Raw genomic sequence first — 72089 nt, 5'->3', positions numbered from 1 at the left:
ACAGATTTTTCTGCGATTTTCTACCATGGGAGCCTCCTTGGCTCCGTTTCTTGACCCTAAACTCTCCAAAATAATCCATAATCATCACCATATGATTACCCTATCATTAAAACGTTAATCCATCACTAACCTACCTGATTAACCACTCTTTTCCCCGTTCAATTCTATGGTTTCTACACTTTTTCATTCAAAAATCAATAATCAAAACCTAATCCCAATTCCCAAATTTAACCACTACCCCTTGCTAAATCAAAATCAGAATTATACAAACTATAATCATTGAGAGTTAGCCTCACCCTTACCTTGAATTGATGAACAAAGCTCTACAAAAATCAGATTCTCCCCTCTTGGCTCTTCTCTTGGTTTTTCTCCCAAAACTTGTTTGTACGTGAAACGAAACTGCTTCTGACTTCTCAATTTTCCTAACTCCTAAACTTAACTCCCCTTTTATTTTACTTAACTCCCACTTAATTTACTTAATTATTAATTAACCCCCAAAACTCCAATAATCACTTATTCTCACTTATTCTATTAAATAATACAAATAGTCATTTAATAAAATACACCACGCCATAAAATCAACATAAATCATTTAAAGAGGACTCTAAACTCTATAAAATAATTAAATAATTAAAGAGGGCGTTACACCATCATAGGTCAATCACTTGATGTAGTTGGCCTCAAAGCTAGTACTCTCCACGATACAACAACCACTAACACTGCACGTGAACTAGTAAGGGCACATGAACAACTATTGGATGCTCAAAGCAACAATAACACAACTCTTACATATATGTGTATATATCTTAATAGGGAGATGTTTCTGAGTGGAGGAAAGGGTGAAATTGCTTCTTCATTTATACCCAGCAATACACAACAAAAAATTCCTTTGGATTCGGAAAAGTCAACACTGGCGATGACATCAACCTCCTCTTCAACTCTTGGAAACTCTCTTCACACTTAGAATCCCAAACAAACACTTGCCCTTTCTGAGTCAACGGTAAAGCCAACTTAGAAAATTCTTCAATGAACCTCTGATAATAACCCGCCAAACCAAGAAAACTTCTAATCTCAAACACAGACTTCAGAGTCTCCCACTGCAACACTGCATCAACCTTAGACAGATCCACTACTATTCCACCTCTCGAGATCACATGACCAAGGAAACTCACTTCCCGCAACTAAAACTCACACTTTGACAACTTATCAAACAACTTATTCTCTTTCAAAGTATGCAACACAATCCTTAGATGCTCTGCATGCTCCTCCTCTGACTTCGAATACATCAAGATATCGTCTATAAACACCACCATAAACTGATCCAAATAAGGATGGAAGATTCTATTCATGTATTCCATGAAGACACCAAGCGCATTAGTCACACCAAATGACATCACAAAGTATTCATAGTGCCCATACCTCGTTCGAAATGCAGTTTTGAAAATATCCTCTGTCTTCACTCGTATCTGGTGATATTCAGATCTTAAATCAATCTTACTAACGGGGATACATGAACCGGTTAGGGACGAGATGAGATTCAATTTCTCATACACGTTAGCTATGAGTGAGGTAACGAATAAATAAATGGGAATCGGGGGCGAGGATGGGAAAGTAAAACCCAGCCCTATTGCCATGTCTACTCAAAATGTTGGATAAGGGACGAAATTTAAATCTCCTAAAAAAATAGTTGTAACATGATCATTAGTGTCAGTTTAATCAATAATAATTTATTTGACTCATTTTTTTGTTGTTGTAGAAATTACTAGTAACTGTGACGTACAAAATTGTGAGAGTACTCTTACATTCGTAACACAAGTTGTATGTTTTGCCATTACTTGATCATCAATATAGCAATGCAAATTCATCAGACCATCACATTGACGTGTACTCACAGCAAGTATTAATATTACAATGATTAAATACTAGGCAATGATTCTGCAGGGGAAATTTAAAATTTGTTGTTTTTGGAGTGATGTGGTTAAAGATATATTATAGAGTGACTAAAGTAGTTTGGATTCTAGGGCCGTACATATCTTGAGCATTCTTGAATTTTTAGGAAATTGCAGAGTTCTTCGTGCAATGTTGATTCAAAAGCATCCCAGAAGTGATAAGCATGTGACACTATTGCTTTACCTCTCTCCTTTTGTTCACTCTTTTATGGTGGCAGACATAGCTACTCAAAAATAAGTGTTGAAGCTTTCTACATAAATATTCTATATACCAACTAGCCCAATAAATTATTTGATTCCCTCAAAATGTAGCAAAGTTTTAAAGAGAGAAAAATGTTAAGATGTTCCAAATGAGGAGTCACAAATCACAATAGCTTTTTTAAATGACTAGTAAAAACTTTAACAATTATCAACTAATTTACAATTATTTAAATATGTAAACATAAGAAAAATAGATACATTTAACTAAAAATTTAAAGTAGCTACGGGAATTAAACTTGAGTTTATTTAATATTCAGTGTTAATGTAAAAAAATATTATACATATATTCAATCATTTCTCACCAAATAGATAATTATCAAAAACTAATATATCTGGAGCTCACTTTATCTGGAATTTTTCAGTCAACAGCTTAATTGATGATATGACGAATTTTACAGGTATTGAGCGAGGATATTGCATCTGGTATTCTGAATACACCGCTGGTCACCCAGGTAACACATGACAGGTTGATATGGAAGGCAGAAGCGAATGAAATTTATTCGGTTAAAAGCGCATATAGGCTATGTTTGGAGGAGCTCGTGGATCATACTCCTTCACGATCGATGTTCGGGTTTTTGGACTGGCATTTGTAAATTAAAGGTACCACCAAAGCTTGAGAATCTCGTTTGGCGAATCTGTCGTGGTGTTTTGCCTACTCGAATTCGGCTGCAAGATAAAGGGGTTCAGTGCCGAACTAATTGTGTAAGCTGTGAGCATCAGGCAGAAGATATAGGTCATGTTTTCTTCCATTGCCCATTTGCTGTTCAGGCGTGGAACTCGGCAAGGTTATGGCAGCAGGTGCAGCTGTCCACTCCACGGCAATAGCAGCAGAAGCCATTTTCTCTCTTTTCTGCAGAACTTCCAGCCTGATTTTCGGTACCTATTGGCAGCTATAATTTGGAGTATTTGGAAGCATCGCAACTTGAAGCTTTGGCAGAATGAACATGAAGTATGAGCCCAGGTTGTGGACCGTGCTCGGCACATCATGGACAAATGGGATTGCGACAACAGCAAGAAATTGGTCATGCTGCAGCTGTCACGCACCCACCAGCTGCTGTTCAGGAGAAAATGCTTGTACCAGATCCTATAGAGTTGATACGATGGCAGATACCTCTTCCTGGTCGAGTTAAATGCAACATTGATGCCTCATTTTCGCCTGTGCAGAACCGTACCTGTATCAGAATTTGCCTACGTGATAAGGAAGGCGCCTATATGCTAGCGAAAACCATGAGCTTCTCACCTATGGTTTCTGTCAATATAGGAGAAGCTCTTACTCTCTTTCATGCACCACAATGGTTACAGGACATGCGGTTTGACAACGTGGACTTTGTGGTCGACTCAAAAATTACGGCTGATGCAGTTATCTCGAGAAGAAGTGATGTTACAGAGTTCGGCCAAATTATTGCAATATGTCAGGATATGATTTCCTCCTACTTATACATTTGAATTTCAATTTCAGAATATAAACATGTTGAATGCATCAATTAAATTTTGTGTTCCTATTCAAAATCTGGTATTTAACACATCCTAAATCTAAAATTTGGACGTGTAAATTTAGAAAAATACACTTCTGGAATCTAAAATCCAAACACAATAAATACAAGATTTCATGTTGTTCCATGATTGATAAGGCTGCAAGTGCACAATTCTATCGTCGTAATAAAAACATCGATCACGGGACTTGTTAGTATCAAGGTTATTTTTTGTAAGTGTTTAGCTAGATGTTTAGAATGTTTAGGAATTTGATGATTGATTGTTTTTGGGAAATATGCAGTTTAATAAAAGATGTCTTAGAATTATTGGAGTTGATTAGAACAATGAACAATCGAAATCCCAACTCTTTCTAATGTTATGGGGTATCAAAGTCATTTTTTTTTTATATGGCTAATTTATTCTCGACGAGTATATGCAAGACGCACAACCACTCGCGGCAAGGAAAGGGAAACAATACAACAAGGTGCCGCCTATATGCGTGACACCTCCACCCAAGAAGAAACCAACCACAAAACCCAACAAAGGCCAGCCTCACTGCCTAAAATCCAAACAGGCGCACATGCCCAGCAACACCAAACCTGCAGCATGACAGCAGGCTCCCAACAGCAGCAGCAAAACAGGTCACGCACCCCAGCTGCTGCACCTCCAAACATCACCGAACCAACACACACACACCAAAGGAAAAACAGCTACCTCCTACCAATCCTTCCAAGGCATGATAACGGATCCCAACTCCGCAATTACTGGGGTATCAAAGTCTAATGGTGAAGTAACTATAAAGTATAGAAAGCTTTTATTCAAAGGATGAAGAAGACCTCTTCAAAGCTTTTGTTCATCAAGATACCTCCGGTGAAAATATCTAGCGTCTTCTTCGTGGGGTGAATCAATCCTTTGCATAAGGCAGGGATGATTATCCCCTTCTAAAACCCTTGAGGAAGACATAGCCCAAGTATTTTCTTGAAGCACTTCCATATATACTTCATATAACAGCTCCCCATCTTTTTGTGAAAAGCTTATTGTTCCATTTCCCCGTTGAGAAACTTTGGGTGCATGGGAATATTAAGGGAGGAAAGCTTGCTTCAATTTGTTCCATATGTTTCTATGAATTTGGGAGGAATAGAATGTAACCAAGACATGGCTTCACCCCTTAGCGAGAAAGAAAACTCTAAGGCTCTGTTTGGTAAAAATAAACTATAAGCTAGCTGATAGCTGAAAAGCTAGCTGATAGCTGATGACTGATAGCTAATAGTTTATAGCTGAAAAACTTGCTTATTAAAAATAATGTGTTTGGTAAAATTAGTTGTTGAAGTGGTTGATAAGTATAAAATGACATAAAAGGACATTTTTTTTTTTTTAATATACATATAGACACACACATTTTTTTGTAATGTATTTATTTTTTAATATTTTTAATTATAGTTAAATATGTTTTTGGTCCCTATAAATATCCAAACTTTTTGTCTTAGTCTCCATAAAAAAAAATTTCGACCTTTAATCCTAAAAAAAAAATCACCAACAATTTTGATCTTTGCTTTATGTATCCAAAAATTAAGAGAAAGGTGGAAACAAAAAGTGAGCTAGAATATATAAAATTTTACAACGTACAAAAGACTAGTTATTTTTTCCTTTAAAAAAAAAAAGGCTAGTTTTCCTTATGTAAATCATTTATATAATTTCAAATGTATGTAAACAAAATTAAATCTGATTATATTTATTTATTTCTCTTATATTTGTTCAGGAAATAAAAGTGGAGGAGGAAGTCTTGAGAGAAGCCTTAAGGAGGAAACTTATCATTGTTTCTATTTTGTTCATCGCTATTTTTAGTTGACTATAACAACATATTTAGAACTTTATCCATTTTACTTAACCTAATAATCTGATTCTTTAAATATTAATCTATTTTTTGACATATTAATGTGAGTGAATACAAGGACATATAATATCATGAATGAAATACCTGATGCATCGATCTTTATCATGCTCCCAAAAACAAGATTTATAGATTCATAAAATTTGATCCTAAGAATTAATAGATTCAGTCGATTAATAAAAAGAGAAAGGACAAAAAGGAAGAGGCAAAGTCAAAGAAGGAAGAAAATGGGCATAAAAAAATAACACCAGCCACCAGATTAGTAAGAAACGTTAAAGAATAAGGGTTAGGGCTTGCCATAGGTAGAAGAAGGTAGTGAAATGAAGAGTAAAATATTAGACTTAAAAAAAGGATATTATTGTCAATCTAAACTTATTAAATAATATTTTTTTTAAGAAAACTTCTTTAACAGTGTTAAGTTAAATGGACTAAGTTGTATAATTAATCATAAGAGAGGAGGGGAGTGTAATATCATAATCTCTCCAGGGAGGGGGTGTAATTTCCTCATTCACAAACCATATTGTCAAATAAATTCATTTCTAAAACCCACTAGTTCAAATTCTGAAATACTTTGATATTCTAGGTTGAAGTTAATCCAACCAACTTATCCAATGGATAAACCTTACATACCCAAAAAGGCAATGCGAAATTCAGTTAAATGAAAATATATACAGAAGTTCATAAATCCATTTTAACCAATTCCTTCATGCCAAACTCATAAGCAGCCAAGAAACATCAATCTGACAGAAGATGCAGTTGCTTCAATCATCATCAACTTGAGTATGGAATATGAAACTAGGAAATGTGGTTGTGATTTCTCTGCAAACAAACAATTTGAGAGATGTTAGATTGTAAAGCTTGGTAACAAAATGCTAATCGATGTTTAATTAAACATCCATTTCACCAAAAATAGATTAGGATTGAGAAACATGCTTCCAATTTCTTGAGAAACAAAATATAGATATACTCAAGATGCTAACTATGAAAAAATCAAAGTCATTGATTAGGATTTAGGCTTGTATATTAACTACATAATCCAATATCCTCAATAGTTTTAACGCGACTATATTCTCAGGTATGAATTCAAACCCAAGACTTCTAGTTAAGCAGGAAGAGATTCAAATCATCTCATTAAAGTGCTCTTTGGTGAGTTGGTAGTTTTTTTGACAAATAGAAAGAGGCATATACATAAGGGCATGCCGCTAAAAGAAAGAAAAGGTTTGCGGAATAACCACAGCTGCAAATGCGACCACATTTTTAAAGCATGGTATGCACATTCTAATATATAATAGCAAGACTTCCATCCGTGGTTGACAAGAAATGCAAAATTGAAATGGTGTTAATAGCAACAAGAAGACACTCACGTGAGATAGGGAAGAGTCATATTTTTCAAAAGCGATGTTTGCTGCATAGCAAGGTTCTTCCATTCTTCTCTGTCAATCTTCCCATCATGATTTGTGTCCACTTCCTCAAACGTCTGAAACATCATTGATAATGTTAGCAATAGCTCTATAGACAAGATTATAATATTGCAATAATGATTCTGGCTTGTCCTAATCATCAAGTAGTCAACATTAATTTAAATAATTTGCATATAAGTTGCATATGTTGGTTAATGTTTTTTTTTCCGTTCAATAGATTATCAAGAAGAGTGAAAAGAAAAATAAAATGTGTAGATTAACCAACATAAAAATAAAGAAAACCTATTAATTAATTTCACAATTTACCTAGACTTGTGGAATGTGAACATAATAAGATTCGACATACATATAGACTATAGTGTTATCAGATAGATAAATCACCTTGTCCATGATGCTATTAAGCATTTCTTCTGTAAGTCTCATGCCAGATTCCGATAGAGTAGCTACCACCATTTGTTTCAACTATACACAAGATTTGAATTACAAGTGTTATATCAGATGCATATCGATATTAGAAGCATGTTTGTGTAGAGTAACTCCAAGGAAGCAAAGACACAATTACAAAAACTTGACCTATATGAATCTAAAACAAGATTTTAGATATGCATTGATTGATAGTTAATGTTGAAGGTGAATGGTTGCAAACTCCATTTATTCAACATCATATAAAAAGAAATTAAATTACAAATTACCTGTTCTCTGTCTATATATCCTTGCTGTTTAAGATCATACAGTCTGAATAAAACTGTAATAAGGGAAAGTTAGTTAGGAACTTACGACAAGCATATGAACTAGGCTTTGGATTCCATGCAGTTAATGTGTGACACTGTTATTGATCTCGGCTTTCAGATCTCAAATCAACAATGGTAAATATTATTTAAAAATAACATTGTAAAGTTGTAATGTGAACCGACCAATCTTAAACTAATGGGTGAGATCAATTAACACACGTAACAGCTCTTTTCTAACTGCATGGAATCCAGGTCCAAAAAGAATTTCCTTTCTAATATAAAAAGTTGTTGTCTAAGATTTGAAGTCTTAATATTTGTCACACTTACAATCAATCTTATCATCAATTGGTGCAATTGGATGGAAAATAGACAGAGCAGATGCAAACTCTTTGAAATCGAGTACTCCATGGGAATTTGTGTCAAACATGTCAAACACCTACATAATTTGAAAAGAATAACAAGCAAATATTTACCAGTGTTCATATCATATGTATGTAGCATGTAATATTATTTTCTATTTTACTTGGGAAGAAAGGTACGTAATAAGTTGCAAACAAAATCACGAGTGAAAGCTTTTAAGTACCCTCTCTGCAAACAGACTTCGTTTGTTGCTTGTCTTGAATAAGGCCAACTGAAATTCTTCCTGTAATATAATTATAAGACACTTTTGATTATACTAATCAGCTAGAATGAATACCATTACCAAAAATTTGAACAAACAATATTATAAAACAGGTTTAAATATCTTTCATTCTTTTATTTTTGAAACAAGAAATATCTTTTTTCCAGAAACTAAAAGTGAAAAATGGTATGTTTGCATGCCAAAAACGATAAATGGCCCTAAAACAAAATACTTGTAGAACCATTGATCATGATATGAGATGACTAACCTTAGTGATCAGTCCATCGTCAACAACTCCACTGCTAATCTTCTTAAATAGTTCGTACAATGCTTCAACCTCGCTTACACTAACTGCATTGATGCTAAAACAAGTTACTTCTGTTCAAGCCCTAACTAGAAGCTTAGTAAATTGAAAATGGTAAAATCATATAGTATGATACAGGTTCATTTCTACCTACCAGTTTCCTAAAATCCTATTGGTAAAATGATAGTATGAAAATCAAAACAGAAAAATAAGCAACTAGATTCAAAGCACAAACATATAGGATTGTGCTTTGAATTTGAATTTGAATATATGCTAAAATGATATCTGTTGCTTATTAAATTCTGTTTGTGCTTTGAATCTAGTTGCTAAAAGCATATCTGTTGATAATCGGAACAAATTCAATATATGCTAATTCAAAACAGCTATCAACGAAGTTCATATATAAATGATTGGATTGTCTATTTAACAATGTTGTTAAATAGTGATGCTGTAGTGTTGTAGAGTAGCAGAATTCGAACAAATCACTATTTTTCCTTGATATGCTGCTATTTAGTATTAAATGTTTTCAAATAGCGGCGCTATAGCACTATTGCATATAGCAGAATTTGAATGAAACACTATTTCCGCTATCTGCGATAGATAACACTGCAATTTGCATCCCTCCAAAGTTCTTAATATCATAAAATGGAAAGTAATATGGCAATGATCATAACATACAAACTGTTATTCTTGAAATTTCTTCTGGATTTTCTAAACCACTAGGAGGTGGCTTTGAGCCTGATACTTCGCTATTACACCAATTTACCACACCAACGCACAAATTTTTCAATCCGTCTAAGCAACGCAACATCTTGTTCTCCAGCAGATATCAACAAACTACGTAACTGAAACTCCCAAACACCAAGAGAAAATACAATCATAGATTATAAAGAAAAGAAAACATATATACAAAACATAGATTATAACATCTATATTACTTAATACAATCAATATGACATAAACACTAGGATCTATACTTGATCAATACTTGCATAGAATAAAGAAGAAAAACTCCAATAACTATTGAACTTTATAAAGAACTTAAATTTCTTGACCAAAATAAACCAAACATGCAGAACATAAAAATTTGCATAACCAAAGTGAATAACTATATAACAACCAGACATTGAGTTGACGACTTTAAAATGTTCGAGTCCGGACAAAACCACGATCAAACTATTCAAGGAAACGCCGTAAGCATTGTTCGTTCACAGTTCAACTAGTTGAACCATCCGATTCAATTCGGTTTTAATACATTCCTCCTTATTCATGGACATGTAGCAAACCTTTCAGTTTATGTAAATGTGGCAATCATGTTACATGTACTAGACATGTTTTGAATTGAATTCAACTTATATAAGAATTTACAGAAAATCCAAATTGTGATCACATGCACGTTATTAAATATATATAGTTTTGGTGAATGTTTGTTTGTTTACCTTTAAATAGAAAGACACAAGAAAAAAGATTAAATTGCATTCCGCTTTTGCTACATTGTGATCATGATGATAAAAATTTTAATTTCTTGTTATGACTTCCAGAATGAAGAAATTTTAATGTGGGTGGATGCTTGAATATTAGCATAGCATTTTGCTACTGATCTCATTGTTTCAAGTAGAGTACCAAATCATGTGGGGTTGTATATAAATTGGGTAGACTCATGTATGAGTAACAACTAATAATGAATAATTTTAGCGGAATGTGCTAGACTCCCACAACTTAGCGAACAATGTTCTTGACAAAAAAAATGTTCTTTGTTATATCTAATGGATTGAATCTATAAAATAAAATAAAATGATAATAATAATAATTTTAATAATGATGAGTTTTAAAAATTTTCTAACCTGCCGTAATTCAGATTTTCGACCTCCCATACTTAAGTCAGACACAAATCTAGTTTTTTTCATACCGGTTGGACTAGCCAACTATAGTATAGAAATTGAATTTAGGTTATTTTCATTGGGATTTATTCCTAAAATACTTGATAGCAAAATTTAATTTCTATTTCTAACTTTATAGCACCACCTCTATTTTGATACGTAACAAAAAGTTGTACATATGAAACCTTTTTCTCGTAATTTATTCCCAGTTCCCACTAATCACCAAGTTCACAAAAATACTAATTTCAACATCTTAAGCACGCATTCATAAAAAAAATGTTAGAGCAATAAATAAAAAAGGTGACAGATAAGTATTGAAGGCAAATTAAGCTGACAAACAATCAATAATGTTGTGTGATCATCACTTAGACTGATCAAGACAAGAAGCACAGAGAAAGATATATAAACGATATAAAAATCCGTAACATTTTAGTTCAAGTGTTCCCTTTTCTCAGTTTCTGAGGATAAACATTAGTGTATAAAATAAGATATTTGTAAAGAAAGAAAATGATTTTGGAAAGCCTGAAACACCAGCCAGAAGTAATAGATCGTCAATGATATGTCTAGTAACATTAATTCAAATCAATAACCATTAAGGAAGCCACCCTGCTACCTCTATCACCACATGAATTGAATATGCCATTAAGCATACATATTTCATAATTATTCAAGCAAGTGATGTAACAAAAGTAAGCACATAAATTAAAATTAATTGTGAAAATCTTCATGTTCTACTATCCGGAAAATTATAAATCAACACATCTACATAGTGTTTCATTCACCATTTATTGAAAATTTAACAAGTTAAGATACGTAACACACCTAATATATATAAAAAAAAAATTAAAAAAAAAAAAAGTAAAAAATACATAACACAGCTATATCTCATTTCTACGCTGAAATTATTTGATCATGAATTAGTACATACAATATTATACTCAAAATATATAATAAAGTATAAGACAATTGATGTATATATATAATTAGGAGCGATCAACTTACAATGGTGTAATACTTGAATACTATTACACTGTTGAACAACGTTATGAAAATTCTTGGAGAGCAAATGTCCTAGCTGTCATCAATGTAGATCTGACGTCAATGCAATTTCAATCAAATTACATAAGTGTAATATACCAGATTAATTTTATATTGTTCAATAACGTTTAACTGAATACTTATATTTCAAACTAAGTTGATGAGATTCTAGTGAGAGCAAAATGCCCTCGATGTCATCAACATGGATCTGTCAACCTTGATTACGTGCTATTATTTTGATTAAAAATGAAATTCAAGGTAACCAGATTAATTCTTGAAAAAAAAAAAAAAAAGATTACTTACAAAATCATATAAATAATCATAGTTCCAAAAGCACATCATCAAATTCAGGCAGCCAAACACAATAACACCATAAAGATGTTAAATTTACGTCTCATTACAAAAACTAAGGCATCAACTTTGTAACACTATCTATGACCATGACTTGGACCCTCAATGTATTCAAGTAGTTGCACTTTGTTGAATCTTAAAAAGAAAAGAAAAATGGCAAGACCATGCAATATTAATCTGATTTTTATCTTCTGATTGTAAATTAAGCACACCAAAAGAGCAAGGGATGGTTATCTCTGATTTGTTGCATCTTTGATTGAACAGATTTACAACTAAATCTCCAAATCAATTAAAAAGATAAAAAAAAAAAAAAAAAAAAAACAATTTGCAAATAATTTACATGAAAACAGTGTATAAATGAAATTATTAAAGTGGAGAGGAGTGAGGTTTACCATTCAGAAGAAGCAGAGAAATGAGAAGGTGGAGTGGCCATGTTTTTCTATAGGTAATTTAGCATGTAATGAAAAAAAGAAGAGGAATTTTGGTTGATATATGCACACATAAAATTATATGTACATATAATTGGATAAATGAGTTTTTGGTTAATATCTTTTTTACGGAATTGACTAATTGAAAATATTTTTTGGCTCAAAAGTTAAATTATTAATTGCAAAATTAAATATCCCTAAAAAGTAAAAAAAAATAAATGTATTTAAAAAAATGGTAACCAAGTTGCTTGGGCTCCAATGGCAAGGAGCTCCTTCCAAGGACGTACTCGGAAAATACCGGGTTCGATTCTCAGGGGGAACAACGTTTGGCCAGTGCGCATGCCTCTACGCATGAGCCGGATTAGTCGACCACCTTTGGTGGGTCGGAAACTAGTGTGAAAGCAAAAAAAAAAAAATGGGTGAGGTAAAATAATGGAAAGAAGGGAAACAAAATATGGGATAATATATATATTGAAAAGAGTCTTTCAAAATAATATAACGGAAAGAGAGAGAGAAAAAAAAACTTTTGGAGAGATCTTGGAAAGAACCAAACTTAAAAGACAAAAACAACATTGTCATATAGGACAAAAGTGTTTCACTGTCATTGTATTGACGAGTAATAGTTGATTTCAGTTTTTGAATGCTATCATTCTCAAATTTTGTGCAATTAGAGATTCTATACATTCATTTAATCAACAAATCATATGATTTAATTTTGAGTTTTCTTTCAAATTTTTATTTTTATTTTTTGTTAGATAATCTAGTGGCTAGAATTCACCTAAGATGAATAAGTGGAGTGCCCAAGGTTCGAATCCCGGTCCCTACATATAATAATACATTGTCCACCAATTGAACTATACTCACGGGACCTTTCAAATTTTATTTATCGAGTTTAAAATCAAATTCACACATATTAATTCAATATCCATTCATTGGCTTCAAAGTAATTACATGTAATCAATGAAATATTTGATGGGAGAAAATTCAAAGTTGATATAGTGGAGCATAAGAATCTTCTTTATTTTCAGCTTTTCATATTTTATGTTGTTATGGAATTATGATTTGCTTTTGTATTTTAATTTCAATCAACGAAAAATATTAAAAATAGTTTTGGTCAAATCTTCAAAATAAAAACAAAAGTGAATTGAATTTTCTATAAAAGTATAAACTGTAAAATGATTGTAAAAGAACTTTAATGTATTATTTTTTTTTTTGTATTAATAGCATTTCTAATTACTTTGAAAAAAAATTATTAAAGAAAAATAGTCAATTTTTTTAAAAAAAATTCTTTTTAAAGATTTTCAAACATTTCACATTTTAGTATTTGGCTAATTAAAGATCACTAATAAATTATTTATTTAAAGAATATTATTTTTTTAGGGTCGACTTAACGAGTCAACCCTATTAATTCACAAATTCTTGTCAGTCATATGTCTTGATAGCAATGTAACACTTATCAATACGATGAGCGTGCCACATTAGCCAACAAACCCTTTAGGAATATTATCCTAGACAATATTTGTTCAGGAGCCGACCAAGACCCAATCCTTTAGACCCTCCGTTTTTTTTTTGGGAGGGATTGTTATTTTTTAAAGAATGAAAAAAAGAAATGGAATATTAATTATTGAATTATATATATATGGTCTAAATACGTAGCATATAATTTGATTAATTAAATCAACCATCCTTTTCTTCCTTTTTTTATTAAAAATAATATGTGAGTCAGTATAGGCCCATAGCCCTTGCTAACTTCAAATTTGTCTGATAGACCGGTAATTATCATGCCTCTCATTGTTTCAAATGAGCTGAGGGGGTTCATTAAAGGTCTTGACTTATGAGGCAGTTAATCTACTGCACAAGAAAGCTTATGGAGGCAACATTGACATTGCAAAGGCCTTTGACACTTTAGAGTGGTCTTTCCTGCTCAAAGTTCTCAAAGATTTTGGTTTTAACTTAACTTTTTGCAATTGGATAGAGGTAATTCTCAACTCTGCAAATGGTAAACAACATGACTTCTGTAAATGCACCAGAGGGGTGAGACAGGGAGACCCTCTCTCCTTTTTTTTTTTTTGTCTTGATGAGGATGATTGGAATAGGGGTATCAATATCTTGTTCTTCAAGGCAAGGTGGAATGCTCATCAAAGGTACAAGAAACTTACATGTGCCATCTCACACACTTTATGCTGACAATGTGATGATATTTTGCAAAGGGAAAAAGTCTTGCCTTCTGACTCTTAAACTTTTCATTGATTATGCAGCCTGTTTTAGATTATTAACCCTTTTAAGCCAACTTTGTACACTGGTTCCATTAATGCTAGCAGACTATCTCAGCTTGTTCATTTGCTACGCTTAAACATTGGTTATCTTCCATGCATTCATATACTTAGGTGTCCCTATCTTTAGAGGGAGACCATAAGCTATTTAAATTGCCTTCTTGGAAAGCCTCTCTCCTTTCTATAGCCGACAAAACTCAACTTGTAATCTCTGTAATACAAAGTATGATGATGCAGATCCTTTCAGTTTACTCCAGGCCAGTTTCAATCCTTGTACAAGAAATTTCATATGGAGTGGGGACACTGAGAAGAGAAAGGTGGTAATTGTAGCATGGCACAAAGTTTGTAAACCCAAAGAGGAAGGGAGTCTTGGTTTAAGATCTCTTACAGTCCTAAAATACAGATTGGTTATCATTTCTTTTCTTCAATATGGTGCATCATAAAGTCTCAAAACTCTACATGGAACATAGGTAATGGAGAAGATATTAACTTTTGGAATGATTCTTGGGGCCATGACTCCCTTGCTAATATTTTCCGAATTCCCCCTAGTATTGCAAAGAATTTATCTGCCAAAGTTAGTGATTTTATATCTAACTCTCAATGGTCCATCCCTCAAAGTGTACAAAAAGCTTTCCCTAATATCCAACAAAATGTTCAACAAGCCACCCTTCCTTCTACATACCAGACAAACAGCCAGTTATGGAAAAACTCAAACAATCATGATTTATCTTTTAAAGAAGCTTACATCTTCAAGGCTCCTATAGGTCAGAAAATTAAATGAACAAAGAATGTTTGGTCATCTGATATCCCTCCTAATAAATCCTTGCTAGGTTGGAGGATTATGCAATATAGGGTCCCCACTGATGAGAAATTAAAGGAAGAGGTGTTAGTTTGCCCTCAGTCTGCAGCTGCTGCCAAAATAGTGAAGAAACCACTTTTTATCTTCTTTTTTTTCAATGTGATTTTGCTTTAAAAATGTTGTCTTGGTTAGCCACCATTCTAAATTATTCCCTTCATTTCAATTCTTTAAATGACATTTGGGGTCTCTCTGACAATCCTTGGACACCTAAGTGTAAAGTTGCAATTCAAGTTTGCTTTGCTTAGTGAACATTCTTAGCACTATTTTGTTTGCTAGGAATCAAGCTAGATTCCAAAACAAAAAGATAGCCTGAAAATCTCTTAAAACAACTTCTCGTAATATGAGGGAGTTTGTTATCTTTGAAGGCCCTCAAAATTAATATCCATCCTCCCAAAGCTCATATTATTAAAGAAGCCATTTGGTTTTCCCCCTCCCACTCAGTGGCTAAACGCAGATGAAGATGTGACTAACAAGTTCATTATGATGATACAAAATCAATGTTAGATTGATGTTAAAAGTGCGCATTCAATGGAGAATTTTAGCACACTTCATAACTTATCAATAATTTTATCACACTTATGATAAGAAATTACCTCATTGAAATTGATGAGACACGCATTAATATTGACGGTCGATATCTCAGCTATGCTCACACCTCAAAACATTGTATGTCAAATGCAACTATTGATATATAAAAAAGAACAATAAAACAAAAAAAGTTGAGTGGGCCACATCGATCATGATCATGAATGCTTCTCACATTATCAAATTCAATTACGCAATCATTTCATTCAATTCAAGAAAGTTGACATTATTATATAGATATAATTTGTTTTTTTGAAACCTTTAAAAGACATGATTAAGATTAATTTCTCTAGTAAAACCACTTTCAACTAAAATATATTTTGTTTTGTTATGAAAATTATCTCAATTTCTTGGATAATAAATATCCCCAATATTTTTTATATTAGTGAGGCACATTATTAGGAACAATGGTCCCAAAAAATATCACTAATTTATTCGATAATAATTTTTTTGACATATTAATAATAACAACCAATTTTTTTAGGGAGGATGTATATAGAAAATTGTGATGTACAGGGGTAATTATAGCAAATCGCACCAAAAAGGTCAAAAACATTAACAGACTTCACCCCTGTCCTTCATCATGTCAATGGTTGGGGCCTTTTGGTGAAATTTGCTATATATAACCCCATAAACAAAATATTTCTATATACACCCCCCTCCATATAATTTTTTGGCCCCCCTACATGCATGGGCCCTAGGCCGTCGCACTCCTGGCCTATGCCTAGGGCCAGCCCGACACAGAGAGGGAAACACTTGTGCAGACTTGTTAGCTATCTTTGGATTAGCTATGTCTTCATATGTTTGGTTCCATTCTCTCCCAGTCTCCCTGACTTTTTGAAATCTGAATTTGTAAAGAATCAGTTAAGATTACCTAACTATAGGTTTTGTAACTTCTGAAAAGGTGTTGACCTAATTTCCCTTTTATTTTTTGTGTATCTTCTTCTTTTATTGATATTTTGGTAGTGCATTTGCACTACTTGTTTAAAATAAATAAATAGATAAAGGATTTGAATCCTCTCCGGCCCTTTTCTCTCATGATGCACACTAATCTCAACCATTCACTCATGTTTTGTCGTCTTTCATCTTTACTTTTTTTTTTTTTTTTTTGCATTGTGGATCAATTAATCGTTGAGTTAGAAAAAGGAGACACAGTTGAACAAAAGTAAACCATGAGAGGATCAAATTACTGGACAACACTCTGTTGCTCCATAGAAAAAACTATATTTAATCAATGCAGTTACCGTTAAAAGAAACTCTACAAAAAAGGGTTTAAATATGTCATTAGTACATGTAGTTATACCATTTTTTGGATTGGGTCCCTGCACTTTTTTTCTGCGTTTATGTTGTGCAAACTCGAAAAGTTAGAGGGACTAAAAGTAGAAAAAAAAAATTAGAGGGACTAAAACGAAAAGTTGACATATTTATAAGGACCAAAAACATATTTAGCCCTTAAATTTAAAAATAAAAATGGAAATAAAGGTGAGTGGTAGTGGGAACTTATGGCAAGTCGAGTTGTAATTCCCATGGAAATCCCGTGAACTTTAGCTCAGTTGGTAGGGATATTGCAATAAAATAATTCAACGGTCTAATAATATAATGTGGGGAAGTTTAATGGTTTTCATGTTTTTTACATGTGATGAGGGCGTAAGAATGCATTTTTTATTATGCCAAGATTATCATCAGACATCTCACGTAACTTCTAAATGTCATACAATGTAGGAATGGAGTCTTTCCTCTGAAAAAGAAGTGGATTTACTCTCTTAATTATATTTATGAGTTTGTTCTAAAAAATAAGGACAAATCAAAAATTGATTTATCCTTGTAACCTCTCTCTGTATGTGTGTACAACTACAAGGAATATAAATAACAATGACAAAGACATCAAATTAAGCGACATTTCCAACCTTCAAGAGTGCATGAATCTACAAAGTTTCGCTTCTGAATGGACTCATTCATTTGGAGGAGCTTATCAGCACAAAATGAAGGTACAAAATTATAAGCACTAATGTTGATTGAAACTCCATAGCAGAACTTAGCACAAAGTTTCAAAAGCTTCTGCTCCACCCAGAGTATTTTGAAGATAACAATGAAAACGGCTTCTAACTAAATGTAAAAGAAAGTAGGATGAGTTAGGATAACTTTCAAGATATACATCTAGTTTGACTATGACGAAGAGACTTTGTAATCTTGTGAGTTGTCACAAGTCAAAAACCCTAAAACATCTCACCCCAAAGTTCAATATTCATTACCACTTAAAACCTAAACATCCATTGTAAACCAAAAGCTCAATAATATTAAATGACACCTAACAGTCCAATATTCATCGGCATCCCCCAAAGTTGAACCATGTCCATTCGCAATAAATATTTTATTAAAATTGATATTTCGGTTGACTGAGCAGGTAGGTATGTTACTCTTAGTTGAGCGATCAATTAACATAGCATCCACTACCTCATGAAATGGTAACTCTTATATATAGCCTTCCTGATATCCTCAATGTTGAATCTCATATTTCATAGACTAGATGAAGACATGAAGCTTCTTTGTCGATTCTTCTAAGAGCATCAAAAATAGGATCACTAACCGAAAGTATATTACCGACAGAGTATCCTTCACAAATTGTTCCTTTCAAATGGTTGGCGATATCGCAAATTGGGTGATCTCATATATACATCTCCTTATAAAATCTAAAATAATACAAAAAAATACTCCTTCATTTGTATTAATTAATAATAATCTTTAATTACAAAAAATAAAACTGAAAAAGGTTACAAAAATGATAGCTTCAAAACAGAAAGAAAAAAAATAGCTGAAGAAAGTGTCTCTTTATTTCAAATTCAAAATTAAAATGAAAAGAAAAGTTAAATAAAAGAATATTACGGTACATTACCAACCCAATGAGTTGTACTATTTTGTGGATAGGTCCAACTTATCTTTTTCCATTTGCTTTATATACCACCCCTATGTAACATTCAGCTACCTTTAATTTTTTTGTAAAAAAAGAACCTATAATTGAATTTTTGAGCTCTTCCTCAACTAACATTAACCTAACATGTGAGTTGTGAGTATAAAGGTGGATATAGAGCGAGAGATTATGAGCAGAGGTCATGAGAGAAACACATAAATTGATATCTACTTCCTCTTCAAACCACCACTAACATAATAGCAAATGAAAGTGGTAACTCACACCCTTCTATTCAACCATACAACCATCATTTTCAAAAAACAACATAGAGAATATAAAAACAAAACAATACAAAAAAAAACCAGAACACAGAAGAAAAGGAGAGAACACCATTTTTCATCTCCCTCTCTCTCTCAAAATAGATAACATTTTCCTTTCAAAATAGTTTGTTTTCCTTTTATTTTGTTTTTCTTTTTATTAACCGAACATCACGATCCTTTAAGTAACATTTTCCTTATTATATATATATTTTTCAAATATCTCATAGGATCTTTAAGTTAGATGTAACGAGTTAATCTTAAAAAAAAAAAATTCCTATAAATCAGTCCTTGATTTGAACACGTCATTTGATTACTTGATTTATATTGTTGCTCATTAAATATTTATTTGTAAAATTAGGTTTGAATTTGGAAACAATAAATAAAAAAAACATGTGTAAGTAACCATGTTTGGAGTAATAAACACTTTTTGGACTTAGCACCTCAAAGTTAAATGGTAACATAAGCACTTTTCAAGGAAGTTGAATGAAAAATGGTGACATTGTAATTATTATATGACTCAAAGAATCGATTTATTATAAATAAAAAAAGTTAAAAGACTAATTAGTTTTAAAATAAAATTAAAGGATTAACTCGTTATAAACATTTTACTTCAAAGATCAATGTGATATTTGACATTTTTTTTCTTCCTTTCCCTCCAATTAGTGTTATTGTTAATGAGAGTCTCATGACCGACTTTGACTTGTTAGAAATCACTTTTGTTTGTTAGCTTTAAAAGAAACTTTATATCCTACTTTGAATGGATCAACGAGTTCTCTGAGTTGGATTTGTTTCCATTGATATCATCAACAAGAGTTTCGCATCTCTAGTTCTTTGATGTTGATTTGTTATAATTTCATCTTAAAACTTTTTGTCACTCCATTTTATTTTGATCTGAATTTCACTACAGTTTTTTTGGTAGATTTGAATTTTGGTATTATTTATCTTTTTAACAAAAAACTGAAAAGAGTTAGGAAATTGAGATCAAAACGAAATCGAGTGAGAAAAATTTTAACAACAGATTGTAAGGAAATAGCATCACAACTCCGAACTAGAGATTACAAACTATCGTCAAAAACATTGATGTAAACAAGTTCAAACTTGATGACTCATTGATCCTTGTTTTCTTCGTAGAATAGAATGCATTTTTATGGACGGAACAAAGAAAAATGATTTCTATCAAACCATATTTTATTTTATTTTTTTTCATAAAAAAAACATAAAAAAGCCTCTTCAGTTCAGGTCTCCATAACATTGATTAGATGGTGATAAGTGTAAGTCATACAATATTTTTACAATATTTTTAAATAAGTTTTTAGTCTATTTATATTACCCTACTAAAAATCTTTGTTTTCCTTACAGATTTTAGTGAAATTTTCACAAGAAACTATTGCGAATTTTGACAAGGATTAAGGTTCTCATGTCCTTTGTGGATAATTGTTTCCGGAGTATTTTAGGAACCGCATGAAATTTTCCTGCGGAAGTTTCCTCGGGAAAAGTGAAAAATATCCGCAGGAAACCTTTGGTCAGTTGGAGGAGATTCCCTACTCGCAAATATGTTTCCCTCGAACATACTGCAGGTAATTCCGCAACAAAGTTATTTCTGCTGGTAAAACCTCATAAAATTATAGCTTCCCGCATGAAAATCCACAAGAAATTTACTAGTTTTTTTTTTGCGTGTATTATTTATTATTTACTTTTAATTATTGCCAAAAGGCATATTAAAAATCATTTTCAATTATTTGTTTGATAAAGAAGTTTATTAGAAACTATCTTGAGTCAAACTCGGGACATAACATATGCTTTAAAAAAATATATATCATGAGTAAAAGATCCAAAAATAGCATATATTAAAAAAACAATGGCAATAAAAAAGTGTTCTTTCTAACAAAAACATTAGTCATAAAATATATTTAGTCTCCATCAATACTAAGCTGCAAAATATGCATAACAGACATTTCAACAAACACCAAAATATGACAATATTCCAGTTCTAGTAAGGAACATGATTCATGATATGGAAGAAACTACGATGTAATTTTGCAAGGAAATTGTAAATAAAGAACAAAGAATTCAAATGTTCATCCACAATTTTTTGTTTCATCTTATATGAAACACTACACTGTAATTTTGCATGTCAATCATGAGTGTCTTGTAATGCTACGTTACACTCGACACCATTTGACTCGCCGATCTGCATATAGAAAGAACCTATGTAAACAAGTTTTTGATTATAAAAACGCAAAAAGGCAATGCACGAGATGCAGCCTAGTGTAGTTAAATTCTGGTCGTTCCATTCATAAGCAAAAATCTAAAGTTGATTATTTAGCGTTTTACTGTTATTTAATGTTCTGACAGAGAAGGACTTTTTTAACTTTTATTAGTCCAAAGAATCTAGATTAGTTTCATCACTGATAAAAAGACTGAAGACATTTTTTAACTTTTATTAGTCCAGAGAACTAAGTTGATAGCACCCTACAAAGTCAATAACCAGTTTGATAATTCACTATTTTAATTCAAGTGCATTGACATTTTTGATAAATACAAATACAGCCTTTAAATGTGATAGAAATTACATTGGATCACACCCTGATTACATTTATGACAAAGGCATTAAGAGATGACAAGATAAGAATAGTGAATAAAGTGATACACAAAGTAATGAAAATAATTTGCTTAATTGCTTTGAATTTTTCAAAGATTTAGTATCATTATTATTAGATCTATCTTCTCTTTTCACTTCCATATTCTGATTTATAACTTCTTGTCCTTCCTATGAGCATTTCCTTATGATCCAAGTTCAACATGCTTCCTGGAATACTTTCTTCTTTGACTCCTCTTATAACCATCTTTTTTTCAAAGTCCAAGCATAACTTATCATCTAACCTTTTAGTTTTGTGTTGACCCTTTTCTCTACTCTCAGCAAGAGAGGTTCTTCTTGTGATTTCTTCTCTCTTACCATGGCTATCTCTTGTGGCAGGTCTCTCTTTTGCTCCTAGAAGTAGCTCATGTTGTTTTTGCAGCTTTGTACTAGAGGTTTCCTTTGAGTCTTTCTCTTGTTCATAGTATAGGAGCTGCACAACAGTTCTTAATGGCAGAAACTCGTTTTTGACAGCGTGCACACGCACTTCTGGGGACAATCTTTGGCACTCTAAAATACCACACAAGCGCTTCTTTTCCGCCTTGCTCAAGTCTGTATGCACCTGTTTATGCATTAAACACACATCACATTATAAATGCACCGTAAATATAACCAAGGCTTTAAAATATGGTCAAATGAGGCCTAAAAAATATACAGTCAAATGAGGTTGATGCATTGCATGAGACCTCAAAAACCCTTACATTACAGCCACAACTGCAGCCGCAGACCATTTTTTAGTTAACTTATCTAAATTGTCGTTAATGGTCTAATAAAAAGACCATGAAAATTTAAGACAGTTTAGACATTATGTGAAAGAAACAACATGATTGGTGCTAATAATTCACCTTAAGATAAATGTTTATTGCCTGGTATAAATCATCATGCTCTAATCTGCCAATAGCTGGTACAGTTTCAGCAAGAGCTGCAAACTTTGACACTGGCATATCATCATCCCTTGCCACCATTTGAAGATAGGTATCAACAAGTTTACCAACTTTTCTGATTGATCTTAACAAGTAGTTCCTATTGTCCACAGAACCAGGGTAGATTCTTTTCCAAAACTTCAAAAAACTTTCCAACACAACTTGAACTAACTCTACATCATAAGAATTCAGATCACTCACTGCAGCCTCATGAAACTGTATACTACCTCTCTTTATTAGTTCTGTTTTTGTCACTGAAGAGACACCTAAATGACTTGAAATGCTCAAAAGTCTTAACAAGAAACCAACTGAAACTGAGCCTCTATCTGCAGGAATCATGCTCACAATTGTTTCAAGAATTTTTCTGTCTTTTTCCCTGGATTCTTCCGTTTGCGATACTGAACTTCCTGAACTTTTAACCTTTATGATGCAAGGTAACCACTTACATGCATAGACATGCAAAGATTCACCAATTAGCTGTGGTGGAAGAACATGTGCTGATCTAATAGTCATTATTATGCACCTGAAAAGATCTATATTTAGAATGGATATATCCTCAGTCCACCAATCCTTTGGAACAGAATGATGCTCTTTTCTGTTGTAACCGGGCCTAGTGTAGGTGTAGGACCATTTAACCTGCAAATAATCACCATTGTTAGACATAAAATGTTCTAAGAAATCCATCTGTCTATCAATTATTATGAGGGGAAGTTTTATAGCCTTCATTTTTTTTTTACCTGTGATAAGGGTGTAAGAACTTTTTCAACAATTGAATCAATGCATTTTCTTATTATGCCAAGATTCTCAGACCACTCGGGTAACTTCTCAGTGGCTTGCAACGTTGCAATGGAGTCTTTCCAACCTTCTAGAATGCATGAACTAAAGAATGCCTCAAGTTTACCTACAAAGTTTCCCCTCTCAATAGACTCATTCATTTGAAGGAGCTTAGCAGCACAAAGTGAAGGTACAATATTATGAGCACTAATGTTGATTGAAACTCCATAGCAAAACTTTGCACAAAGTTCAAAAGCCTCTGATCCACCAGGCATATCATTAAGCTCTAGAGGAACACTCTTAGAATCATTAGTATCAGAACAAAGTCTTTGTAGAAGGCCGCATTTTGAAACAAGTGGAGACTGCAAGTAACAAAAGTAGAATTATAGATGAACCAGATTAAATTTTAACTCAATTTAATTCCAATACCTTGTGTATAAGATAAGTTGTATCATTGGTTTTTATCACAAGATCAGGAGGTATATCTGAAACTAGACTCCTGCATTCATGATTATGATAATAAGGATTAAACTCAAATCAAGTTTCCTATACTTATATCTTGTCAAAAAATCTCAAATCAAATCATGATGTGGCTGTTTGATTTGAGAAATTGTTGGAGAATATGTAAAGAAATTAGCCTAATTAGAGACTACAGATGAAAATGAATACCTGGTAGCTTGTTCTGTATAGAAAGTATCTGACCTTGTTCCAAGTTTCATGAACTTCATAGCTATTTATTGTGATATCTATGATCAAGACAAACCTATACTTCAATGCCAGCATAAATTCTGAAAATTTCTACTATGATTGATGTGATGCTAATTATGTAAAATGATATGAATGTGGGAACACTCCAACTGAGTTGCACCAGGTTTCAGGTCATTATACCTACTGTGCTAGTTCCTGACATGTAACAAGAAACTGAAGAGAATGAGTTTGTAAACTGATCATGTGTGATGTAATATAGCATAGTATCATAATTATTGTTATGTTTATAACTTTGAGGAAGGAAAACAAAAGTCAACAAAAAAAAACCAAGAAAACTGATAAAGGGAATGTTAATATCAATATATTTATGTTACCATAAAATAAACAATATCAATTGTTGCGGCTATATAAATCAACGTTGATATTATATGCACGTACATAACAAATTATAAATGTGTTATAATATGCATGAACAATTGATTTTTTTGCATCAACAATTAAAATTTCATATTTTACTCTTCAAAAGAAGTGCTCACTTATCCTTATAGAAGGTGCATAATGCAATGAACAATATGATTTACCGTGACTAACGCACTACAAGAGAAAAGATTATCTTCGGCCATTTCTTCCGAGGGATTTTGGTTATTTCCAAGGGTTTTTGTCCCTAGGAAACCAATGATTTACTTGTAGTGGTGGTGTCTAGGTAGAGAATAGATAGTAAAGACTATTTATAATGTGACAAAACTTGGGAAATTAACTATTAGTTTTAGGGGATGACAAAAGAAAAAAGAAAACTTTGCTTTAGCAGGAAGTTGGATCAAAAGTATTGTTTCCAAGGCAAATATATAGAGTAATGTATATATAGTGTGTTACCACATACTCCACTTTTTTCAGAAGACATTTTTGATTCCATATATATATATATATAGAGAGAGAGAGGAATTTATGGTTATGTTGAGAAAAGGGTATGAAAATCCGGGAGAAAGTGATGCACCAATAACTAGTGTGTGGCCAAAACTTCATAAGATAATACCAATATCATTCATTGTTTTAGTGAAAGAGCTTAGCATTAGTTTCATAAAAGCAGCTCTTAAATATAAAGTAAAATGGACTTTTTGCTCAACTGAAACTTATAATTAGTGTTGAGTATAGTTTAGCGGAGCGATTCAGGGGTAAACTTGTAAATTGAATTGTAGTATTTAAACAAAACTTTGTATTCTATAACTCTAACTCACATATAAAACTAATGTAGTCAATCTACTGTCGGATAAGTAGACACGATTAGTCGAACTTCATGATCAATCATTGTACTCTAGTGTGTTCATTTCTGGTTACTTTAGAATTGGATTGCTATTCTAATAATTAGTCAGCAGTGATCCTCTGCTGAAGTGTCTTCTCAACTATCTGACCCCTCATCAGCTATATAGGAACCAAGAAACATGGAAGATATATCTTTTTCTTTCTTCCTTTATTTCTCTTTTTCTTCCATATTTTATTCATATAGTTGCTGAAAGAGCTTAGCATTAGTTTCATAAAGGCAACTCTTTTAGACAATTTTCAAATTTTGAAATCAATAAAACATTAATCTATAAGGTCTATAAAGAAGAACTTATAATGGTTGTTGAGGATATATATGATGTTAGTGCTAGTCCTTTCATTTGTTAAAATCGGACATACACTTTGGTCTGTGCTTTAACAGACAAATGATGGTAAAGTGAAAAAAGTACTATGTTTTTTGTAGAACAGCATACATTGCTTTCCACAACACAGAAGCATTGCCCTTCATATTTTTCTACAAAAAAAATAGCTTCAGCTTTTGCAGGCCTTACAAGTCACCTTTTTCTTTGAGGTAATTTTCACAGATCCCAATTCAATTATTCATCATAGTGAAAATTCAGAAAGTGTATAGTTAATGTCAGCTAGCTTTGCTGTGTAACAGAATATCAATAATTCATGTACACAATAACTATCAACTAGGTTTGCCAGATTTCGCGGTGAATCTGACAAAATTACGCAGAAACTTTACTTTGAAGTTTCAACAAAATCACCGTGATTTTGTCAAACCTGCCGTGATTTGAAAGATGTACATAAATGTCTGATTCTTGCAACACAGACGTAGCTATCACTTCAAGATGTCTTACTCTACTCGTCCACTGCTTCGTACCATGGCCACACCACCGCGCCAACACCCTCTCCTTAATTTGAACTGACAGTGAGTTTAACAAAATCACGATGTGCCACCGTGATTTTGTCAAAAGCTACACTTTGGACTTCAACAAAATAACGCTGCCACCATGATTTTGACAAATCTACCGCGATAGAAAATATGCTCCAAGTTGGATTGCATAAAAGCCACCCGTCCTAATTTGATTCTTTGATGGTATTCATGAAGGCATTTAGCCAATTATGTGACTCTTCCCTTCTCCAATGAATAAAGTTCTCTACCACATATTACACTCTTCTTTCCCTCCACAAGAAAGTTATATCATTACTTTATGTCCTCTTCCTATTGGAATTTTATAGGTACATAGAACCTATATACTTTATATCTGACAAAAGTGCTCCTCATTTTTATAACATAGTGAAAAAAGGCTTTTAACTGGTTCTGAAGTGTTAAGTCAAAACACAATGCTTTAATCAAATTCCTCCCTAGCTACACACTAGTTATATTTTTCTCCCTATGCTCACATTATTAGACCATTCATTCATCAAACACATAACAAATTATGCACTAAAAAATGACTAAAGAATTTTAAAAAGTAATAAAGAAGAAAACATACCTGTGATGTGAACAATATATTATAAGTGATATGTTACTTATGAATATGAATGATATGAAGCAGAAAAGTATTCATAGGGAAGCAGAAGCATTAGTGTTTGAAGTGAAGGCATATATGGCTTAACAAGTGGAAAAGGAAAGTGGAATATGCTTTACTACTTTCATGCAAGTAATCCTCAGAGACAAAGAAATACCACTAAGGAAGCATCAATAGTGTCATGTGGGAAGACACAGTGTATGGTTCATTTGAATTAGTCAACATAGTAATGTATCAAAAGCATGTTATGATAATCTTCTTTGAATAGAATAGAAGGAAATTTGAAAAAGAAGTCTTCACCTGAACAGCAATATTGAAAATTGGTAATGTATGATTAACTCACACAAAAAGCATGCAATGCAAGTGGGGTAATGTATTGGAGTGTGCTCATATACTAATTGTGAAGATTCTTATGTGTAGGGCCAAGTCCCTACATAGGTGAAAATATCTACTGTGCATTCATCATCATGCTACTCCCACTAAACCATGGATTTGGATATTCCTCTTCTATTAGCCCTACCAATAAATCACATAAACATTGAACTTCATACTAACACTAATATGTCGACACGTAATATATCAAAGGTGTTAACCACAGACACGTGAAGGACATCACACACAGTTTTAAATTGCAGTTGTGGTTGCGACCATTGTAATTCTCAGTTTTGCGATTATTGCAACACGAATTTATTTGTATGTCGCAACCACGAGTCAATTCGTTTGATACATGAAACTGATGAGATTGTCATGACTTGTCTTTGTTGGTTGTTTTTAAGACCAAATATAAGTCACCCACGTTTCTACTTCATATGTCTCATCTTACAAATTTTGCTTATTGTTCTTCGTTCATATTTATTCACTCGTGCATTGATCGATTAGCTCAAATTTTTATTGTGTCATATCACATTCAATTGGACGAGGGAACCCATGCATCTGATTAAGACGCCTTAGAGCATCAAATCAATGAGAAGTTATTTCCTTTATCATGAATTCCAATCACTAAACCAAAAAAAAAAAAAAAAATCGGAAAAATAATATTGACAATACCTTTGTGATAAGAAATGACAAACTAGGATAATTTTTTCATTTTCCTGTGTTCAATATATAACAGCGCTCCCATTAAGCCTTTGTAAATGTCACATCATTTTGATTAATTATTAATTATTGAATTTATTTATTGAATACATTCTTTTATTTGATAATTAAAAAAAACATTTATTTATCACGCAGATTAAATGATGAACATCATGATCTCAATAACATGATCATGATAATAGTGATCACTATCACCAATTTCTTTTGAGTTTCTTAATTAGATCTTGTAATTATTATGAAGTGTTCAAACTAATCTTTGAACCGACCATGTGCCTTTTCATGAATGTATATAGTCATCAATTCTTCTCTGGATCAGTACCAACATCTTTGTTTATTATGCATGCAGCACTTTATTTGATGTGCTTTTATTTTCTCTTAACCATGGTAAAGTTATCTTTCTCCCTGATATATCTCTCATCATCATGAAAATTCATACGAGGAAAAAACATTTCCAAATGTATTTTGTGACGGTGAGAAAAATATAAGAAGGGGTTAAATTGTGTTAGTTTTTTTTTCGTTTTCTCCTAAGCTGAAAACACTGATCAGAAGCAAATAGAGTTCTGCTTCTAAAGTGATGTTCAGAACTAAATAGCAGCGGATAAAACAGAGAGAGAGAAGAAAGACACAAAGCAATTATACAGGTTCCTTCCACAAACCGGAAGTAGTCCTGTCCCCCTTACACTTTCAAGGAGAGTTCACTAAAAATGTAATATTTGATTACAACTGCCCACTGCTAAAACTAGCAAGAGACTTCAAATGTTCAAGCACAACTGCAAGAGACTTCCTATGCTCCTGAACACAATCAAGAGACTTCTAATGCTCAAGCACAACTGCAAGAGATTTCTAAATTCAAACAGAATTACACAGAAAAATATTTGAGGTTGAACACTTGATATACAATCAGTGGTGTTCACAATACAAATCAGATACAGACTCTTACGACTCTAGAATTTCTAAGATATGAACTTTGATAATAAATTCTAAGTGAACTTTTGATGCAGAAAAATTTCAGCAGAGTTTTGGCGCTTTCAAATTGTTGTTGAGTTTTGCCATTCTTTAAGTTTTCACTCCTTTATATAGAGGTGTGAAAGAGACGTTGTGAATTGCCAGCACATCAAAATAAGAGTCGTTTGAAGCTTTGATCAATCACCAATGATCTTTTGTCTAATATGGTTATTGTCCTACGAAGGATCAATTTCAAATCCATTCCCAGTATGTAGGAACATTGTTGCAGGCAGAGCTGTTATTCTTGTCTTGTAGCAGAGACACAAACTGAGTAGTGGAGATAGTGGTTGTACATTTCGTACAATTGTACTATGTCAACGTTCTTCAAAGAACAAGCATCCAATGCTTTCAAATCCTTTCAAAATAGTTGTTGCTTCACTCCTCTTGGTCTTTTGCAATGCTTGGACGAGATTGAATCCATTGAACAGCCCTTGAAGCTTTAAGTCTTGCATCTCCTGATGAACTTCAGCTTCTGGTGATCTTTCTTCTGATGAGATGCTTCTGATGAACTTGCTTCTGATGACGTCATCACTTCAGGAGCACTTCTCTTCAGATGCTTCAAGCTTCCTTTTTGTTGATTCCTTAGCTCTTAATTTGCTCTTTCAAAACCTAATAATGATATCAACTTTTTGTCTATGGTCTTGTACACTTGAACAAATATTAGTATATCCAATTGACAATTTTTAATACTTGTTATCATCAAAACTCTCAAAGGGTAATGTTAAACACATTTTGTTCCAACATTTTGATCTAGAATATACTATTTTTTTATGTAGGAAAATAAAAAGATATTTTGATATTTTGATAGTTTATCCAATTCAGTCCACTACTTTTTAGCAAATTAAACTCACCCTAAAGTTTTAAGTTTTAGCATTATAAAAAATATATATATATATATATATATGGTTAATAAAGGAGACTATGATCACACTTATTGTACAAGTGAAAGTTAATTTCACCACACTTATTGTTTGTTAGTACTTAGTAATATACTATACTAGTTGTAGTTAACTATTTATATAAAATGGTTATTTATTTTTATTTCAATTATTATAGATGTGTCTTTCTGTATATTGTAACGATGGAGACTTGCTGTGTAGCAATTAATTATGGATGATTGTGTCTATCTTTTGTGAAGTGGGAGTTTCAAATTTGACATTTAAGGAAGCAAGCTTTAATATTTATGGATGATCATGTCACTTGTTACTTTATCAATTTTTCAAGATATATGGCCAGGCATGAAACAGAAATTAATTCAGACATCATCAATAATGTGATTGGCATGCGGTTATGTTTATGTAAACACAATTAATGAATATACTGTACTGATTTATTAACTAAAGCAAGGTTTGAAAATCCACCTCACTCCATCAAAACGAGCTTACTGCTAATTACTGATTTATAAGTGTAGCAAAGACTCTTTTTTTAGAGGAAAGTGTAGTGAAGACTCTCCTTTTTAGAAGAAAGTGTAGTAAAGACTTCCTTTAAGGACTAATATTTTCCTGCACATGAAGCAGGAAGGAACTCTACAATAACCCACGTTAAAGATGTTCCTGTCTGGCCAAAGAGTCTAGCTTGTTTCTTCAAGTGAATTCTTTACATTTTTTTAGGTCTCCGGCGAATGTCTTATGGTCTTACTCTTGGACCGGTCCTGGATTTAATCCCAATTTGAAGCGCAAATGTCAAGTATATCCATTTCAATTTATCATCGAAAGCTTTATGAGAAACACGAGCTCTGAAATATTTTTTTAGCAAAACAAGCTCTGAATTATGATTGGCACATTTAATTAAGATTAGTTTATCCCTTTGAATTGGCAGTCATTTTGTTTATTTATGATGTCATTAAGGTTACTTTTTAATGTTAACTTAAAACTCAGAAATACTGTATCACTCATTTTGAATATATTTGGTATCCCTAGTCCTAGGGAGTTGCAGGACCCAATCATTTAACACTCTATCGCAACCTTCTTGTAGGACATTTAGTTAACAGCATAATTAACCAGTATCATGTCATTTTAATACTATTTTAAACCCAGAAATCAGTATATGCTTCCAAGTAACAATGTACTTTACTGGTCAATCCTTATTACTGAGAACATACCAGGAAAAGCATCTTAGAAAATGTTGAGACAAATCCTTACTTGAACTATTTAATGGCTCTATAAAAAGGGTAACTTACCATTTAAGGATGAACCTGCAATCTTTAAGAGTTTGTGGAGTATACAGTGGTAAACATTGGTTATGGACGCAATGGAACAGTAAATCCAGATGATAAAAAAGCGCACAACATAATATTTTGCATGTTTTCAACTCCCTGTGAACTGTGAAACTCAAAAAATACCACAAATCTATTCCAAAATGCAATCTGCATAGGTTCAATAGTCACCCAAACAAATCGTCATCGTCGTCCGTGTAATCAGCATTGCTTCGATTGCTTGGATTACTGTCTGATTTTCCACTTTCTCCATTCTCCTTAGCTGCTGGCGCTCGTTCACCACTACTGACAGGTGAGTATGCCCAGGCTGATCCAACTTTGACAGATAATGATTCTCCATAAAGGTCATCGTAAATCCCAGTTTTAACGGGGTTTTTTATCTTATTTAGGACTTCTTGTAGTTTATCAGTCACACCTTTTTGGGATGAATCTACCTCCCTAGCAGAGGACTGCCCTTTCCCCTTTGGAATTACAGTAGTTTGTACAAGAGATTCATATTTACCAACTAGACTTCCTTCCTTAACACCAACTGGACCAGGTTCTGTTTCTACATCTACACCATCTGAAATTCCAACAACTTCAACTAACTCTCCCCCAACTTGATCCCTGAATGAAACTCTCATCTTCTTAATTCTCTTAGCAGCTCTTTCTGATTGGCAATCCTTGTTTTTGCCATTTGTTGAACTACCAAGCTCAGTGGATTTGGACACTAGATCAGACTTGTTGATGCCATAACGATTCAGCAGCGTATTATAAGTAACAACAGCTTCTTCATCCGATGGATCAGGAGGTGGTGGGAAATTAACCCCTGTGGGTGGTGAAGGACGAGGGAAAAGAGCTGCATCATTCTTTCTTAATATGTATAACCTCGTGGATGCAGCAAACCGCAATGATTGTCCCACTTCAAACTCAACTGGTGAATCCTTGGTCAAACGCTCATTTGCAACAAAGGTACCATGTGCAGATCCCAAATCAATTACATATACACTGAAATAAAGTAGAGAAAAAAATCTGTTACAGCTATAAGTGACAAGGGAATCATCCATCATTCCTAAATTATATAAGACATATTTTAGCTCAATATCTAAAAACACTGAAGTGGTTCCTAAGTTAGTATGTTTGAATGCTTTCGTTTGATAAGGTAATATGGTGTCATTTGATCCAAGTAATAGATGCAAACTATTGGAAAAGAAGCTTTAGTTTTTGCACTAACTTTTGAGACAAATTATTTAGAATATGTAATTCAGAAACAAAATGACATCATATTTATATAGACAAGCATCACATCCATTCGAGTAACAGCAAAGGAGAGAGAGATATGTTCTAACCTGCCATTCTTGTGAGGAACGACAGCAGCATGTTGGCGAGAGACGGATTGATGATCGAGCACAAAATCACAAGTCTGGATTTGCCTCCCAAAAATATTTCTCCGTCTATCCAAATTAATCCGATCTAGCACCTGACCATCCTTCATAACTTCCAAGTAAAAAACACCCGGCCGCGGCTCAATCGCCCAATCCGGCGGCTGCCACATCGATTGCCCTCCACCAATCTGAGTTGCCTGTTGATTCTGCCCCAACAACGGAGCAGCTTCCACTCCCACACCTTTCTGAGAACCATGTTGTGGTTGATGTTGCGATTGATGTACAGAATTCTTCGACTGTGGCAGCGGCCAAGCCGAAGAATGACCAACTACCTTACTAGAAGACTGAGCAACATTTCTCGAGGATGAATTAACATTAACCGAGAACGGTTCCAAACTCTCGGCTTTCTTAAACCTATCAAGACCAGATGTTCTTCCATACATTCTCTTCAAACTACACTTATATTTAATGAGCTCTCTTAACTATGAGCTCATAAACAACTTGCATCACAATTCCACAATGACACCAAATCTTAAGAACATGCTCATAACCTCTCTTAGCACAAACCCTAAAATTAATTTCGCAAAAAAAAAAAAAACCAAAACATAATTTTTAAGTAAGTAAGGTGAGTGACATTAACATATTAACAAATCACAACATAGATTGCCCAGAAGAAAGTAATCAATGCATGATAATTAGAAGCCAAATGGGTCACCAAAAATGCAAGCAAATGAATTTTCTACCCTAGAATTAAAATTGGGGGTAAATCTAACATGTGATACAATTATTATAATCATAGCGATTAAAATGAAAATTGCAAGTTTAATTTCAAAGTTAGGATTGAAATAAAGAAGAAAAAAAGAAGAAGAAGAATTTTTTGGTTGATTTAGAAATTGATTGGTGAAAAACGAAGTGAGAGAATCGTACCGATTAGGGTTTTAGAAACGCTGCGTCTTTGAGAAGCGTAGTGGAGAGAAAGAGGGAGACACAGAAAATGCTAAATTCAATTTTCTTATATTTTGTTGTTATTACTTATGTATCCTTGATTTAGAGGATATGACAATTTTATTCATGAGATTTTCATTTTCCACTTGCTCTTTACTCCCTCCTTCTTAAAAAATTGTCCCTTGGTATTTTTTCTATTCCTTAAAATAATTGTCAATTTAAAATTTATTTTATTTCACTATTATACACTTGTTTATTATTTTTTAACAAATCAATATGAAATATATTGTTCAAAGGCAGAGTTATTCACCCCGCACAAGGTGTGCTAAAGTGATGAATCCTCTAATATCTGTTACAACACCAGAGCACCTAATAAAGATGTCACCACCTAAACAATTAATAAAGATATTTTAGTAAATGATACTAATTTTATTGCTGAAATCAACACAATTGATCATTTTCTTATAAATGTGCACAAACCTTAAACGACTGTTATTTTGAGACAGATGAAATACTTTCTAGTTAAACCTTTGTAGTATTGCTAGCTAGTGATTTGATCGAGGCAATAATGATTCACACAATATTAATCAGAGAATTCCCTAAAATAATATTAATTAGAGAATATAAATGAAAAATGAAAAAGCTAAAGGCACGTGTTGAGAAAACCAAAAATAAAAATATAATATTGGAAATTGTGCATTTAACATTTTAAAAGTTTATTTTTTTAATGCAAAATTTAATTTTCATTTTCTTTTTTGTTTTTAACTTGTACTCTTAAGGTATAAGTTAGGATGACCCTATAATAAAAAACATTGATAATAAAAATAAATTGAAGGAACATTGATAATTATTATTATTTTAAGACAATTTTTGATTTTGTAAATGTGATAATCATTGTCAGCAAAGGAGTGTTTTACCTAACTTAAGGTGTGTCAAAGTAAACACAAGCGTTTAATACATTGTTACAAAAAAAAATAAAAAAAATAGAGGCAGCTCCTTTTTAAAATTTTGGTGGTATAAGGTGAATCTATAATTTGGACCTTAATTAATAAATATATAAAAAATTGAAATCTCTAAAGTGTGAAAAAAAATATTTGGTTATAAATGTAAAAATAATTTGTTTGATGATTAATTTTTATTGTGCTGGGAAATAAGTAAAAACATTGAAGTTTTTATTTAATATTCACATACTCTGCAAAACAATTGATGAGACCAATTTTAGAAGTTATGTTACTAATTTTTTCTTTAGCAAAGAGTGGAGCAACAAAGAGCTGCTGTCACAATATATATATATATATATATATATATATATATATATATATATATATATATATATAACCAAAAGAAAATAAGAGGGAGGGGGGACTAGGCCAATACCCCCTAAAAAAAGAATAAATCTGAAGTTAGGTCAGCCTTATACCAAAAACAACTTGCAAAGAAGCAGGAATTGTTTGTAATAATGTGAAGTGGTTTACATAAAGACCTATGTTAGCTAATCCATCTGCATATTGATTTCCCTCTCTGAACACATGAGAAACATGGTAATTCATAGATTGAAGTAAGATTCTACAATTCAGCCATCTGTTTCTTAACCTGCAAGGCACCCGAGAGTTTGAGTTCAAAGCATGCACCACCATAGCTGAATCGAGTTCCAGCCAAAGATTGCTCCAACCATTATGGTGAGCAGTCTCAATAGCCCTCATTGCACCAATTAACTCAGCTTGAAAGGCATTGTCAACGATAATTTTGTCTAAATCAATATATTCTATCACATCGTTCTTAATACATGAAATGACTAGATCGTTCGATCTTTCTTGTAACATTGACAATCTCAAGTAGTTTTTCAATCATTTTAACTTCGAAAAACTTCTTTCTATAAATGCAACAATCATCGGTATAGTTAAGAGAATTCGATAAGCACTTGAAACGTTTGGATAACAATCGGTGGATTTGACAAACTCAAGAATTTCAAATGTTGACATCAACACATTTGGCAAAGATATTTGCAATATTTTAATTGGAAGAAAAAAAATGATCATTTGCATCAACATTCGACAAATTCTTATGAGAAAACACAACCTTAAAATTTGAGCAAGTTTTTTTTACTTTATCATTATCCAATGATTTCATCATTCTTGCATCAAATAAATTATTAACTCTAAAAGATTTTTCGGGTGATTGTATTTCCTCATCATTATCATTCTTATCGTATTGTCCTTTTTTAAAGTTATGTCGCTTTGTTGAAAGTATCAGCTCTATACACACATCAAATGCAAGGCTTTTGCCAATATTCATACTAGATTTAAAGCCTTCATTTTTATATTTTTAAAAGTATAACATTATCCCGTCCACTTTTATTTATTTATTTTGGGGCTTATTTTTTGGCTTATAAAATTGTTCTTAAGCAGAAATATATTAAATGTATTTTTTATTTGCGAATATATTATATAATTCTATAATATGATCATTTTAATTGTAATTTTAGATACAATTTTGTTACTAGAGGGAATCTAATATGAGACCTTGATAAGAACATATCCCAAAATTTCAAACCAACTGCTAGGTCAATCCCAAATGAATTATTTTTGAAATAATTATAATTTTTTATTGTTACAATAAATTTAAATATAAATACATATTTTCTTTTTTTTAACACAACTGCTGTGGTATATTTTTATGCGATTGCAGAAATTTTAATTTGATCACGAGATTCCAAATATGTTTGACCGAGTAAAATAGAAAATTGGGAAAACTTTATCAATAAGTTATCAGGTTATACCGTTTAATGACAGCCAATATATACTCATTCCAATATATACTATTTAATGAAAGCCAAGATATATATATTAGAAGAACTTAATAACTGAATTTTTAAGTTACCGAACGAAGTGCAAGTTATATTTGTTAAGAAAAGGTATAAATAAAAAACAAATCCTTCCCTTATTGTGTCATATATATTCTCAAAGGTTTCAGGGTTTTCACTTTCGTTCTCTGAAAAAAAGTTTTCAGTTCTTCGGCATAAAAACAAAAAGGTTTTGACCTTCTTTCATTCAAATCTTTCCAGAATGGTAAGTTATTAGCATCGTTTTTATTTGCTTACATGACATCATGTGATTTCACTTTTAAGGGATCAAAATTAATTTTAACGATGTAAAATTAATTTTGATATATTTGGTTGTTCTTGAATAAAATTGATTTTGTTTCAACATGAATATACAAGATCTAAGTTGAGTTACTTTTTCAAGTACTACCAAATATAAATTTAAAAGTAACTCAATTTTGATATATTTAGATTTTAAAATTGATTTTAAGATTTTAATTTATTGTTCAACTTACTCTTACGAATGTTTTTAAATATAAATCGTTTTATCTTCAATTCACTTTTAACTTGAATCAATTTTATAGAATCAAATCATTCAAAATCAATTTTCTTCAACATAGAACCAATGAAAACAACTCATAAGTATTGTATTTGTTGAAGTTCAACATCGTTTATTCTTTTAATCTTTATTTCTCTAGATAATTTAATGTGTTCGGTAGTGAGTTGAAAGAGGTGCTGGGAAAAAAATAAAATAGAGGCAACAATCTAGATCCCCCTTAAACAACATGTTGAATATCTCAACTTATTATATATAAAATAATGCTAAAAAGTGTCTTTAAAATATTGGTTAAGAAAGCAAAAATAGAAATTTATGTTGCAAGTGGTGAAAAGTGATAAATTTAAGTTTTTAAAAATTAAAAAATTATTAATTTCAATGCAAAATTACTATTTTTGCTTTTTTAACAAGTGTTTGTAAGACATTTGCTAGCATGACTTAAAAAAATGCTTATCATTATCAACGGAAATGAGAAAAACCTACAAAGGAGATCCTAGACCTAGATATAAAACTTATGTGTCGTGTCGGGTGGGAGGTTATCTATGTGTATATTTTTGGAGGCTCTAATCCAACCTATGAGGGCCTATGTGTCGTTTCTTGACTCAATTGTCCCTCTAATTAAAGTTGAAACGACAAAGTTACCCACGATGAAATACACTGTTTTGTATTTTGTAAAAAACAAAATCTAAGTTGAATTACTTTTTCAAGTACTCTCTCACAAAACAAGTGATCTTGTTGAGTACATAAATCTTTAACTTTTAATATTTTAACTATGGTGACATTGTGTCTATCTCTCTCAAAACCAATCATTTTTTCTCATCAAAATACACTAGTGTCACCAATGTCACTAAAAACTCAATGTCACTCAAGTATTTTTCCCTTATTTTGTTATTACAAAAATTGTTTATAATGATTGCAATAGTTTACGTGATAATTAATATTTGCTTTGTTTTCTAGTTTACTTCATATCAACAGATGGTTACTTGGCATCTTCCTAAATTGGATCAATTGGCCTTAGACGTGGATGGAAGTTCGTACGGGAATCCTGGCAGAGCAGGGTATGGGGGGGTAATTCGAGATCACCAAGGGAAATGGATATTAGGTTTCAGTGGGCATGTTGAATATGCGGATAGCCTACATGTTGAACTCCTTGCAATTTTTATTGGATTATCAGTGGCTTGGGATGTAATTGAAGCTAAAAATGTCACATGTAGATCTGATTGCATGCAAGCCTTATCATTGATCGAAGACCCAACACCTCGACCGCTTATATACTCTGGAATAATTGATGACATCAAGGAGCTTCTTTCTAGAGATTGATTAGTGTCGTTGACCCATACTTATAGAGAAGGTAACCAATGTGCCGATTATATGGCGAAATTCGGTGCAAATTTCATTGATTGTACAAAAACTTTTTCCGAGCCTCCGTCTTGTCTACATTCCCTACTCAAGTCCGATGCCACCGGAATTCAATACACAAGACCAGTTAGTGTTTTTAGCATGTAGTCATTGTGTGATTTGAAAAGTGTATATTGGAAGTGTTTATGGTGTCCATATATTGTTATACATTTGGTTCTTGGATTTATGTACTATTTTGTAATCTTTTTATTCATCTTAATAAAATTGTGTATTTTTTATTTTCAATTTTTAAATTAGTAAGATTTAATTAATTCAAATAATATTGTAAATTCTGAACATACACACCTCATGATTTGAAATTCTGACAGACCATCCCATTTTACAGCTCTAATTTAGATTACTAATTACTTGGAATGTGTTTCAAATTATTTATAAAACCAATGATGTGTCATAAATTTTTAACAAATCAATCAATAAGGAATTGAAGGATCAGTGGCCTTCTAAGGCATAAAAAATATCTACATTTCATGTATGACAAAAAGCATTTCTTGACCACTACTGTCAATTGTCACAATCTTCACAATAATTAGTATACATGTTCCTGAGTCCTGCTGACCCTGGTGATAAGCTAACAACTATGCTGTTACAATCTGAGTATCTCCTGCCATAGTCATGGTTATGCACAACGGAGTAATCCAGTTATCTCTCCAGCTCTGGAGAGTAATTTGGTTTGAAGACCAGCACAATTTTAAGGATCGATCTAGCTCTGGTCAGAGTTCCACTGATATTCAATGAAGTTAGGATTGTCGTGCAATCCAAGGACAAACAACACAATCACATGAACCTTATAATCTGATGCATCATACAACCTAGTCCAAGTCCTTGAATGGAACCGACATTTGTGCTGAAATAATATCAGCTAACTTCCATTTTCAAGTCTCATTTGCTATCTTGGTAAAAGCTCCTTCTCAGCTAGACTAAAGGTCACTTTAAGACGTTCCTGCAGATTTTGTAGAATGTTCTTTGTAATCCTTTTCTGATTCTTTGTACTTTTCAGCCATTCAACTCCAAAGAATACTTGCACTCTACACCCCTTTGCTTTTGGGGGTAAATCCTCTATATGATAGCGAATGTGTATCTGTGGCAATAGTCAGTTACACAGGAGATGAGAACCAAATAACGATTACAAGAACAGATAAATCATTGAACACAAAGATAAATTGGTCACTCACATTGAAATAATCACCAAGAGGAACACCATGAAGATTTAAAACCTCTTCAACAACCCAACCCTTTCCATCCAAAAGGGGAGATCTTTGCTGAGTACTTGTCACTTCACCTTTATAACTCGAAATGTGCTTCTCAAATTTGTAATATACTGCCCTCTCAGAGATATCACTGTTCTCTGATACCCATGGGGTATAAGAGTAATTCAGACAACCAGAATTTTCCATGACCCGACGATCAACCTCACCCCCACTAAATATCTCCATCAGGAAACTTGCCTATAACAAAATAACGGGGAAAAAAACCACAATCAAACACATGAACATTTGGAAAATTGTACAAAAAATCAAAAAAGGAACTGATAGTTTGCAGTGGCCGAGCATGAGCTAGCGTGTGTGTGTGTGTGTGAGAGAGAGAGAGAGAGAGAGAGAGAGAGAGAGAGAGAGAGAGAGAGAGAGAGAGAGAGAGAGAGAGAGATTACAGGAATTGGAAGAGAACAAGAATAAATTTCTGACATGCTGACATCATCCACGACAAGGAACGGGCAACTATCTTCACTTATAAGGGTTTTGGTTTCAGATTCCTGTTCAACAAACTTCATCTTCTGTTCAGGAGTCAATGATCTGGCCTTCCAGAGAGCCATGATTGTCCTATATCACCACCAAAATAGTTTATAAGTAACAAAGGAATAGGATATCTTTCATATTACTATTTATTTTGGTTTTGCAGATAATTTCTTAGAGATAGGAATATATCATTTCATATCATACCAGTGTACAAGTTAGATGACCCAGAAAAATTCCCAAAACTAGGGAAACATATTTGGCAGTTAACAATTCACACAAATAAAGTAACCACTATTGTGAAAAATGATAAACAAATAAAGCAGATATTTTCATAATTCATGTACTGTACAAGCAATTACGGAACTGTGCCATTGTCATCATCATGAGATCAAAATCCTATAAATAGCATGGTTTTTCTTCGCATTTCATCACTAAGCAAATTGATTTTGTATGACAGAGTAATACATGAAAAAATGCACACAAACAAATTATGCAAATTATTTTGACACCATGTTGTTAGAGGTCCATGAAACTACAATTGAATATAAATTTGATAGGGAATTAAACTACATTCAAACTTTCATGATGAGGTGACAGGGTTTTAGTGTTGTTCTAGAATAGTACAGTTAAGATACGCATAATGTCAGCAAAATATTCATTAGACTGTCCAGGTAAGAATCAACCAAAAGAGTTGCAATTGTAGATGAAAATGCTGATATCTTTAACAGAATGCATTTTCTGAACAACCTCAAAGTACTAGACAACACACAGAAATATGTCTATAAAAATGGAAGTGTATAAAAAACAGTTATGGAAAACATGATGGATTTCGGAACAAGTGGCATATATGTCTATATAAGAAATCAGTTCATACAATGATATAAAACGACTTTTTCTACCTGTGTGCGACACTGAACGATACAAAGGACTGGAAATGGAACTTTAGCCTTCCTTGCTCATCTTGTGTTTTCGCACCATGCCTTGCATCCACACCTCTACCCGGCCGAAGAGTTATGACAACTATTGGACTCCCCATTGAAGAAAATGTAGGAGGAACAACCTGGATTTCTTCAATATCCTCCCAAAGAAAAAAGAATTTTGTTTTCTTTCCAAATAGATTTGCATGAAATCCAATTATTCTTGGTGAAAGAAATAGGCGTCCCTGCAAAGAAACATTGGAAACTTGATGAGATAATAATACTAAAGAAGCATGTACCAAAAAATTCTAAATTAGAGGAAAAGATCATGACTTTCAACATCACATAACAGAATAAACCACACCTGCAGGGGCATTTTTCTCTTCAAATGACAGGTGAAGTCATTGATGAGAAATTCCTCAGGTGGAAGCGCAAAGAGTTTCTGGAATGCTGAATTAGTTTGAGGAGACCGCATATTAATCTGCAATATTTTTTAAAAATACAAAAAACCGTGAGAAGGATAACGAAACAAGGGTACCAAACAGAGTAAGACTAATTTCTTTTACATTACATACCTTCTTCCCAACCTCTTTTTCCATTTTATTTAAATAGTCTTTTGCTACGTTTCCACCTCTAGTATTGTCCAAGAAAATTCTTAAGTGCAACTTAGATTGGCATGCCGAAGCTAGCTTTCCTTCAAGAGGAACCCATATATCAGCAAGATCTGAGATGTTTACTTTTAGAAAATTAATCTCAGCATGCCCTAGACATGTAGTTGCATCAAAAGGCCCGTCGAAATCATAAACTTCCACATCCATCACAGAAGGAGGATCATCCATTGCATCAAACTCAAATATTTCTGTAAAGATAGAGAACGTGCGCTCTTAACAAAATCAATTAACCAAATACTATATTCAGTTTCTTAAGAGGTTTATGATACTCACCATTCCATAAAGGATTAGATTTTTGGAACTTGATTGAACTGGTTCTTACTTTCCCATTGCAAGTAAACACCACATATGGGTCAGAGTAGCCACCAGAGTCAACAGAAGCTAAATTGTTTCCTTCAATCAAGGCAACAGTTAATAACCATCCATCTCCTTGTGCTTTAATTCCATGGTCACTACCTAATATTGGAGGACAAAAAAAATCAGCATAAACAAAGACACTAGGGCATCAAAATTAAGTAAAGACACAAAAGACAAGAAAGAAACAAATCATGGCCAATCCATTAATAGTAATACTAAGGGCCTGTTTGGCTTGACTTATTTGAGCTTATCAACTAGCATAAGTACTTGTGAGACTGCTTGGGAGAGCTTATAGAAACAACTTATGACATACCCATAAATTGTTCTCAACTTATTTTCATAAATTCGGAAAACTATAAGAGAAACCATTAGAAAGGATTTAGAGGTCAACGAGTTGGATCCAAATATGGTTTATGATTAAACACTATGGCATAATTTGATCCATGTAGCCGACCCCACTTAGAAGAGGGATAAGGCTTGGTTGTTGTTGTAGTTATTTTCATAAATTATTTTATATTTGTTGTAGAAAAAGCTTATTTATGAGCAATTATATAATAAGAGTTTATGCTAAACGCGCTTAATTAAGTTGTTTATCTATCTGAATAGGGCCTAAGTCGGAGACATAAAGTAAAAAAGAATTTTTGAAACCATAAGTATTTAATTCAATACGCAATTACCCTTTTGTGCTCTGGCTTTTATGAAGCGTGAGATAAAACCCAGCATGCGTTCACCTTGAAGAACCAGGACAGCACAAACAACAAATTCACCTATTGAATCTGGCAAATCAAGTCCAGCAAACTCGAGCCCTTGAATTGTACTCGGAGCAGCAAGCCATATGTGGACAAGCACATACAGGCCTATGAAAACTGTTGAGACTACGGTGAAGTTAGCAAAATACTGCACTGCCAGCTTCCAATCTGACTGCGGCTCAGCTTGTAATGATGCCAGAGCTTGTTCCTTATTGGAACTAAGTTCTGTTGGATCGACAGGTTTAACATCCTGAGCTAATAAATTGGCATATTGTTCAAAACTATCCTTCACACCTTGCCGAGCCCCATTTTCTATCATTCCTTTCATCATGGTGCTCTGTAAAAAATTCATTCGCCAGGATATAACCAGATGCGAACACTGTTCTCCTGAGGGCAACTCCGGTCCAGGTGTGATTGTATAAAGTATTTCTACCCGAAAAGTGCTCCCGTACACAACATCAGGTGTGCTGACACTGACTAGAACGGCAAAGTTCTTCCCATCAGCTTTTAAATATGTCTGTTCTTCAAAGGCTTTGACTGCTTTAATTAATTTACTCGGAGCCTTGACGTAACTCACTAATCTTTTGAGGCTCTCCCCGCCATTCTCGAACTTCCAAGGTCCTAATTGTAGTTCGGTACTAACCTGTACATCAGCCAACGACCTGAGAAAATTCGATTCGGAAGAAAAGAGTAATGTGTTCAAGTCTTCTGGTGCAATTGTATAATATTGATCGACTAACAACCCTCCTGGTAAATTGGTAGGAATTTCACTTCCTTGATCTGAAGACTGCAGTTTCTTCATAGCTTCGTCAAATGTCATGTCCGAAGACTGGTCCTCAGTCTTGACCTCGATAACTTCCTCTTTACTAATTTCAGTTTGGTCTGAGTCAACGCTTCTACGCGATAGGGTTGACGACGTATCAGAACTCTTATTAAATATATGAGCAATTCTTCCTGTGAGTGATTTCTGTGTACCGGATTTTTCATCCTTAACAGATGTAACTTCTTCCCTAGCAGGAGAAGATGAGCTTGAATATCCAGTGGAAGATCTTGAAGGCGATTCAGGAATAGAATCGGCAAATTTTCTTGGATGGAATACTAGATCACCGTGAACATTTGACTCAATAGACGCAGTTTTCAGTTCAAAATATACGCTCAAACGAATCTCACCTGCCAAAAAAAAAAAAACAAATGCCAGAATTTTAAGTCCAAAATACCGGCAAAATTACAGTTCATATCTTAATGTTCGCAGTTAGTAAGCATGTTATTTTCCATAAAGACTTGAGGTTCCCCTTTAAGCACAAATTTAAGTCAATAAAAATAAGACTTAAACCTATCATTTGATCCTAGAAACTAGAAAGATTATCCAAACATCTAGTTGATTCTCGAAAGACCAGCACATCAACTCAATCTTTGAATGAAACCTTTGACATAAAAACAGTTCAAAAATAACTACTTACTTAGAACAAATTGATATCATACAATGACATCGGGGACCAGTTTCATATGTCTAACTATGTAGCACTAAGACTTCAGAAGTCTGACACATGTCTTGGTCCAACAATGACACAACACCGACGCATGTGGTCACATTCAACTATTTAATTTTCTCAAACTATTACTAGTGTTGTGTTCGTGCCAGTACTTCATAGATGGCTAACCCTTAGAGGACTAAATTGAGGTCTACATATAAAACAGGAAAACAATAAAACTGCTAGTTTTTTTGTGTTAATTTTCCGGTTCCTAGAGGAAAAGGCCCCTGGCAATCCGGAGTTCGACCAGAAGGTAACTAAAGTCTAACCAATAAAACTATGCTAGTTGAGCAAGGGAATAAATTTAAAAGGCACACAAAAGCTAACTAAATTAAGCAGTGTACTATTGGATAAAGTACAGAAAAAGTAAAGTTAAGCAATACAACACACACACCAGGTTCCTTGTACTTTGTCTTCTTGCTTTTAGGTTGCAAAGAGTACCAAGCAGTACCAAGTGATTTAATCTCCTCATCAAAAACAAGTGACATAGGAACTTTAAGTTGACCAACAAAGTCATCAATCAAAAACTTATCTTCATCCATAACAGAAACTACCAACTCTTCTTTAAGATCATCCACCTTAAAACTAAACTCTTCATCCCATTTAGGATTCAAACTCTTCTTAATCACTTTAGTCCTAAACCTTTGTTTTCCTAATTGTAACCTCACATATGGATCACTCAACCCATTTGGATCCGTTGGTGGCAAATTCATTGCTTCAATCACACGAACCACAAGCTTCATTATATAAACCAAAATACAAAATTTCTCAAAAGGGTATCAGAAACTTGATTCAAAATATGAACTTTTTCTATTATTTCCACAAAAAAAAAACTCAAAGGGTATCAGATTTTGAAGTCAAAATGTCAACTTTATCAAAAATATTGACACCCCAGAAGAATATTTCAAAAGGGTAATGCTGTTTATGTATAAAGATGAGAAATTTGGTATTGGAAATTAAATGGGGTACTTTGATAAAGTACAAAGAATTAATAGTGGAAAACTAAGAATTACTGAGAAACAAGGTGTTCAATAACTCAAATTTTTGTGTGAAGAATAATCAGAAGAAAAATTGTGGAGGAAATTGCGTGGAAATTGGTAATTTATGAAAACATTGATTGAAAATAATTGAATGGTTTTGAAACATGAAGAAAGAAGGAGTAAAAATTTGTCAACTAACTAGAGAAGAGAGAAAAAGGGTTTTTTTTTTTTTATATAAGAAAGAAAAAAAAATTGAGAGTGAATAATCTGAAAGAGAAATTGGATTGAAAGAATCAGAGGTTCGAAGAAATTAATGGAATCTTGGGAAAAAAAAGTAATGGATATAAAAAAGGGAAAAATATATGGAATGAAAATAACTTTGTGATGAAAAGTAAATATACTTTTTCTTTCAAAAACAAAAGTAGATAAACTTTTTATCATATAAATAAAAATAAAAATAATAATAAATTTGTTATACTTCAGTCGATAAAGATATGGTATTAAATTTGGATGAAATTCTAATCACTACAATATTTAAAACCTAAGTTTTTTTTTAATAGACGAAATGACAAAGTCATCGTAAACTCACATGCACAAAGTTGAGGTACTGGGGTTCGAACCCCGATTATGACGTCCGGCTTAACAATTTCGACATTTTTGTCAGTTGAGCTATAACTTATGGGACAAAACCTAAGTTATTATGGGTGAAATACACAATATAAAAACTTCTTAGAGCATCCACGTTCATGTCCACCTATATGAATGGTATAAATGAGTTTTATGTAATATTTTATATTATTTCACACTTTCTAATTATTTAAACCACTCATGTCGGATGTCCAATCTTATCATCCTCATGCTCCTTTGATTAGTCAAATTGTCCAACTGCATCGTCGAGATTGGATTGTTAATTTTCATCATACCCTTCGTCAAGGCAACGAGTGTGCGGATTGGCTACTAAGCATGGTGCTTCTTCTTCGGATGCTCTAAAATCTTGAATCGTTTGCCCTCCTCAACTGCATCATTCCGTTATAGATGATGCTCTTGGAATTACTCGATTGAGATTGAAGTTTGATTTTTTTCTATCATTTCTTCTTGATAAAAAAAAATCACTCAACTACATTTTCTAAAATAAGTTTCAATAATCTTACAATATACTCCCTATTCATTCCACCTTTTAAATTATGTTTTTATGATATTAATTAATAAAATATTGTTTAGAAGTGGAAATGTAGAAAATTGCTCTCGTTGCCAAGATTGGATACGTATCCATTTTTTGCCACTCCTATCACATTAAACAGTGGTATCCAAATTGACAAGCTGTATGTGGAACATGTAGCCAAAAGCAAGTTTTGACACCCCCGAATCCAGATATTTATGATTTTAGAGGTTTCAATCTAGTTGAGATGTCTACGCTGTTCTATGTTCATCTCACTCTTAATTCATAAAAAACTAGAATATTTGAAAAAAAAAGTAAATTATATATTTCTTTTGAAAACACTTTTATGAATTTAATTTATATATATGTCGAAAATATACGACTTTTTACGCGAGTATCTTATCAAATCAAATTATGATATCACTTTTTTGAATTAGTTTATAACATATCTTTAAATTATATATTTAAAGTATTTTATTATATTTTATTTTTAATAAATTTAAAGTAATTTGATTAAAAGCACATAAAAAAAAGTTTAACTTGTTATATGCATGAAAATTAATTGGCAAAATTAACGCAATTCGTCTCTTAATTTAATTTTAAGTAACATTTTTATCCTTTATTTTTTTGTCACAATTTAGTCTTTTATATTATTAAATGTCAACAAAGTTATCCTTTTTTTTATGTAAAAATAATAGAAAAATTATATTTCATTGAAAAATCTCATAAAAAATGATAAAATATTGTCATTTTAGAATATAAAGGACTAAATTGAAACATAAAAAAGATAAAGAACGTAAATGTTATCTAAAATTAAATTAAGGATAAATTATGTAATTTGCCAAATTAATTTATAGAAAATGATAAATTGACCCCACTTTCATGTTTTCTCAACTGGCTGGTGGCCACGCCGCGAATGAATTGACGCAGTCATATATACGCCTTCACCATTCTTTTCTTTTTTTGGTCAGTCAACTGTTCACCAATTTTTTGTGGTACAAAACTGTTCACTATTCTATTCTATACTTTTCGATTTTTTCTTCTTTATACATTTACATTAAAATTTACTTTAATTTTTTTATAAAAAATAAGGGTCTTGCTAACTATTGCCTCCAGGGCAATGGTTAAGGTAATCAAAATTAGTAGTTTTACATTGAAAACAACAATTTATAAATTTTTTACAAGTTGATTTGACTACTTTTTATCATTTTCCAATACAAAATTTCTATTTTTGTTTCTTTATCCAATGCCCCAAGGGCAATGGTTAGCATTTCCCAAAAAATAATATTTAGAGGTGTTACTTCATGCAAGTTTAACTTTAAATTTTCTTTTTAAACAAATATACTTATAATCAGTGGCGTTGCCAAGACCCGAGTCAGGGGTTCAAACCTTTGTACTTTGATTAATAATTATAATGATATATAATATATTAAAAAAATTACATCGTACTAAATTTATATTGTACTAAAAAATTTGCAAGTATACTTTACAATTGTCCTCTAACCAGTTTTATGTTATGAATGTGTTAAATAATCAATTGTTTATTAATGTTTTCGAACACATTTTTATCAAAATAAGTCATGAGACAATCTTTTATTTATTCATCCCCCATTTGACTCATTTTTGGCGGAGGGAGTAAGTTGTTTTATAATACCAATGAAATTTGTGTGAAATTGTCAATATGATTTATACAATTTATGATGGATGGAGTACTAAGTTTTAGGACTTGTAAAAGTAATAAAATAATACTAACAACACGTTATTTAAGCAAGCAAAAAGGTAGGTAGGTGTAAGAAAAAGCTTTGAACTTAAAAGAAAGAGTTGTGTTATTTGAACATCCATATATGTGATAACTTTTGTGACAATTAAAATTTTACAAAGGAAATGAAGTAGTGGTACAAAAACCAAAGCAATAGAGAGAGAAAGTAAAAAGATAATGTGAGTATAAGAGAGAAAGTTGTCACAAAAGTTGTAAAAATTAGTTGTTCAAATATCATTTCTCCAATAGAAAAGATTAATGTCAAAAATAAATTGAAAGAGTCAACAGACATGTTCATTACGCCATGTTATTGGACAACAATGTTAAATGTGTGCAATTTTACGGTTTACGGTTACAGATGAGAGAGAGTTGGTGCAAGCCTTATGTTTAGGGGGGTTCAAGATGAAAACAAAAAGGTTTACATCTTGACGGAAAAAGTCATCATGGTTCACATCAATTGTTTTCAATGTGAACAGAAGCTCCATGCTTGCTAATAAAACACAAACTTGAAATATCATCTTCAATTGGAGTAGAAGTGTTGTAACAAACACTCTCTTTTTGTCTAATCCTTTTTTTAAATCATATTGTCTACAAATACTTAATTTAAGTTGTAAAAAACACGGTTTATCATAAAAAATAAAAAATAAAATAAAAAAAAGTAAACTACCTACCTTAAATAAAATAATACTATATAAGTGATAATCTCAAATCAATACCAATCCTAAGAAGGCACACCTCAAGAGTTTTAGATGTGCAAGTGAGTTTAATTCATCCATGGATTCAAGAGGTTGATGTGCTGCTAGCAACATTTGCCATTTGAAATGCATTATATATTACTATGACTGACTATACTTTCAATGGAAATTTTTGACCATTTTAAAAAAATTTATTGCATATTTTACGATTGTTATAAATTAAGTAAATGCCTAAATATTAGTTATAAAGTTATCATAGTTAATTAGGATAAAAAAAAACTTGGTCAATTAAAAAAAATTAGTATTCTAATTTTGACATTTATTTTATAAATTACATTGAGTTGAGGTTTTTTTTTTTTTTTTTTTTTATATACATTGAGTGGAGGTTAGAAACCTCCAAACCAAATAACCCCGCAAAAGTACCTGCATTTTCAAGAACGACCACTTTTTGGTTTGCGGAAGTTCAAAAAACCCCGATAAAGGGAAACTTAACGGCCACAAATTTTATTTTTTTTTTGTAGGTGCTGATGGATTAAGAATTTAGTCGAGATTCAATTGAATGTCCTTAAATGAGATTTCATTTGATTTAAGAGATTGACATCGAGGGAGAAACTATACTGTGGGTTTTTTAACTTCGTCGGTAGAAGGTTAGGTACAGTTGTTTTTTGAGTTTTTGAGCTACACTAAGAGATGCATAAAACAATGATAAAGGTAAAAAGATAGAGGAATACAAAAAAATACAAACTAAGTTTGTTTAATTGATTGGATGTGTCAATTACAACATATGAAATATGTAGTTATAGCAAAAACTATGTATGTGTTTGGCAACACGTTTTCAGTGTGCAAACCTGCATCTACTTTTTGAAACGTGGTTTCCAGATTTTTCAGGTTGTTTGGGTGAATGAAAAGCGAGTCCAGGAAACTCAGTTTTGAGACCAAAACGCCAGTTGTGCTGAAGCTGGTATTCCTAGCTTCTGCGTCTCACATAATCGATTCTGAAACAAATAAACTTTATTTTCCAGCTTTGCCCCTTTGATTGCCATTTGCAGTTATGTATGTCCATGTTTCACGTTTCTTTCATATTTCAAGTTGCAGCTGTATTTCATTCTTTAGGTTAGAGATGAAGCTGGTATTCCTAGCTTCTGCATCTCACATAATCGATTCTGAAACAAATAAACTTTATTTTCCAGCTTTGCCCCTTTGATTGCCATTTGCAGTTATGTATGTCCCTGTTTCATGTTTCAAGTTGCAGCTGTATTTCATTCTTTAGGTTAGAGATGAAGCACTAATGGGCCTGTTATATTTTCTTACAACCCGACCCATTAGCTTAAGTAACCAGCTAAATAGTTTTTTTTATTAAAAGAATAACATTTCTCTTTAAACAGGTTGTTAAGCGACCAACTAACGTTTTTCTTTAAAATAACTCTTGTAAATAAATATTATTTTAAAATGAATTTGAACCAAATTTTTTTTGTTATGATTTTACATAAATTGAAATCATTATAATTTTTTACATAAATTGAAATAATTATCAAAACTATCCAAAAGTAAATTGAAATAATATTGTTTTAAATATTATTAAAAATGATAGTTTGGTCATTACACATTCAAAATCAATTTTCATTCAAACTATCCAAACAACATCAACTCATATGAATCACTTTTAAATAAGTGTATCCAAACATAAATCAATTCACATCCAACTCACTTTTAACAAAAATCAATTCTCTCAAACTCAATTCTATCAAAATCAATTCTCCCCACCGCCAAACCAAACACACACTATGTCTATTAGTCAAACAATGTAGCCTTCAATTATGAGCCTATGTTAGGTTAATTTCGCAGATAGTGCCTGAATCTTCCATGTTCATTGGTCTGTGGAGCCCGACGTTCCTCCTTGGTATCCTTCTTCATTGCATTATTTGTTAGCAATGTCCTCGGTGCACAACTCCATGACAATTGTGCCTCTTCCCTTTTGCGGTTAGTGGCACTACAAACATGGAACATGCATTTCGTGCATCATTGTCCAGTCCCAGTATATTTTTACTCAAGGTATTCACGACTCATGTACTACATTAGTGGTCTTGAGTAAGAATCATCTTCCCTTGTTAGGCTACTCTAGCAATCTACTAACCTACCTTCAACATGGAAGTTTTTTTGTTTAAAGCCCAATCGTCTATTTTCCAATATTGATTAAGAAAATATTTATTTTTCGGTGTAAATAGTAAGGCACCTCGATTATAAGTTTTTGGGATGAGTTGTGGCCAACCTAGGCCACCCCCTGGCTCCACAATGAGAAATACTATAAAAAATACTTGTAAATAAATTATGTGTATACGTATGATTCACTTAAGTACTAAAAAATGGAGTGATATATTGTGTATGCCTTAAGTTGTAAGCTATCCTTATGAAAAAGGAACAAGAACAATTTCATATCTTCATAAGTTGTAAGTTGATGAGATTTTCTTGGTGGAGATGTTGCTATAATTGCGAGGTTACTAATTTCCTTCTCGATGGATCCCTTTATGCCACATTATCTTCATCGGGTAATAAATCAAGTTTATTCATCAACTCAACCATTTTCTCAATGTTAAGGTCGATTATTTCAAACACCTATTTGTTCCATAGATTCAATTCATCCTTGAACAACTTCAATTTCTCTTTTGAAACATAAGTTTTGGTACTATTTATGTTAAATTAATTCCAACATTCCCTCACAAATGATTTGAAGTCATTGTGCTCAAATCAACAATTGTTAATTCAAAAAGGTTTTGGTCCCCAATCAACGAAACACATCATCCATTCCGAACAATGATTTGATAAATCCATGTTGCCAACCCATTAACCTGAAAAACTCCATTTATTGATACCTTCTTCGGTCAATAGAAATCTATTGAGTTTACTCATGCGCTGTCCTTGAGATAGCTCCTTGATCTTTGATAGCTTCTTAATCAATAAAAATATAAGTTAAAAATTTCCACTACAATATAGAAATAATATAAGTTAAATATCTTTTGACAAAATAAGTTAAATATTTATTTAATTGTGGTATATTTCAAAATATTTATAACCATATGCGATAAATAAATATACAATTAAGCTTAAAAAAAAAAGTGGAAAGACAAAAAATTAGTGTTTGTTTTGACACTAGTTAGAATAGTTTAAATGAACTTGACCAAAAAAAAAAGAATAGTTAAAATGAAGTGTATCATTCCAATGTCATTTACTAAGCATGGTTTCCCACCAACTTGTTTTGAGTAAAATACCCTTAAATAAAATTATATCATTCCAATGTATTTATGGTTTTATAATTATAAATACCATAATTATTATATTTAATTATTAAACTTGATTTTATTATACTAGGAGAAAGATGTGCACTACCTTACCGTCTATTTGTATGTTCCTTCTTTTTGTAGATATACAAAATGATAATAGTAGGTAGACAAAATGTTAATAGCCATTTGGAATCTCACACACAAATGGATGAGTTAGGGTCAAAACTCCGGTTATGCAATTGGTTTAGCAATATTTTTTTTTGGTCAAATAACCTAATTATTAGAAATCCATCCTTAAGAATTTTAGGGGCATTCAAAAAATGTGTTGAATGTATACACTCTCCTCATTCCAATAAGCCGACCCTAGTTTTCTCTCTCTAGGTTTTCTCTTACAGTTTCTTCATTGAGGGGTGGTTTTGGGTCAATTCTTGACCTGAAATCATCCCTCTTCAATTTTTTTTATCTCTAATTCAATCTAAATAAGTGATTTTCACATAGATCTAGGTTTATTTTTTCTTTGTGATTTCATCATCTAAGTGTGGTGGTTTGTTGTTCGTCGTCTTGTGCGGCGTTGTTTGATTTTCCGTCTTCGTGCGGTGTTCATTTGATTCATATTGAAAGATCGATTATTCAATTAAAGATTTGGGCGTCAACGTTGCAGATTCGGAGGCCATGGGTATTCCGGTCACTTTAATTTTATCATATATTTTTGTAGGCATTATGTCGTTATATGCTATTAACTTGGATGTTGTGAGTTTGTTCGCAGATTCATCCTTTACGTTTTTAGCGGTGTTGAATGATGTAATCTCTCGATTTGGATGAATGAATATCATTTTGTTTTTGTCAAAAAAAAAAAATCATCCTTAAGGTGAATAAGTGGGAAATTCGAAGTTCAAACCTCAACCCTACATACTGCAAAGTCCTGTCAATTGAGTTATGCTCATGAGGACATTTTGAAGTTGTTTCTATTGTAGTATATTGCAATCCATTACTTTTAAGTTAATTCCTTTTATGAGTTTTAAATTGATTTTTTATTTGAAAAAGGTTAGGCTTTTTTTAAGGAGAAAAAAGAGATTAGGCTTTTAAGAGCTGATCTATAGTAAAATTTTTTTTGAGGTTTTCAAATATTCTATAATTTTGGGATAAATTTAGATTTAAATTTGAAGATGAAATGAGTTGGCGAGGTAATTTTGTATAGGAAAAAGTCTGACCAATTGTTAATTTTTGAGTTGTCTTTATATAATGTCGTAGATTTATTGGTGACTGTTTTAAAATTATGTGTTAGAATAGTTTTTGTTTTGGAGTTATCTAATATAATTTTTTATAGAGTTGAAGTTATACGATCAAATCATCCAATCAATTGTAAGTTCAACTAATAAATCAATCGTTCAACCAAAATAACCTAATATCATGATCAAATCCACTAGTGGGGTTTTCGGTTTCTAAAACACCATTGATATAAGGTCAATAGAAGTAAAAATGACATGAGTATTTTTTTGAAGGAGAAAATGACATGAGCATTATGAAGTAGTTGTACAAGTAAATAAACTTGAACCATAAGAACTTGTTAACTGCAAAGAGATTAAAAAAACGAATAATTTACACACCAAAAAAAGCTAAAAACCTTGAAGAAAATGTTTCTTTTTTAGGTCGAAAGGTTGAATAAAATGTTTCAATCTTCCCTTAAAAAAATGTTTTAATCTTGGTTCACAATAATAATATCAAGAAATGAGGTTATATCTGACTTCAATCTAATCTTAACATTTCACCGTCCTAATGAGCTTAACTCATTTAGTAGAGACATTACATAATATATATAGGAACAGATTTTAAACCCCGAACACCCCACTTCTCCACGTTTAAAATGTGTGAACTTCAACCACTAAACTACTTGACAAAACAAAATTAACCTTTCACCGAAGGAAAAATGAGCATAAAGTCATAAGCACTACAACTAAACTTAAAAAAGGCAACTTCCTTGTGTCTAAAAGTAAATGCAGTCAAAGAATAAAAAGTAAAACTAAGCAATACTACGCAGATAAACGAAAGAGCCTTTAGATCCGAAAGGCGATGATAACCAAGAGAAGAACAAATTACATCAACATCTTTGAATAATCTCAAAAGGTAAATTGTATATTCATAGAATAAAAAGCAAGAGTAGGTGCAAATTTAAGAAATAAAAAAACAATAGACATTGTAAATCCAAATTTATCATATGGTTTTCATCGGAAATAAGAGAATGAAAAAGATGAACAAAATAAATAAATAAGAAAAGAAAACGAAATAAACATCGACCTAAAAAAAAAGAAAATAAATTTTCTAAACTTAGAATGAAGAAGCAAATATGGAGCAAACAAACCTATTTAAAGGAGTTGATTAGGGTTTGGATTGATGTTACACGAATAGTCAGTTTTGCCCTTATTTATTTCAAAGGAGCTTCTTTTTATTGACAACAATAGTCTCTTTTTTTGCCCTTCAAAAAATAATAGTCTCTTTTTCTTTCTCACTATTAGTACTATTCTTCTCTTTCATACTCACAACTCACATGGTAGGTTAGTTGAAGAAGAGGTCAAATATTATCAATTCAGGGGTTATTTAAGTTGGTTGCAGAGGCCTACTCGAGCATGGGATTATGTGCTTGAATCAACAGAAAAAAAATAGGAAAAGTAAATAGCAAATGAGAAGGATAAGTTGAAACTACCCTCAAATAAGTTGGGTGTTGTACTTCAATTTGAAAGAGAGGGACAATGCCTTCTCCCTTTTTTTGTATTTCTCAGTTTTTGAATCTATTACTTTCCTATAAAATATGAATAATAGTTGGTTTTATATTATTATTGCAACAAAAAAAAATTCATAATTTAAATTTTGTACTTAGAAACACAAGTAAATGAATCAAGTGCAAACATTCGAAAATTATTAAAAAACATACACCAACAAAAATTGCACAAGTAAACTTCATAATTGTAAACATATTCAGAATTTTTTTTTTCTAATTGTTCTTGATGATTATTACATAAGGGTCAAAATGAGAATCGATTTTAGTGTTAATAAGAGTACATATCTAAACTATATGGCTAATTTTATCAATAGAGATGAACTTATGATCTTTTCATTTGATATACAACATGAGGGTTCTAGCAATCTCTGTGGATCACCACCTCTTTGTGAGTTAAGCGATCAATTATCTTGTTCTTACTATGTAATTCTGGAAATGACTTCCTCATGGATGCTACTTTGCGCTCTGCTCCATGTTCTTTATCTTTCTTTCCATAATTGAGATATAAGTCACAATGTAGTGTGACATGATGAACTTGAAAAATAAAAGAATATACTTTTTAAAAGAAAAATAACGATAAAACTACTTTTACAAATCAAAATTTCCTTATCAGCTCTGCATATGTTTTCTAGACAAAACATTATTTGCTAGAAAGTTTAGAATAATTTTTAATTAAAGAATTGTATTGAATAAATATTTTAAACTACTATTTTTTGTTGAGAGCTAATATTTGAAAAGACTATTAAAAAGACGGCAAGAATTTGCTACAATTGTTGATAGATCTCTCTTTGTAAAAAAAAATGTTGATAGATCTCTCAGTATGACTTGTGTGCTAGGGTAAGCCTTGAATTGAATCAAGCACAGTCCAGTTCCAACTATAGATATTGTCCGGAATCAATTGATCTATTAAATATCAAAGGCCTTTTATCGACATCTATCTAAATACAAAAATAATTATCCAAGAAAAAATCATCTCCTTTTATAAGCAAGAAAACGGAAAATACATTTAGGCTATCTAGCTTACCTTGCAATTCTTTGTTTGAAGAGCATAACTTATTATGAGTCTGTGAACAAAGGGAAAGAGAAGGAGGGAGAAGGAGAGCAATTCATGAATGAACAACAAAAAGATTAGAAGAAAAAAGTCAAAATAGCACAAAATAACATTATTTATTATTTATATACTTTAACACAATAAGAAAAAAGTGTGGGTGCGCGCATGTTAATAAAGACAAAAATGGAGTGTGGTGTTTTTTGATTTGTTTTTTTTTTTTGGGTATAGTCTTTTTTTAGGTTGGATCATCTCCTTCTATCTTCTTCGCTATTTTGTTTTGTGTCTTTCTCTTTAAATTTTAGAGAAAAAGATCAAGAGAGAGAGAGAAATATAAGAGTGTGAGAATATCAGGAGAGAGAAAGATACGGAATGAAAAAGAATTGGAGAAAGAGAGAATAAGAGAAGGAGATGATTCAAGTCTGTCTTTTTTTTTTTTTTTGGTATTTGGGGTTCGAACCCGGACCTTCATATATTATGCATTGTCCTTATCAACTGAGTTAAACATGCGGCATGTCATTGCCGTATGTTCTAGCTTTTGTCACGACTACAAGACTTTTGTCGATAACAAATTCACGAATGAGTGTGTATACACCGTATACAACATCCACTTTGACGTGGTTCACCACCATACATATCGGCCTAATTATGAAGGACTGAAGGTGGTTCCCAACAAGTCCATGCGTAGGGCAAAGAAAGGTCGTCCACCAATTACTCGCATTAGGACCGAGATGGACGATGTGGAAACTGAGAGAAGATGCGGTGTTTGTAGGATGCCTGGTCATTCCCGCAAAGATTGCATTAATATTAGACATCAGTAGAAATCTAGTCTTTATTTCGTTTGTAAGATGTCTGGTCATTCTCACAAATAATTGTAGATTTTATGGTATTTTATTTATTATATAATTTTAATTAATTTTTTATTATTAAAGTAATTATTACACGTTGATTTTTTTTTTTGTCTTTATTATACCACTCTACTCCAAGTAGAGGGGTATTTAAAAAAATTTAAAAAAAAAAAACCAATATATAAAACGCAAGTTTGACTTGCGGGGTAGTAAAAAATTCAAAAAAAAAATAGGAAAGTACCCCGCAACTCCAAGTAGAGGGGTACAATAAGGACAAAAATTTTGTCACTTTTTAGGGTACCCCGCAACTCCAAGTGGAGTGGTACCAGAACTTCTGAAAAAGTAGGGTATTTGTGCAATTTTTCGAAAAAATGGAGCATTTTTGTATTTTTTGGCATAAACTAAGGCAGAAAAAAAAAAATCTGGAGATGATCTTTTTCTTTTAGCAACCTATATTTGCCTTCATTATTGTTTGGCTAATAGGAAATCTTAATCTAAATATCTTAATATGTTTACGTTGGAAAGTTACAATGTGGGTGGGGTTCTTTCGCCAGAAACATATAGTGAAAGCTAGTTACTTCCTCTGATTCTGAATGACTGTCGTTTAAAGTTTATGGCACAGAAATTAAGAGAAAGAATAGTGAAACTCCATCATTCCCTGCAATCAATCCAACCTATATCATAGAATACTTTATGATGAAAATATATGATTCTGAACCGTGTTGCACTTGATACTCCAAAGGAGTATCCTAGACCAGCGAGGGGGACTAGTTATTAGTTGTTTTGATGTTGAATATTTGTAATATGTGATTAATATATGATGTTGGATACATGTGATGATGTATTTGTGTTGTGATGGTGATTTTGGATATAAGTACGTAGTAATGTGTGTTTAGTGATGTATATGATATGTGGCGCAATATCGCTTGAGAGGAGTGACCGTATGATATCGTATCAATGAGAGAAACACACCCGGAATTTTGTTATGGAGTATAGTACAGTATCACTAGACAGACATTGCAGTATGACTTTAGAGAAGTAAACCATATTATGGATCATAGAATTTTTAGTGCAATATACCCTTTCTAGACTTGTTTGAGATTTTTCTACATTTGAATTGTGACATCCTTTACCTTGTAAAATATATTTGGAATCTTATATTTTATCTGTCCATAAACTGTTTATATGACTACAGATATTGAATATTATTTTTTGAGGTTGAAGGTGTTAGTGTGTCACATTATTCATGAAGAAATAATGAGTATGAGACTAACTAGTCTAAATATTTACTTCTTTTTTGTATTGTTTTTCTTATTTCCATATTTTTTTCAAATTAAAATTTTGTTATATATCAGCTTTATATTTTTTTTTTCTTGGACGGAACATTATTGCCGGATAATTTAAAACATTTTTTAATAAAAGGATTATATTGTGTAATAAAGGAGTCCTTTTTGTAGTGATATAATCGATTTTTTAGCTCACATAGAGTCGGTGATACATGAATATTTGATTACGGGAGGTTAATCATCTATAAATCTCATTTTGCAGATCACAAATTCATCCCTATGGAATGGATGAGACATATAGTTTAGATATGTAATCTCATCAACATTAACATCAACACCCTTATTGGCCCTTATTAATCCCCATAACAAAGAATTGAAAGACAAAATTCTCCAACTAATTTATAACACTGCTGATTCTCTCGACAATAACTTTTGTACATTGTTCACATGTTGGTATGTTTGCTCCCATAAACAATGCACAAACATTATTGTGCAAAGGGTAGGCAATGATATAAATTAATTGGAGAAATATTTTTTCCAACTCTCAAAGATGTTGATTAAATGATGGCGAATATGGATGTTGTTTTTTGTGGTGACAACGAGATTATCATCTAAATTATATCAATTATACAACTATATGGATGACATTTTGATCTAACACCATAAGATTTCTAGTTAAATTAATCTAGAAACAAATATTTGTGCATCACCAATTCTATGTGAGTTAAACAATCAATAATGTTATTTTTTATTTTTGAAAGAAAGAATCGATTATGTTATTATTACTATATAATTATGGAAATGTCTTCTTCATGGATGAAACTTCGCGCTCTACTCCATGCATGTTCTCTATTCCAAAACCGAGAAAGGAGTTGCAATGTAGTGACATTACGAACTTACAAAAATAAAATAAAAATGTTATAACGATAGAAGTTATTGTATATTAATAAAAAAAAAATCCTTTTAAAAAGGAAAAAAGATAATAAACCTACATTTGCAAATCAAAATTTCGTTACGAGCTCAAAATATAAAAATAAGATAGATGAAAATTCATAGTTTCTAATATCTAATAAAAATAAGATAATGAGAAAGAGAAAAAAAACAAATTTCACTGTCATACTTCATCGTAATTTTACATGAATATATATATATATATATATATATATATATATATATATGGATATTATGTTGGTATCCATTTGATAAAGAAGCTAGTGGAATTGTACCAAAAAAAGAAGAAGATAGTGGAATACATTGAATTAGGAGAGATTGAACTTAATGAGGGATAAAAATAGAGGTTCAAGCAAACACTTAAAGAAAAGACGAAAAACAAAAATAACAACGATCTTTCTTTCCAAAAAAAAAAACGATAAACATATAAATTGTATGATTTTATCATCAAAATAAAAAGAAAATAATTCTTAAAAAGAGAAAGAGAAGAACACATGAAGGAAAAAATAAAAGTAATAAAACATACAAATTAGAAAAGTGGAGGAAAGCTTTGACACATAGTCTCTCTATGCTTGTTTTTCATTTCATATCTCTATCTCCCTTTATACTCTCACATCTCACACGTTAGGTTAAGATTAGTGGAAGAGGCCAAAAGATTCAATTCAAGGGTTGTTGAGGTTGCAGAGACGCTGCAGAGCATGTGATTGCTTGAATCACACATGTACAAAAACCAATGGAAAAGATAAGTTGCAGTTGTCCTCAATTTAGAAGATGAGAGATACTTGTAGAATCAATTTTTATACAACTTTTCTGACAATCACTTTTTTCTCTTTTCTTATTGAATAAAAAGAATAGAGAGAGAATGCAGAAGAGAGAGAATAAAAACACATGTGAGTATGAGAGAGATGGTTGTCACAAAAATTGTGAAAAAGTGGTTGTACAAATATCATTTCTCTTAGAAGATTCTAAATGTTTTGTTGGATATGTGTTGTTATAGATATATATTATAAATAGTTTAATGGTGGTGGGTTGATACGGCAAAACAACTTTGCACACACGCCCAATCAAAACAACTAAAAAATTGTCTAATTATAAAATATTATTTGTGATGAATTAAATATGAACTTCTTAAATTTCAAAAATTTAAGATACAAAAACCAAATCCTCCCCTTTCTTCCTCTCTCTCTCTTCTCTCTTTCTCAAACCTTAGTCGTCACCCCTTTCTTTTTCTTCTTTCCAGAGGGGTGATTTAAGGTCAATTTTGACCCAAAAATCACCCCTTCAAATTGTTTTTCCTTTTATCTTAATTGAATAAATGATTTCACATATTTTCTGTTTTCTTTCGTTTGTTTTTGTGATTTCGTCGTCTCTGAACGACTCTGTTTGTTTTGATTTCCCGTCTTTGTGCGGTGTGTTTTTGATTTCCCGTCTTAGTGCGGTGTTTATTTGATTCAGGTTGAAAGATTAGCTTTGAGCAAGTGCAGATCCAATCAATGACAATGATTTTGGCGTCATCAACGTTGCAGATCCGGAGACATGAGTATTCCAGAGACATAAATATCGTCATATTTGTAGGCGTAAGTACTTTTCCGTTTTATGATATTAACATGGATGATGTGAGTTTGTTCACATATTCATTCTTTTCGTTTTTAGCGAATTTGGATGTGTATTGTATCGATATACTCTATCAATTTGAATGAATGAATATAGTTTATTTTTGTCAAAAAAAAAATTAAGATAAAAGTAATGGAAAGCTTGACCTAAAAATCAAAACTTGAGCTCCTTTTTATTAGGAACTTTTAATGATGTTATAAACATGTATGCAAAAAATCATTAAAAATACACATATATACTTAACAACATGGAATGAAACGTCGTGTAGGACTATTTTGTAGAGACGAAAATATGTTTTTTTATGGGAACGAAAAACAAAAGTTGGTAATCTTTTAGGAACCAACTTTTAAGAGCCCGCTTGTTTTAGATTTTTTAAGAGAGAAAAAAAAAATCACTTTTAAGAGTATTGCATCTGTTTGTTATAGCTTTTTAAAAAAATCATAATCTAAAAACAGCTTCAAATGAGAAGTTGGTAAGAATATCTTCTCAAAAAATATATTTGTTTTAGAGGAGAGAGAAAATAAAGATTGATTATGATAAACTAACGCAAAATAGATTTTGATTTTTTGTAAAATCTCTAAAAAAAAAATAATCTCTAAATTATTTAACGTCAAAATCACTTTTATTTTAATCTGCAACAAACAGACCCATAATTAAATGAAAAAGAGCTTTTTTTTTTTAATTAAGCTCAACAAGCCAACCTGCGCTGCCCCGTCACCTTACCAATTGTTTAGCATGTTAGGGTAGGGGGAAAAATTAGTAATGACAAGTTCAAAATTATGATTTAAAAAAGATGGGATAAATTGATCAATCCGATGAAACCAACTTATTTTGTCCTCGTGAGCTTAAAAACCAACTTATTTTGTCATCTCTTAAAATCTTGTATTGTTAATTTTTCACCAATGTAGCACACCAACCATCTAAATTTAAGTCATCTCCAACATGATACTAAAATATGTGATTATGTTTAATTATTTTCTTTTTCTCAAGGTTGCCTCCATTGCATCAATGCCGTCTTAATATTTGTATCAGTCTTTGTGATTGATTTCGGACTGTTGCAATATCATGTTATCCTTTGTATGACTTTTGGATTGTAGCTCAAAAGAGTGCTATTACTTGTTGTTGTTTGCCACGGGTAGTTGATGGTACTTGTTGTTGCAATTAATCAGCGGATCAATGACCATACACGTAGTTAGGTGAACAAAAAAAAGGTTAACCAATCATATTAAGGTAACTACCATTGGAAGTTTGCTACTACAGTATATGTTTTCTTACATACTTTTGTTTTAAAGAAACATTCTTTGAATATGGGAATTAAAGTTATCCTGTGTTAACTGGTGGTTCATTATTCAAACACTAAGTAAATTAATTACCCCTAACAATCAACTATATAATATCTTGTATTGATGCAATTTACACTCTAATGTATTAACTTTTTCAATAAATTTTAAATAACTTAATTTCTTAAATTGGGCAATATGACGATGTGAACCAATGTCAATGAGAATGCTAATGAGGTCTTAAAGTTAATATCAGCAACTTAGAGCATCCACAATGGTGAGGTCTTCACCATTTAAGATTTGGTATCTAATAAATATCCCCATTATGAAAAATAAAATAAAATTGGAAGTCTTAAAGATCCAAGGTCTAAATTAAGACCTCATTCTTAAATGGGTCCATATCACTTTTTATTAAAATAATGATTTTCATGGGTTTTCAATTACATTTTATCCTAGCTTTTTTATTAAATAATATTGGTGGGACCTGTAACGCCCTATTTAATTATTTATTTATTTTATTGAGTTTAGATGTCTTTTTATAATTTACTCGATTTATTTTGATAAGTGATATTTTGTTATGTTATATGTTGGTATTTATTAATATAATATATGTTATGTGGTGTAGAAATATATATGTGATCTGGTGTAGAAATATATTTATTATTTGGAGTAGAAATATATATGTTATTTGGTGTAGAAATATATCTGTTATTTGGTGTAGACATATATATGTTATTTGGTGTAGAAATATATATGTGATCTGGTGTAGAAATGTATTTATTATTTGGAGTAGAAATATATATGTTATTTGGTGTAGAAATATATATATGTGATCTGGTGTAGAAATATATTTATTATTTGGAGTAGAAATATATATGTTATAGAAATATATTTGTTATTTGTTATAGAAATATATATATATATATATATATATATATATATATATATATATATATATATATATATATATATATATATATTGAAACTTGAAGGGCAGATTTGGAAATAAGAGAAAATAAGTAGGTTAAAGATTTATATAAAAGGGGAGAGTTAGAATTAGAAAAGAAGGATTAAGTGAAACCTGTTTTTGGAGAAAAATGGAAAAAACCAAGAGAAGAGAGAAGTCAGAGAAGAGAAGAATCTTATGAGAAGAGGAACAATCTTGTAGAGTCCGATCATCTAATTTAAGGTAAGGGTTGGACTAACTTTCTCTAATTCTAAGTTGTATAATTCTGAAATTGAGTTTAGCATGTTGTAGGTTGTAGTTATGGGAATTTGGGAATTAGGTTTTGAAGTTGTAATTGGTTGTTAATAGAGTAGACAATCCGCTGAATTTGTGTAGAATTGATGTTCAGATCATAAGTTATTTTTAGTGCAGTGTTTTATATGGTTTTGAGTGCCTTAACATGTATAGAAATGGTTAGACAAGTTTTTGGATCAAATTTGGGCATAGGGAAGTTAAAATTAGGATTTTGGGGTGAAAAGTGGGTTTTTTCCGAGTTGCCCTCTGACAGCACGTCATGTTTCATGTTCTTGCGTCTTTTTCACACGTTTCTGTTTTGAATTGGCCTTTAGTGTAAACATGAAAGTTGTAGATAATTGAGTTAGTTTTCCAGTGGCTTTGGTTTGACGTGAAAATGATTTTTGGTTCTTGAGATATGATGAAAATACTCCAAGGAGGTCTTAGTGAAATCTTATGAAAATTCAGCATAACCGTTTCTAAGTTAATCCAAAACTTAAGGAATAATTTCAAACCTCAAAACTAGAAGTACTATGAGTTCAACTAGGGTGTTTAAGAGTATTTAACCTATGTTGTGATGGATCTAATTTGGTTTGACGTGAATATCTTTGTTGGATAATTTGAAATTACATATGTTATGTGAATGTTGTTGTTGAATAATTTGAGTTACATATATATATGTGGAAAATGTATGGTATAGAAAATAATGTTGTTATACCATTCAAGTTGTTATTATTAATGATGCTATGTTGTAAAGTTGTTGTATGTTGTTGTCTCTGCTGTATTGATTATTAAATCATTAAGTTACATATGTTGGTCAAATTGTTAAAGTTGTAAGATGTTGATCCAAATTATTGGAGTCATATGAGATGTCTAAGTTGTTTAAGTTGTAAGATGTTGATCCAAATTATTGAAGTCATATAAGATGTCTAAGTTGTTTAAGTTGTAAGACGTTGAGTCCATGCATACCCATTTAAGTTGAGGGCTTGATGCCCTGGAATGTATATTTATACATATTATGTTGAGGGCTTGATGCCCTGTAAGTTGAGGGCTTGATGCCCTGTGAGCCTATTTACGCTCAATACGTTGGGGGCTTGATGCTCTGGTTGGTACCACATGCATGATTAAGAAGTTGAAGTTGCATATGTTGAGTTCAAGTTGTAGAAGTCGCATTGTCGTTGTCGTTAAATTGTCAATTGTCAATGAGTTGTTAATAAAGAACTAAGTGAAGTATTAATATTTATTAATCGTGGTTGTTTATATTATTATGAGATGAAGATTATGTTGTGTTGTTTATATTATCATGAGAAGATGATTATGTTGTGTTGTCTATATTATTAGGAGATGATGATTATGTTGTGTCGTTTATGTTATAAGATGATGTTTATGATGTGATGATTTATGATGTTATATGATGATGATTATGATTTGATTATTATGCGCTAAGTGATGATGTATATAATGCGATGAATATGAAGTTAATAATGATTAGAAGTTGATTGAGTTATTAATGAAATATTATAAGAAGATTTAATGTTATTAATTGATGAAGTTTAAGTTGTTAAATGTTTTTGATGAATTATATGCTTATTATTATTGAATGTGAAATATCACCCCTTCTACTTGGAAATGTTGCTCTTCGTATGAGTAACTTACAGGTGATCGAGCTTAAGTTGTTGTAGTTGCTATCGTGAGTGGTTTCCTCCTCACATGTGTCTTTAGGTGCTCTGATACGTATCGGGGTGGGACTTTGTTGCATGCTTTTCTATTCCTTACGTATTGCTTATGATTTTACATGATTATGTTTTAGATTGGATTTTATGAGACATTATGATGAGGCCTTTGTGCCAAAGACTATTTAGATGTTGAAATAAATTCCGCTGCAAAGCATTGAATATTTTGTTATTGAATTTTGATGGATAATTAGTTAATTATTCCGTTTATGATTTTTAAGAAAAGAAGTGTAGCATTCCGTTTATGTGAAAAACTCTGATTATTTTTATGAAATTTTTATGTTGGGAAAACAAGGTGTTACAAGATCCATTTAGACATTTTATTAAAGGTCTCTATTGGAGTGGTTGGGTACCTATTAGGTACTGTTATTAAAAAAAATATAAAAAAATAATGTGTCTATGTAGATCCTATTTAAGACCTCAAAATGAAGGATCTCCATTGTAGATGCTCTTACAACAATAAAAATTGTTGATCCCACTTCAAAAAATGCTGATACACTTAACTGTTCGGTAACGAACTATACTTAACTGTCGTTTTACCAACTGCAGTTGGCTCAGATATACTTAAGTGCAGTTCCTGCTTAGTGATAACTGTTCATGTGTTTTATCTGAGCAGGAAATAATGAGGTTTGACTAAAGGCTAATTGGGATTACCTATTCAGGCCTCATTTCCAGCAAGTAATAACTGATAAAAGACACCGTAGTAATTGTACAATGATTTAAAGAAAAATATTGTTCCAAATCACAATTATGTGCATTGCATGGGTTACAAATTACATTAACATCCTTAGAATGTGATTATTTTTTGTTTGACAATGGTAGCAATATTATGAAATATGCAGAATCTCATAGCTACAAAACCTGGAATTCAGAAAATAACAGGCATTACAGTGTTCGCTACGAGGGGAATGAAATCATATGAACCACTTCCTGATTTAGAAGTTAGCCGTACGGACTATGTTTCCAATAGTAGGTTGACTTTGGTATTTAATCCATTTTTCTAAAAACATTTGATGTGGTGCGTTGCCTTTGCCCTTCAAACCCCAAAAGTTGGATGACATTCTCTTGATAAAACACATGAACAATTATCAGCAGTAAGCAGGAACTGCACGAGCCAACTGCAGTTCTTTACCCGAGCGGCAGTTAGCTAGCTACAGTTGAAGGTAAAATGGTATTTTCCAAGTGTGTGATAGCAAATTCTTAAGCGGGAACAACAATTTATAGCACAGTTATATTAGTATTGACCAATAGAGAGGATAATTATGATGATAATTTCTTCCCTTTATTTCCACTATCCAATTTTCTTTTTGTTTCTTTCACAGGCAAAACCATGGTCTATGTCTGAACTAGAAAAAACTAACAACAAAAATCCAAATATTCCAGAAAGAAAAGTTATTAAGAATAAAAACCAGTATCACAAGACAGTTTACAAAATAAAGCACAACAAGATTAATCACCCCCTAAAAAGGAGATGGTAAGAAATTTGTTTTTGAAGAATTCAGCTCCACGCAGAAAACAGGACTCTAGCTAGCTCCTGTTGCATCTTCAAACAATGTTGGTCTGTCTTACAAGGGAAATTTACTTTTGCCTCTTGTAAATTTTAGCCAAGAAGGATTTCAATACTGCTTGAACTGCATTGCTGGGATGAGCTTCAATAGAGGTTACAAGCTTCTCATAGCTCGTACTCTCATACTCCTCAAATACACCCTATACAATCACAATTCGAATAAATCAGTCAAAGAAAATCAACAACATTATGATATGTAAATATCTTAATACAATGTGGAGGATTGATTTTCCCAATAAACTAATAGTTAAAAACTAATACTCCCTCAGCTGTCGTTCAAGGTTTGTTGCACAGAAATTAAGAAAAACAGTAAATAATTGATTGACTCAAATAATTTTATCAAAATCTACTTGTAATTTATCTGATTATGTAAGATTAATGAATTGGTACATGACATTTTAAAATTGTGGAGAATGAAATTGGAAAAGATAGTCAATTTGATTTTTTTTTTCCTTCTAAAATGACAGTTATTAAGAAATGGACAGAATATAAACGAAGAACAAACCTCGAGATTAAGCTCATTGTAAAGGGTTTTGACTATAGCAACATTTGCTGGATCTGGCTTCCCATAGTTCTCCTGTTCACCACAAAAAGTCATTCCAGTTTAATCATGGCAGAAAGAAAGAAAAAAGGGAAAGAATGGGGAAATGATAAGATGCACACTTACATGTAAAACCTTCTTTTGTTCTTCATTGCAAAGTTCCAGTGCTTTCACAACTACCCAAGAGCACTTAAAGTCTTCAATATCTGTGCCTATCTGGTTTCATAAAGAACTAAAATGAGATCAAAAAAGAAAATTATGTTTCCAGTATCCATGCATGATCCAGTGTACTCACCTTTCCAATTGTTTCAGGATCACCAAAGCAATCCAAATAATCATCCTGAATGAGAACAAAAAGATAGGTTAAACTACATTTTTAAAGAATATTTCCAGCTGATAGCGACTGACATAGAGAGAGAGAGAGAGAGAGAGAGAGAGAGAGAGAGAGAGAGAGAGAGAGAGAGAGAGAATTCTAGAGTGTGAATGGTCAACTGAATGACAAAAAGTACCTGAACTTGAAAATATGTTCCCATCTCAACAAGAATGTTCTTCACATCAACATGGTTATCCAAATTTTCACCAGCCATTAGCAATGCACATGCAACCTGTGTAAATAGAAGATACATATACAAAGATAAATAACATAAAACAGGTTATATGTTCCACTATGAAAGGATTTTTCAAAATGAAACAGATAGAAAATAAAAAATAAGTAATTTCTTTTAAGTTAAGGGATTAAAGGAGTTGAGGAGTTAAAGGTTGAGGGTTCGATTCCTGGCAAAGGAGAAAAATGGTAACGTATAACAATTACTAACATACTAAGATGAAAGGAAAAGATGTGACTTCGAAATGAAGAACACATTACATGTATTTCATCTTCTGTTTTTCTTGCTGCAAAAAAATACTATATTCTAGTAGTGTGAAATACAGTGTGACTGAAGAATCATTTCTCATCAGTATCTCAATGAAAAACGACAAGAAACCGAAATAAGGAAAACAACAAAAAAGTACGATATAACACTTACTGGAAGGTAAAATGAATAATAGGCAGTCTTGTACTGAACAATACGCCGGTGCCTGCAGAAGATGTTCATAGCTAGTTATTAATGCTTTTCAACACAGAAAGAGAATTGGACAAGAACTGAATTGAAGTGTATAAAATTGCATTGAAGCTTAACACATTGCTAGCTAGCTAGAAGAGAACAAAGGTATCAACCGAATTTCACATCATACGCATTGCACGCACAAAAGAATTTTACATTGTTCTTTCAGGAAATTTCAAGAAGCACTAAAAAAAAAATTGTTTTAAGATAGCAGAGTAACAAGGAATTCCTCAATTTATACCATAAAGATTGCCAAGTATGTATCTAACAGAAAAAACAACTATCTCTCTTTTGACACTGATGGATGTCATATAAAACTGTTATCAGGTAGACTAGTTTTTTCTTTTTGCTTGGTTCCAATACTAACAATAACATAAAAGCCAACATTTTACGTTTATCTAAAAAAGAGGTTCATCAACATAAGTTCTACACAATTGTTTTCCTATTTTTTATTTTTTTGTACTCACAGTGATAAGGTGTATTTGGACAGGTCTTTTTCTCCTTCCAGTGTGGTGATCAAATCGATCATCTGTCCTGCAGCAGTTTGAAACTCAACCTAAAAGAAAATTAACACGGTCAATTTTTAGCTTATAAGCAAGATGAATCCACATAATTCAAACACTGAAATTTGTACTACCTCATTGAACAAATCAAGAAGTTCAACATAATACGGCTTTCCCTTGAAGTGTTTCCTAAGGATACGCGGAATATGGTTTCTTAGTAGAACTCCATCATTCGCAGCAATCATTCCAACCTACATCATAGAATAATTAAAGGTGAATATCTTACCCCTACAACAACAAAAATAATATCATGATACTACATGTTTTTTTTTTCCAAACCTTGGGTACTCTATACCAGCATGGCTGACCACGACGTGTATGGGAGTTATCCATAATGTCGTCAAGAACAAGAAAATATGCCTGAAGCTGCAAAATTCATCAACAGAGGATTATAAGATTCCTCAATGCCACCACAAAAAATTTGTGAAATGATGGGAATTAGTTCAATCATACAAACTAGAAAAGCAAGAGCCTTCAATTGCCATACCCATTCAATACACCAACCAAGAGCGCTAGCTTGGAAAATTTCGTCATCATTCAATGCCTGTCCTTCTTTTAACAATCGGTAGCTGTCAATAACTGACAGTCCACGGTTCAGCTTTCCTGCCATGGTTAAAATACATCTTTATATCAATATACTTCATATATTTCAAAAATGCATCCTAAATTTTGTCATCATTGTTTTGATTTATAGTGACTTTTGCGAAATCATGGTGTGACCGTAATTTTGGCAAAAACTACAGTTCAGAGTTTAAACAAAATCATAGTGTCACCAGGATTTCGTCAAATTCGCCGTCAATCAAAACATATGTAAGTTACTCGTTAGAAACTAAAAAGAATAAAAACTCAATTCCTACCTCCAGGCACATTGTAGTCCAGCATCTGCAATAAATAACGAGAACAAGACACAATAAGTGAGATATCAAAATACATTTGTATGTTTCAATGAAATGGAGGACAAATGTATACATAAGATAAATCAGGGTATCATGCTCTAATTTTCATGAAAACCTAAAAGGGCATAAAAAGTACAGAACCATTTGCAAGTTTCCACAACAAACAAAAATCTATTCTTAGAACATATTGCAAGTACAAAGGGATGGAACTAACTCAAATATTCCATAATAAACAAAATCATTCATTGATCACAGCAAATTATGTCATAGATACTTTTCAAAGATTGATCATATACTTGTAGGATCATCATAAACTTGAAACTTTAAAATCATCTTTACATAGTAAAAATGAAATTTCACACACATACAAGCTACAAAATATAAAACCATTAAATTCCTCAATTTCCTTCCTTGAACATACACACCTCTAACTATATAGCATCACAACAACAATCATGAATCAATACATTGTCACATATTCAAATGCTTCAACAAAATTGGCTGACCACCTTTAGTGGGGCCTCCCCTCGCAATCCTATTTTCTCTTAATTCGAGACTTAAGGGATCCGAGTCCAGTTCCACTCAGAAAAACATAACATTGGCACACTTAAATTTAATCAAAACAATTCATCAACTTTCTCATCAAAATAAAAAAGTTAACAAATTTGAAACACCCAAAACATAGCCATTACAAAAACAAGCTAAAAAATAAAATAAAATAAAAGTTTTAATATTTAAAATTTGATAATTGAATTAGAATGAAAAATTATGAGAGAGATGAAAGGAAGGGTACCCTATCAACCCATTGACGAGAATCCTCAGACCACTCGAAAGCAGGGTCATGGAGAAGCTCAGATTTGAGAACAGAGTAGACATTCAAGAATGTGGACTTGAGATCTGCCATTGATGGAAATGAGAGAGAAAGAAAGAGGGTGGAAAGAAATAGTTTTGTTTTGTTTTTTGCTTCCTAAAATTGTATTATTATTGGGAGAATAAATAGAGGAATGGAAGAGAAAGAGAGATGCTGCACAGCCGGTAGTGTGGCTGGCGTGGGGAGAAGAAGCCAAAGACAATAAATTATTTTCCATAAATTGATAAATTTCGCATTTTTGAATTTTATTTACTTTTTTAGTCAAAAAAAAAAATAGATTATTATGTACTAGCGGACACACGTGTCCGTCTTATCGTTCTTTTTATTGCGTTAACGCGTCTAAATTATCAATAATATTTTTTAAAAATTTTGGAACATGTATTATGTATGTACCAAAGTTGTCAGTTTTTATTGACCGATAGTTAATAACGAGTTGCGTTACTTTGACGCACAATTTCCAATTCTTATCTTTAAAGCAAAAAATACAATTTAGAATTCTTTTTTTATAATTAAGATCAAAAGGTATGAAGATTTTTTGCTTATAGTCAAGATCTTAGTATATATGTATTATATGTATGTACCAAAACCGTCAATTGTTATTGACCGATAATTAATAATGAGTTGCGTTACTTTGACGCACAATTTTCAATACTTATCTTTAAAGCAAAAAATACAATTTAGATTTTTTTTTATAATTAAGATAAAAAATATGAAGATTTTTTGCTTTTAGTCAAGATCGGGGTATATATGTATTATGTATATACCAAAACTGTCAATTTTTATTGACCGATAATTATAACGAGTTGTGTTATTTTGACGCACAATTTTCAACACCGTATCTTTAAAGCGAAAAATACAATTTAAAATTCAAAAAAAATCTATATACAATGTATATATCCTTATTCGTGTCTAAAGAGATAAACATGTATTATGAAGGGAGAATGAGAGAGTGATTAAAAGAAAATGGTTATTTTTACAAATAAACAGGATATAGTTTCCAGATAGGATTGCAATGAGCGATAAAGTTATCCTTCAAGAAATTTTACACTGTTGCATTATCAGAGTTAGATTTAGACACATGACATCTGATTCAACTGAAAGAGACCTCTAAGAGCATTCACGACCACATACATGACATCTGATTCAACTGAAAGAGACCTCTAAGAGCATTCACAACCACAATAGAGATACTCACTTGTGGGTGTCTAAGTGGTTCGCACTTGTACATAATACTCATTTATAATTTTTTTTTTAATATTAGTATCTAATAAACATTCAATCAAGTGGTCCTACCAATAACTATTTATCACTACATTTGAGCAAGTGGTCCCATCATCCCATGTATTGAAAAAAAAAAAAAAATCCTTCG

At 32.0% G+C, this 72089-nt stretch overlaps 5 protein-coding genes across 9 annotated transcripts; all 5 read right to left on the bottom strand.

Annotated features, from left to right (window-relative positions):
- Positions 1–6126: 6126 nt before the first annotated feature.
- On the bottom strand, positions 6127–9491 carry LOC11407179 (calcineurin B-like protein 3). The gene is given in 9 exon segments (XM_003594289.2): positions 6127–6339; positions 6342–6393; positions 6939–7051; positions 7377–7457; positions 7688–7740; positions 8054–8162; positions 8310–8369; positions 8617–8699; positions 9331–9491. Coding segments are annotated over 9 exon segments (714 nt in total). The 5' UTR covers positions 9464–9491; the 3' UTR covers positions 6127–6309.
- Positions 9492–21793: 12302 nt separating this feature from the next.
- LOC11405929 (BTB/POZ domain-containing protein At5g47800) lies at positions 21794–27472 on the bottom strand. 5 transcript variants are annotated; one of them, XM_039830382.1, is made up of 6 exons: positions 27454–27472; positions 24299–24532; positions 24059–24128; positions 23593–23991; positions 22778–23491; positions 21794–22494 (listed from the first exon to the last, which is right to left on the bottom strand). In XM_039830382.1, exons 2-6 carry the CDS (start codon positions 24355–24357, stop codon positions 22015–22017), a joined length of 1722 nt encoding a protein of 573 aa, XP_039686316.1. In that variant the 5' UTR covers positions 24358–24532; positions 27454–27472; the 3' UTR covers positions 21794–22014. The 5 variants fall into 5 exon arrangements, with proteins under 5 accessions (XP_039686316.1, XP_003594335.1, XP_024631655.1 ...); XM_003594287.4 differs by lacking the exon at positions 27454–27472 and adding an exon at positions 27118–27430; XM_024775887.2 differs by lacking the exon at positions 27454–27472 and adding an exon at positions 24919–27060 and having other exon boundaries at positions 24299–24375.
- Positions 27473–31298: 3826 nt separating this feature from the next.
- LOC11406449 (protein phosphatase 1 regulatory inhibitor subunit PPP1R8 homolog) lies at positions 31299–33894 on the bottom strand. The gene is made up of 3 exons (XM_003594285.4): positions 33760–33894; positions 32797–33400; positions 31299–32455 (listed from the first exon to the last, which is right to left on the bottom strand). The coding sequence occupies exons 2-3, from the start codon at positions 33273–33275 to the stop codon at positions 31636–31638; spliced, it is 1299 nt and encodes a 432-aa protein (XP_003594333.1). The 5' UTR covers positions 33276–33400; positions 33760–33894; the 3' UTR covers positions 31299–31635.
- Positions 33895–38994: 5100 nt separating this feature from the next.
- Positions 38995–45722, bottom strand: LOC11405928 (C2 and GRAM domain-containing protein At1g03370). Its single transcript, XM_003594284.4, has 9 exons — positions 44927–45722; positions 42929–44170; positions 42168–42350; positions 41799–42082; positions 41588–41704; positions 41206–41468; positions 40222–40390; positions 39746–40018; positions 38995–39651 (listed from the first exon to the last, which is right to left on the bottom strand). The coding sequence occupies exons 1-9, from the start codon at positions 45273–45275 to the stop codon at positions 39460–39462; spliced, it is 3072 nt and encodes a 1023-aa protein (XP_003594332.2). The 5' UTR covers positions 45276–45722; the 3' UTR covers positions 38995–39459.
- A 20717-nt stretch (positions 45723–66439) lies between these two features.
- Positions 66440–70898, bottom strand: LOC11410760 (farnesyl pyrophosphate synthase 1). The gene is made up of 12 exons (XM_003594279.4): positions 70643–70898; positions 69811–69835; positions 69441–69556; positions 69233–69319; positions 69028–69144; positions 68858–68946; positions 68313–68364; positions 67797–67892; positions 67583–67627; positions 67414–67503; positions 67252–67323; positions 66440–66886 (listed from the first exon to the last, which is right to left on the bottom strand). The coding sequence occupies exons 1-12, from the start codon at positions 70751–70753 to the stop codon at positions 66758–66760; spliced, it is 1029 nt and encodes a 342-aa protein (XP_003594327.1). The 5' UTR covers positions 70754–70898; the 3' UTR covers positions 66440–66757.
- Positions 70899–72089: the final 1191 nt, after the last annotated feature.

This window comes from Medicago truncatula, chromosome 2 (assembly GCF_003473485.1).
Source record: "Medicago truncatula cultivar Jemalong A17 chromosome 2, MtrunA17r5.0-ANR, whole genome shotgun sequence".
NCBI lineage: Eukaryota > Viridiplantae > Streptophyta > Magnoliopsida > Fabales > Fabaceae > Medicago > Medicago truncatula.
This window is presented reverse-complemented; position numbering and strand designations above follow the sequence as displayed.

Bases quoted from the DNA above. Each gene is read 5' to 3' on its own strand.
- LOC11410760 (XM_003594279.4), bottom strand. From the start codon at position 70,753: ATGGCAGATCTCAAGTCCACATTCTTGAATGTCTACTCTGTTCTCAAA. The intron at 67,324-67,413 runs GTAAGTGTGCAT...TGTGGTGAACAG, and splicing joins AACAAAAGAAGGTTTTACAT to GAGAACTATGGGAAGCCAGA. The intron at 66,887-67,251 runs GTTTGTTCTTCG...GTGATTGTATAG, and splicing joins ACAATGAGCTTAATCTCGAG to GGTGTATTTGAGGAGTATGA.
- LOC11406449 (XM_003594285.4), bottom strand. From the start codon at position 33,275: ATGTATGGAAGAACATCTGGTCTTGATAGGTTTAAGAAAGCCGAGAGT. The intron at 32,456-32,796 runs GTTAGAACATAT...ACTTTATTTCAG, and splicing joins GTTCCTCACAAGAATGGCAG to TGTATATGTAATTGATTTGG.
- LOC11405928 (XM_003594284.4), bottom strand. From the start codon at position 45,275: ATGAAGCTTGTGGTTCGTGTGATTGAAGCAATGAATTTGCCACCAACG. The intron at 41,469-41,587 runs GTGTGGTTTATT...GTTTCTTTGCAG, and splicing joins AGAGAAAAATGCCCCTGCAG to GGACGCCTATTTCTTTCACC. The intron at 39,652-39,745 runs GTGAGTGACCAA...CTATTGCCACAG, and splicing joins CTCTTGGTGATTATTTCAAT to ATACACATTCGCTATCATAT.
- LOC11405929 (XM_039830382.1), bottom strand. From the start codon at position 24,357: ATGAAGTTCATGAAACTTGGAACAAGGTCAGATACTTTCTATACAGAA. The intron at 23,492-23,592 runs GTAAAAAAAAAA...GATTATTTGCAG, and splicing joins TTCTTACACCCTTATCACAG to GTTAAATGGTCCTACACCTA. The intron at 22,495-22,777 runs GTGAATTATTAG...ATGCATAAACAG, and splicing joins CAATAAACATTTATCTTAAG to GTGCATACAGACTTGAGCAA.